Raw genomic sequence first — 72,089 nt, 5'->3', positions numbered from 1 at the left:
GTTCCTATAGTTTTGTAGTAAATTTTGAAACGGGGAAAAGTGGGTCCTCCAACTTTGATCTTTTTCAAGATTATCGTGGCTATCCTATGTCCCTTAAACTTCTATATGAATTTCAAGATTAACTTGTTAATTTCTGAAAAGAACTCCACTAGGATTTTGATAGGGATTATATTGAACCTGTGGATTATTTGGGGGTTGTATTGGCATTATAACAATATAAATATAGACTCTTTCATTCATAAACCTGAATCAGGTGAAAGACACATCTTTCCATTTATTTGAGTCTTCTTTAATTTCTTTCATTAATAATTTTCAGTTTTCAGAGTAAAAGTTTTATACTACTTTTGTTAAATTTATTAAGTAATTTTTTCTTTTTGATGTTGTTACAAATAGAATTGTTTAGAAATATTTAATTTTTATATATTGATCTTATACTCTACAACCTTGATGAACTTGTTTATTCTAATGGATTAGCTCTTTTTCAAATATTTGGTAGAATTTATCAGTGAAAGCATTTGGTCTTGGATTTATTTTTGTGAAGTTTTTTTTTATTACAAAGTCATTGTCTTGTATAAGTCTATTCAGTTTTTCTCTTTCTTCTTTTTCTTCATTTTTATTGAGGTATAATTGGACATTATATTAGTTTCAAGGCGATTTGATATTTGATAATGATTTGATATTTATATATATTGTGAAATGATCACCACAGTACATTTGTTTCTTCCTGAGTCAGATTTAGTTGCTTTTTTTTTTAGAAATTTGTTCATTTCATCTAAGTTATCTAATTTATGGCAAACAGTTGTTCATAGTATTCTAATTATTTTTGTTTCTATAAGGTTGGTAGTTATGTACCTTCTTTTTTTCCTGATTTTAGTAATTTTAAAATTTTCTTTTTTTTTCCTTGTCAATCTAGCTTAAGGTCTGTCAATTTAGTGAGACTTTTCTGAGAACCAATACTTGGTTTACTTTGATTTTCTCTATTGTTTTTCTATTTCATTAATTTCCACTGTAATACTTAGTTTATCCCTGCTGGTTGCTTTGAGTTCCATTTGCACTTCTTATTTCTAGGTTCTTAAGGTGTAGAGTTGTTAGTTTGAGGTCTTTCTTCTTATTTCATGTAATTTATACCTATAAACTGCACCCTAAGCACTTCTTTAGCTGCATCCCAGAAGTTTTCTTGCTATTTTTATCTTTATTCATCTCAAAGTATTTTCTAATTTCCTTTATAATTTTTTCTTGACCCATTTACATTTATGATGTTATTTAATTTCTACACATTTGTGAATGTCTCAAATTTCTTTCTAATATCCAATTTTATTCCATTTTGAGGAGGTCATACTTTATAAGATGTTAACCCTTTTAAATTAATTGAGGTTTGTTTTATAACCTACCATATGGTCTGCCTGTAGAATGTTTCATGCATGCTTGAGGAAAAAAAAATATGCATTCTGCTCCTGTTAGGTGTTCTATGAATATCAATTAGGTCTAATTTGTATATATTGTTATTCTCGTCTTCTCTTTTCTTGTTGCTCTTCTCCTTGGTTGTCCCACCCAGTAATGAAAGTATAGCATTAAAGTCTCTGATGATTATTGTTGAGTTATCTATCTCTACCCTCAACTCTGTCAGCCTTTGGTTCATATATTTCAGGGCTCTGTTATTAGGTGCATCAGTTCAGTTCAGTTCAGTTCAGTCACTCAGTCGTGTCCAACTCTTTGAGAGCCCATGAACCGTAGCACGCCAGGCCTCTCTGTCCATCACCAACTCCCAGAGTTCACTCAAACCCATGCCCATTGAGTTGGTGATGCCATCCAACCATCTCATCCTCTGTTGTCCCCTTCTCCTCCTGCCCTCAATCTTTCCCAGCATCAGGGTCTTTTCAAATGAGTCAGCTTTCGCATCAGGTGGCCAAAGTATTGGAGCTTCAGCTTCAACATCAGTCCTTCCAGTGAGCACCCAGGACTGATCTCCTTTCGGATGAACTGGTTGGATCACCTTACAATCCAAGGGACTCTCAAGAATCTTCCCCAACACCACAGTTCAAAAGCGTCAATTCTTTGGTGCTCAGCTTTCTTTATAGTCCAACTCTTATATCCATACATGACCACTGGAAAAACCATAGGTGCATACATGTTCATAACTGTTATAACTTCCTGATGGATTGATATTCATATCATTAGAAAATGTCCCTCTGTGTTTAGTAAAAAAATCTTAAAGCTATTTTGTCTGATATTAGCATAGCCATATCAAATTTCTTACGGTTGCTGTATACATAATATACCTCTGTTCATTTTTTTACTTCCAATCTGTTGGATCTCTGAATCGAATATATGTTTCCTACAGCCAGCATGTATATAGTTGGGTGATTTTCTTTAATCCACTGTGACAATCCCTGCCTTTTGGTTGGATTGCTTAGTTCATTCACATTAATGTAATTGTTAGTATGGTTGGATTTACACCTGCCATTTTACTTTTATTTACTCTATATCTCTTTATTTCTTTTGCTCCTCCTTTACTTCTTTCTTTTGCATGAACTGAATGTTTTCTCATGTAACATTTTAATTCCTATAATGACTCTGTTTTGTCTCATTATTTCTTTAGTGGTTGCTGTAGGACCTACTGTATACATCTTATAAGAATCTGCTTCAGATTTCTAAAAACTTGATTCCAGTGAGCTATAGAAATGTTATTCCTAAATAGCTCTTCCTCTTTTTGTGCTATTACTGTTGTACTTATTACATCTATATATGTTACTAAACCAACAGGAGGCAGTGATCAAGACCATCCCCAAGAAAAAGAAGTGCAAATAGGCAAAATGGTTGTCTGAGGAGGCCTTACAAATAGCTGAGAAATGAAAAGAAGTTAAAGGAAAAGGAGAAAAGGAAAGATATACCCGTTTGAATGCAGAGTTCCAAAGAATAGCAAGGAGAGATAAGAAAGCCTTCCTCAGTGATCAATGCAAAGAAATAGAGGAAAACAATAGAATGGGAAAGACTGGAGATCTCTTTAAGAAAATTAGAGATACCAAGGGAATATTTCATGCAAAGATGGGCACAATAAAGGACAGAAATGGTATGGACCTAACAGAAGCAGAAGATATTAAGAAGAGGTGGCAAGAATACACAGAAAAACTATACAAAAAAGATCTTCATGACCCAGATAATCATGATGGTGTGATCACTCACCTAGAGCCAGACATCCTGGAATGTGAAGTCAAATGGGCCTTAGGAAGCACCACTATGAATAAAGCTAGTGGAGGTGATGGAATTTCAGCTGAGCTATTTCAAATCCTTAAAAGTGATGCTGTGAAAGTGCTGCAGTCAATATGCCAGCAAATTTGGAAAACTCAGCAGTGGCCACAGGACTGGACAAGGTCAGTTTTCATTCCAATCCCAAAGAAAGGCAATGCCAAAGAATGCTCAAATTACCACTCAATTGTACTTGCCTCACACACTAGCAAAGTAATGCTCAAAATTATCCAAGCCAGGTTTCAACAGTACATGAACCGCGAAATTCCAGATGTTCAAGCTGGATTTAGAAAAGGCAGAGGAACCAGAGATCAAATTGCCAACATTCATTGGATCATAGAAAAAGTAAGAGAGTTCCAGAAAAACATCTACTTCTGCTTTATTGACTATGCCAAAGCCTTTGACTGTGTGGATCACAACAAACAGGAAAATTCTTCAAGAGATGGGCATATCAGACCACCTGACCTGCCCTTTGAGAAACCTATATGCAGGTCAGGAAGCAACAGTTTAGAACTGGATGTGGAACAACAGACTGGTTCCAAATTGGGAAAGGAGTACATCCAGGCTATATATTATCCCCCTGCTTATTTAGCTTATATGCAGAGTATATCATGTGAAATGCTGGGCTGGATGGAGCATAAGCTGGAATCAAGATTTCTGGGAGAAATATCAATAACCTCAGATATGCAGATGACACCACCTTTACGACAGAAAATGAAGAAGAATTAAAGAGCTTCTTGATGAAAGTAAAAGAGGAGAGTGAAAAAGTTGGCTTAAAACTCAGCATTCAGAAAACTAAGATCATGGCATCTGGTCCCATCAGTTCAGTTCAGCTCAGTCGCTCAGTTGTGTCCGACTCTTTGTGACCCCATGAATCGCAGCACACCAGGCCTCCCTGTCCATCACCAAATCCTAGAGTTCACTCAAACTCACGTCCATTGAGTCAGTGATGCCATCCAGCCATCTCATCCTCTGTCGTCCCCTTCTCCTCCTGCCCCCAATCCCTCCCAGCATCAGAGTCTTTTCCAATGAGTCAACTCTTCGCACAAGGTGGCCAAAGTACTGGAGTTTCAGCTTTAGCATCATTCCTTCCAAAGAAATCCCAGGGCTGATCTCCTTCAGAATGGACTGGTTGGATCTCCTTGCAGTCCAAGGGACTCTCAAGAGTCTTCTCCAACACCACAGTTCAAAAGCATCAATTCTTCAGCGCTCAGCTTTCTTCACAGTCCCACTCTCACATCCATACATGACCACTGGAAAACCATAGCTTTAACTAAATGGACCTGGTTCCATCACTTCATGTCAAATCGATGGGGAAACAATGGAAACAGTGACAGACTTTATTTTGGGGGGCTCCAAAATCACTGCAGATGATGACTGCAGGCATGAAATTAAAGGACACTTGCTCCTTGGAAGAAAAGTTATGACCAACCTAGACAGCATATTAAAAAGCTGAGACATTACTTTGCCAACAAGGGCCCATCTAGTCAAAGCTTTGGTTTTTCCAGTAGTGTATGTATGGATGTGAGAGTTGGGCTATAAATAAAGCTGAGGGCTGAAGAATTGATGTATTTGAACTGTGGTGTTGGAGAAGACTGTTGAGAGTCTCTTGAACTGCGAGGAGATCCAACCAGTCAATCCTAAAGGAAATCAGTCATTGGAAAGACTGAAACTGAAACTCCAATACTTTGGCCACCTGATGTGAAGAGCTGACTCATTTGAGAAGACCCTGATGCTGGGAAAGATTGAAGGCAGGAGGAGAAGGGGATGGCAGGGTTGAGGTGGTTGGATGGCATCACTGACTCGACGGACATGAGTTTGAGCAAGGTCCAGGAGTTAGTGATGGATAGGGAAGTCTGGCATGTTGCAGCCCATGGGGTTGCAAAGAGCTGGACATGACTGAGCGACTGAACTGAACTGAACCAACAGTACTCTGTAATAATTTCTATTTTATATATAGAGAGAAGCTGAGAAAAGAAAGGAGAATAAGTTTGTATTACTGAGCTGTTATATTTACTTCATTATTTAGTATTTCTGTTTTTCTTCATGAATTCTCATCGGTTCAAATTACAATCTGGTGTCGCTTTCCTACTGATATAGCTCAGCTCTTTTCCACCTCATTTGTGATGTTGTTGTCATATGTATAACATATGTATCCCACCAATGCATTTATATACAAGTTATTTCATACAGATGCTTTTTAAAATCAGTTAAGAGAAGAAAGAAAAATACAAATTTTTTGGTATAATTTTCTAATAATTACATAATTACCTTAAATAGGTTCTTTATGTGGATTACAGTTTTCATCTGCATTTATTTTATTTTGGCCTTAAGAACTTCTTTTAACATTTCTTATAAGTTGGGCTGCTAATACCAAATTCTTTTCTGTTTACCCAAGAATGTTTTTATTTCACTTCCATTTTTGAAAGATAGTTTTGCTGGGTAAAAAATTCATCTTCTCTTGTTGCTGTCAAGATTTTATCTTTCAACATTTTTACTATGATGTATCTGGGTGTGAATTTTTTTGTTATTATCCTAATTGGAATTTTTTTAGCTTCATGGATATATAATTTGCAGTTTTTCATCAGTTGGGAATTTTTCAACCTTTATTCCTTCTCATGTTATTTCAGTTTCTTTTCCTTCTCCTCATTATATTTCCATTACATATATGTTCATGTGCTTAAAAGTGTCCCACATTTTTCTGAGGCTCTGTTCAATTTTCCACCTTCTATTTTCTCTGTTTTTTCCACTGCCTAATTTCTACTGATCTATCTTTAAATTCACTGATTCTTTCTTTTGCCAGTACAAATCTGGTTAAGCCTCTCTAATAAATTGTTTGATTCATTTCATTATACTTTTCAACTCCAGAATTTTCATTTGGTTCTTTTTAAATAGTTTCTATGTCTATTGGCAGTGTCTATTTGATGAAACATTGTCTTCATATCTTCCTTCACTTCTTGAAGCATGGTTTTTCCTCTTGTCTTTGGACATATCTATAATGGTGACCTTGAAGTCTTTGTTAAATATGACATATGGACCTTCTTAGCAGCACTTTTTCCTTCTTTTCTTTTTTCTGTTTAAAAATGTTGCTGTTTCTTTGTGTATTTATAATTTTTTTGTGGCAAACTTGGTATTTTAGGTAATACATTTTAGCAAATTTTGCCTGCCCTTCCTCTCTGAGGGTTTTATTTTTATTTTGTTATTTGTTTGGTGACTTGATTATTTTAGTGAAGTCTACTTCCCTCACAGCATGAAGCCATTGCTGTTGCTCCTCTGGGGGCAGAGCCTTGAACATATACAAAGTCACCCTGGATGAGAGAGGTTTTAGCAGGGCTCTCTTTGACTCTTTCTCTGATTTCTCTGTTAGTCTATCTTCTTCATTTGATATTACTCTCTATCCTTAAGGAACCACTAAGTACCAACTGGTTGCTTTATAGTTTTGGCAATGCCCTTGGATATTTATTTCTCCACAGTCTGATCCAATTAAAGTTGGACAAGAGTAGATTTTCAGACAAGTCTTTGAGGTTTGTTTTGTTTCCAGAGGAAGTCTTCTGTCTTTTTCCCTGGTTCTCTCTGGTGAGCTACATGGTTATGATTTAGCTGAAAAGTGAAAGTGAAAGTAAGTCACTCAGTGGTGTCTGACTCCTTGAGACCCCATGGACTCTAGCGTGCTAAGCTCCTCTGTCTGTGGGAATTCTCCAGGCAAGAATACTGAAGTGGGTTGTCATGCACCTTCTCCAGGAATCTTCCCAACCCAGGGATCAAACCCAGGTCTTCCACATTGCAGGTGGATCCTTTGCCATCAGGGAAGCCCAAGAATACTGGAGTGGGTAGCCTATCCCTTCTCCAGGGGGTCTTTCTGACACAAAAATCAAACTGGGGTCTCCTGCATTGCAGGTGGATTATTTATCAGCTGAACTGATTTAGCTAGCTGCTCCTAATTTTAAGAGGAACTACAGTTCTTGAGAGCAACTTTAGACTTAAACTTCTCCTCTTTTCAAATATCAGTTACTTTGTGAAGGGCTTTGGAGATCTCTTTCCTTATGGGTTACCTTTCTCCTGTACATAGTATCTAATTTACTGTTCTGGGCTCTGAATGGAGCAGTAGCCTCTGGTCTTTATAATTCATCCTTCTTGACCCAGAAAGTAATTTCTGTCCTAAATTAGGGTTGATTAGAACTCTAGTGTTCTTGACCTGCTGTGCCTAGGGAAGAGCTTCTGTCCTGTAGACGCAAAGCTGGTGGGAAAAGGGAACTCTTGACCTCTCAGCCACACTCAACAGGACTTCTTCAAAATGGAATTTCAGGGGATTAGACTCAAGGATTAGAATCAAGACTGCCCTTCTTGATGAGGTATAGTAAGACTTGGTTGGAAGCTGAAGAAAGAGGGAGCATCATCTTCTTGGCCACGCTCACCCAGAACGGAGCATCCATTAAAGCTGAGAGTGGAGAGGGAGAGAAGAAGTGGCTCAAATGACACAGATTCTTGCTATTCTTACCGAGTTTTAGTATGTTTTCTTGAATTAGCTTTTTTCTTTTGTCATATGCTCCTAGGATAATTTCCAGAGATTTTAAGTGATTTGGGTTTTTTGTATGTCTGTTTTTTAATAGCTATTGTCAGCTTTGCTTTTTTCGTCTGGTGAGTACATAGAACAACTCATACTGACATCCTACTGTGGCTTTTTAATGAACAGTCAAATTATTTTATGAAGTGTTTGTACCATGTTACTTTCTCACTGGTTCTGGTTCTCTACATTCTCAATCAGTCTCTGGTCAGTCCATTTAATTTTAGCCATTCTGTTAGGTATGTAGTGGTATCTCCTTGCATTTTTAACTTGTATTTTCTGATGATTAATGATTTGGGCATTTTTTCATAAGCCTATTTGCCACTCAAATATATTCATTAGTGAAGTGCCTATTCAAAGTTTTTGCCCATTTTAAACTTGGATTTATTTTTTATTGAATTTTGATAACTCCTTAATAATTATAGATAAAAGCCCTTTATTGGATATATGCTTTACAAAGATTTTCCCCAAGTCTGTAGCTTGTCTTTTGATCTCTTAAGAGTGTCTGTTGCAAAACAGATGTTTTTACTTTTTATGACATCCAAGTTATCAATTTGTTCTTTTTGGATGATGCTTTTGGTATCACAGCTAGAAAATCTTTGCCTAGCCCAAGTCACAAGGTTTTCTCCTGTGTTTTGGTCTAGAAGTTTTATAGTTTTGAGGTCTACATGTAAATATATGATCCGTTTTGAGTTTAATTTCTGATATGAGTTTTGAAGTTTAATTTTTTTGCCTTTTGGTATCCAGTTGTTTCAGCACCATTTGTTAAAAAGTCTATTTTTACTTCACTGAATTGTCTTTGACTATTGTTAAAAGTCAGCTAACTATATTTCTGTATTCTGGACTCTATTTCTGCTCCATCCATGTATTTGACTGTTTTTGTGCCAATACTACACTGTTTTGATTACTGTAGCTTTATGATGTCATGTAATCAGTTAGTATTACTCCTCCAACTCTGTTTTTCTTTTTAAAAGAAGTTTGGTTTTAGTTTTAGTTCTTTTTTTTATGTCTTCCATGTGTCTACCTAATTTTTTAAATGTATAGAATATAATAACTATTTGATATTCTTGTCTACTAATTCTAATATCTGTGTCATCTCTGGGTCAGTTTTGATTCATTTTTCTCCTCATCATAGGTTGTATGTTCTTGCTTCTTTTCTTGCCTAGTAATTTTTTTATTGGATGCCAAGCATTGTGGATTTTACCTAGTTGGATGCTGAATGATTTGTATGCTTGGAAATATTATTGAGCTTCATTTCTGGGACACAGTTAAGTTACTTGGAAACAGTTTGATGGTTTGAGATCATACTTTTAAGATTTATTAGATGGGGCTGAAGCAGTGTTCAGTCTAGGGCAAATGCCTGTGTGCGTGCTAAGTTGCTTCAGTCATGTCTGACTCTGTGTGACACAATGCACTGTAGCCTGCCAGGCTCCTCCATCTTTGGGGATTCTCCAGGCAAGAATACTGGAGTGTGTTGCCATGCCTTCCTCCAGAGGATCTTCCTGACCCAGGGATCAAACCCACCTCTCTTGTATCTCCTGCACTGACAGGCAGGTTCTTTACCACTAACACTACCTAGGAAAGCCCCAAGGACAAATGACTCCCTAAAAAGGCAAGACTTGTCTATGTATTCTATCCAATGCCTTGTTAATCATGAAGTTTTCTAATCTGGTGGTGGGAACAGATATGTTCCTGGTCTGGTGTGAGTGCTGGGCTTTGTTACCTACAACCCTTTACGGTAATTCTTTCTCTATCCTTGATTAGTTTCTCCCATGCAAGTGCTGATTCATACTCTGCTACGTACTGAGGTAGAGGGATCTCTGCAGTTCTTTGGAGTTATCTCCAGGTTTCTGCTCACTAATACTCTGTCCTATAGTTCCAGGTATCTGTTCTCTCCACATTCTCAACTTTGTTTCTCAACTCAGTGAGACCACCAGACTCCATCTGGGCTCCTTCTCCCTGCACTGTGCCATGGAAACTCTCAACAAAGTAATCGCAAGGCTGACCTACATTGTTTCCTGGCCCTTATGGATTATAGTCCCTTGTCTTTAAAAAAACCATTGTTTCACATATTCTGGGTTTTGTTTGTTTGCTTGTTTGTTGCAGGTAAGAGGGTAAATCTAGACTCTCTTACTCTATAATGAAAAGCAGAAACCTTTTCATAATTTTTTGTAGGTTTATTTTCTTAAAAAATGATTGCCTCTGATACTAACACAACATTGTAAATCAACTATACTCCAATATAATTTTTTTAAAAAAAGAACAATTGCTTTGGAGGGGTTTGAAGGATGGACTGGAAGGCTAGGTTTGAGGGGGTGGGATCAGACTTGAAGATAAGAGTGGGAGCTGGCAAGAAGAAAAAGACCAGGAGGTACCAATCAGGCATATTGGGGTTTTGACCTATGAGTCCTGGTCCAGGAAGATCTCTGCTTTTGTGACCACAAGCCCAGTCTTACAACCCAATTTAGTTGTAGGGTTGGCAAGAAGGGATCTGCATGAGACTTTGGCTGCCTCTTCCCTGGGGTAGAAAACCTAGTACATTTGTGTTCAGACAAAGCTCTATCATGGGTAAATCTTCTTCCAGGTGTCATCCTTCAGCTTGCTGACCTATAGGCAGGAATATCTTGAGGTCTCACATATAGTATAGCCACAACTAGGTATTAACAGCACACCTTGACTGCCCTCTGAGACCACCAGCACTCTCTTGGTGACTCCTAATGCCTGTCCATACTGGAAGTTCTGGACTCAGGGCCTTTGGTGTGCCTTGAGATGGCTCAGGAAAGCCCTTATTCCCTGGAAAGCTAGGAGCTGTGTTCTGATTTCCCAAGAAAAAGACCAATGCATTATTTTGACCCTAAAAGTCTATTCTAGGAATTTGTGCTCCAGCTGGATAGACTTGTTGACATGCACTAGACAAACGTACAAGGAGTTTCACTGTGCTGGTGCTATGAGGACAAAAGACTGGAAATAATTTCTGTCTTCCAATAGTAGGCTGGGTAAATTATCTGTTTCTTCTGCACAGTAGAATACCATGCTACTGTTGAAGACAGAAAGGCAGATCCAAATATTCTGACAGGGGCCAGTGACCATAATACATTATAAAGTGGAAAAAACAAGGTGAGTAGAGATTTCAAGATACGCTTCTATAGAGGATGCTGCCCTATAACCACAAATACCCTTTTACACTTTTATATAAATGGAGTCATGTATTAGAGTCACCTGTGTCTGTCTTAGCATAATAAATTTGAAATTCACCCATGTTTCTATATGTATCAATAGTACACTCATTTCTATTGCTGGGTAGTATTCCACTATATGGGTGTATCACTGTTTTTATCCATTCTCTTGCTGATGGACATCTAGATTGCTTCCAATTTAAATAAATTATTAACAAAGTTCTATTCCCTGATGGCTCAGACGGTAAAGTGTCTGCCCGCAATGCGGGAGACCTGGGTTCGATCCCTGGGTTGGGAAGATCCCCTGGAGAAGGAAATGGCAACCCACTCCAGTACTCTTGCCTGGAAAATTCCATGGACAGAGGAACCTTGTAAACTACAGTCCATGGGGTCGCTAAGAGTCGGGCATGACTGAGCGACGTCACTTCACTTCACGAACATTTCAATGAAACTCTTAGGATGGATACATGATTTGATTTCATCTCTCCTTGATCAATACCTAGAAAGCTGCTGCTGCTGCTAAGTCGCTTCAGTCGTGTCTGACTCTGTGCGACCCCATAGACGGAAGCCCACCAGGCTCCCCCGTCCCTGGGATTCTCCAGGCAAGAACACTGGAGTGGGTTGCCATTTCCATCTCCAATGCATGAAAAGAAAAAGTGAAAGTGGCATCGCTCAGTCGTGTCCGACTCTTAGCGACCACATGGACTGCAGCCCACCAGGCTCCTCCATCCATGGCATTTTCCAGGCAAGAGTACTGGAGTGGGGTGCCATTGCCTTCTCCAGCCTAGAAAGGTAGTGGTGACTATACTTTTAACTTTGTGAGAAATTGCCAAAAATTTCCCCAAAGTGATTGTGCTGTTTTACATTTCCACCAGCAATGTATGAGGTATGCATTTCTTCTACACTCTCACTCATATTTTGCATTGTCATTTGTTTTACTGTCAGCCCCTCTGGTGTGCATGAAATGGTGGTGGCTCATGTTTGATTTTACAGTGCTAAGTACTTTCCATGGTTCTATTGACCATCTGCAAACTAACATCACGGCATCCAGTCCCATCACTTCATGGCAAATAGATGGGAAAAAATGGAAACAGTGACAGACCTAATGTTCTTGGGCTCCAAAATTGCTGCAGATAGTGACTGCAGCCACGAAATTAAGATGCTTGCTCTTTGGAAGAAAAGCTATGACCAACCTAGACAGCATGTTAAAAAGCAGAGACATTACTTTGTCAACAAAGGTCCGTCTAGTCAAAGCTTTGGTTTTTCCAGTAGTCATATATGGATGTGAGAGTTGGCCCATAAGGAAGGCTGAGTGCTGAAGAACTGATGCTTTTGAACTGTGGTGTTGAGAAGACTCTTGAGAGTCCCTTGGCCTGCAAGGAGATCAAACCAGTCAATCCTAAAGGAAATCAATCCTGAATATTCATTGGAAGGACTGATGCTGAAGCTGAAGCTCCAATACTTTGGCCACATGATGTGTAGAGCCAGCTCATTAGAAAAGATCCTGATGCTGGGAAAGATTGAAGGCAGGAGGAGAAGGGGAGGACAGAGGATGAGATGGTTGGATGGCATCACTGACTCAATGGACACGAGTTTGAGCATACTCTGGGAGATAGTGAAGTACAGTGAAGCCTGGCATACTGCAGTCCATGGGGTCACAAAGAGTCAGACACGACTGAGTGACTGAACAACAATATCTTCTTTTGTGACATCTTTTCAAGGCACTTTTGTTGGGTGAGCTGTGGGAGTTCTTTATATATTCTGGATACAAGTCCTGAGAGTGAGAGAGATTGTGTGCTGTGCTTAGTTACCCAGTCATGTCCTGCTCTTTGTGACCCGAGGGACTGTAACCCGCCAGTCTTCTCTGTCCATGGGGATTCTCCAGGCAAAAATACTGGAACGGGTAGCCACACCTCCTCCAGGAGATCTTCTCAATCCAGGAATCAAACCCAGGCCTCCAGCATTGCAGGTGGATTCTTTACCATCTGGGCCACCAGCTATGATAGACGATAAAAAGCAGAAAGAAAAAAACTTTTTTCTCACTAGATGACTTGTCTGTATATTTTCTTAGTTGGTATCATTTGATGAAGAAAAATCAGATTTTAATTTTTGATGACGTTCCATTTATGCTTAAAAAAAAAAAAAAGCTAATGCTTTCTGTGTCTTCTCAAGAAAACTTTGCCTGCCTTGGGGTTGCAAAAATATGCTTTTATGTTTTCCTCAAGTTCTAGTTCTTTTCAGTTCCAGTTCTGTGGGTACTATTTGATAGATTAAGATTTTCCTCTGTTTCTAGAAGTTTCTAAGGGTTGGCTGTTCTTCCTGCAAATCATGGGATTTGGATAGGTGTTGTACTTTTAAAGCATTTTTTCCTGCATCTACTGTGATGATGATATGATATTTTTTGCCTTCATTCTGTTATTGTGGTAAATTATATTGATTTTGAATATTAAATGAATCTTGCATCCTTGAAATTAGCATATGCATATGTGCATGCACACACACAAACACAAATATTTTCTGGAATTGATTTGCTAATATTTGTAAAGTATTTTATATCCATATTTTAAAATGATATTAGTCTGTGATTTTATTTTTTTGTAATATCCTTCACTAGTTTTTTTATTAAGGTTTGCTAGCCTCATACAATAATTGGAAAGTTTTTCTTCCTCCTTTATTTTCCTAAAGAGTTAGTGTAAATTGATATTATTATTTTCTTAAATGCTTGATATAATTCAACAGTGAAACCATCTGAGCCTAAAGTTTTCTTTGTGGGGAGATTTCAGATTTTTAGTTAGTATGTGTTTGTGTTCAGTCGTGTCCAGATTTTTGCAGCCCCATGGACTGACTGCCAGGCTCTTCTGTCCTTGGAATTTTCCAGGCAAGAATACTGGAGTAGGTTGCCATTTCCTATTGCGGTGAATCTTCCAAACCAGAGATCAAACCCACGTCTCTTGCATCTCCTGCATTGGCAGGCAGACTCTTTACGACTGCACCACCTGGGAAGCCAGTATATTTCTATATTGGATACTGTAATTTTATTTTGAATCACAATTATATATAAGATTTGCCCCAGTCATACCCATTAATATTTTTTTGGTCCTGAAACATATGAAGAGTCACATTAACTGAGATATATACAGACCTGTGTTACACATGGTGTTTTAAGTTTAAATTAATTAAAACTGAAATAAAACTGAAAATGCAGATCCTCAGTCACACTAGCCACATTTCAAGAGTTCAACAGGCACATGTGGCCTGTGGCTACAATACCGGCCAGCGCAGCACAAAGTTCCGTTTGATGGTGCTGACCGGGACTGTAAATTCCCCTGTTAGCTCAAGTTGGGTTTTGCTCCCTAATAAGCCCCAAACCTCCCCATTTTCAGAGCATTATTTTGTGGCAGGGAGTCGAGGGGAAACGTGGCATGCAAGGTCTTTATTGACTGGGGATCGAACCCATGTCCCCTGCGTTAGAAGCAGGGAGTCTTGACCACCAGGGAAGTCCCTTCAGAGCACTTCTGATTTGCTGGTGGTTACTAAGGGTCCGTGGGTATGCATTTCTTGTGGGCAGGATGTGGCACTGGAGCCTGTGGCAGCCCCCAGGAGGTAAAGAAATGTATTCACTCTGTGTGTGTGTGTGTGTGTGTATGTTTGAGACAGAGAAAGGATTTTGGCATTTTATGACTTTTCAGAAATTTGTTCACTTCATCTAAGTTGTCAAATCTATTGGCATGATGTTTTCCATAATACTCATTTGTTATTCTTTTGTTGTCTTCAAAACCTGAATTACATCTCCTCTTTGATCCGTAATAATAATTTATGTTTTCTCTGTTTTTACTTTAATTGACTCAGGGGTTGTTATTAATTTTACTGATCTTTTCAAGTAACCAGCTTTTATTTCAGTGATTTTCTCTGTTGTTTGTTCTATTCGCTGTTTGTCTGTTTTATTGAGTTCTATTCTTATCTTTATTTCCCTTTTTCTGTTTTGAGTTTAATTTATTCTTTGTTTAAATGCATGATATAGATACTTAGATAATAGATTTGAGGCACTTTGATAATATAAACATTTAAAGCTATAAATTTCCCTTTAAGCACAACTTTTGCTTCATTCTGCAAAGTTTGATATGTTCTGTTTTAATTTTTATCAGTTCAAAACATTGTTTAAACTTTACCCTGTGATTTCCTCTTTGACCTATGGGTTTAGAAATGTATTTCTTTTAAAGATTTGAGAATATTCTTATTACTTTATTGTTATGAATTTCTAATTTAACTCTGTAGTGGTATATACTCTCTACAGAGTATGATTTCAATTTACTTACAAAACAGAAAGAGACTCACAGACTTAGAGAATGAACATATGGTTGCCTGTATACACTGCTATTCATATATTCAAAAAGGAAAAACAATAAGGACCTACTGAGGAGCATATAGAACTCTACTCAGTGTTATGTGGCAGTTTGGATAGGAAGGGTGTTGAGGGGGAATGGATACATGTATTTATATGGCTGAGTCCCTTGCTGGTCATCTGAAACTGTCACAATACTGTTAATAGTCTATACCACAATAGGAAACAAAAAGTTAAAAAAAAAAAACTCGTTTTGCTAAATTTCCATTGTACAGGTAAAAATGAATATTCTTCAGAAGATGATATATAAATATCAATTAGAATTAGTTGACATAATTGGTTTATGATACTGTTCAAATATTTTATATCCTTATTAAATTGTCTAGTTTTTAATAAGCTACTCAAAAAAGGCTAAATCTTCAACTATATCTGTTGCTGTGTTTATTTCTCTTTAGTTCTCTCAGTTTTTACTTCTCTGTCTTCATTAAGTCTTTATTATTAGGTGTATTAATTATTAGAATTACTATATCTTTCTGAAGCATCCACTCTTACCAATGTAAATATATTTTCCTTCTTTATTAAGACTTCATATTTTCTAACACATTTACCATTTCATTTTTTCATGTAAATATGCTTCCATCAGATATCCTTTTTCAATCCACAAAACTGTAACATTTCTAGTAGTTCAAATCTATCGTGATAAATTCTCTCAGCTTTTGTTTGTATAAAAATATATCTATTTTTTCTTTATTTTTGAGGAGTACTTTTGCTGCTGTAGAATTCTAGATTGACAGGTCTTTTTTCTTTCAGCATTTGTCTAATTTCTTTCAGCATTTCATTGTCTTATGACTTCCTTGCTTCTAATGACAACTTAGTATATTTATCTTTGTTATCCTATATATAATTGTGTCTTTTTGTCTGACTGTGTTTTAGACTTTTCTCTTTAACTGTTTTTTCACGATCTGAATACAATGAGCCCTGGTGTGAGTTTTGCTTTGTTTTCTGCTTTTTCTGCTTGAGTTTTTTTGTGCTTCTTTCTTCTGTAGGTCTACTGTTTTTACCCAATTTCAAAAATGTTCTTCCTCTATTTTTTTAAATATTTTTCTTTCCCAATCTCTCTCTCTTCTCTTGGAACTTCAGTTACACAAATGTTAGACTGACTGACATTTTCCCACACAGTTCTGAGGTTCTGCTTATTTATTTTCTGTTTTTTTCTCTGTATGCTTCAGTTGGATAGTTCTTATTGCCTTGTCTTCAAGTTTACTGATCTTTTTTCCTGCAGTGTCCAAATTGCTATTCAACTTATCTAGAGAATTTCACTTTGCAAATATTTTGTTTATCAGCTCTAGAATTTACATATGATTCTTCTTTATAGATTTTTTCTGATCAAATTTCACTTCTTCCCTCTATCCTTTACTTTAAATTCTCAACCAGAATATAATAAATAATATGGTATACTATCACTGCAGATGGTGATTGCAGCCATGAAATTAAAAGATGCTTACTCCTTGGAAGGAAAGTTATGACCAACCTAGATAGCATATTCAAAAGCAGAGACGTTACTTTGCCAACAAAGGTCCATCTAGTCAAGGCTATGGTTTTTCCAGTGGTCATGTATGGATGTGAGAGTTGGACTGTGAAGAAAGCTGAGCACCGAAGAATTGATGATTTTGAACTGTGGTGTTGGAGAAGACTCTTGAGAGTCCCTTGGACTGCAAGGAGATCTAACCAGTCCATTCTGAAGGAGATCAGCCCTGGGATTTCTTTGGAAGGAATGATGCTAAAGCTGAAAATCCAGTACTTTGGCCACCTCATGCGAAGAGTTGACTCATTGGAAAAGACTCTGATGCTGGGAGGGATTGGGGGCAGGAGGAGAAGGGGACGACAGAGGATGAGATGGCTGGATGGCATCACTGACTCTATGGACGCGAGTTTGAGTGAACTCCGGGAGTTGGTGATGGACAGGGAGGCCTGGCGTGCTGCGATTCATGGGGTGGCAAAGAGTCGGACACGACTGAGCAACTGAACTGAACTGAACTGATAGCAATAATTTAATGTTCTTGTCTGCTGCTGCTGCTAAGTCACTTCAGTCGTGTCCAACTCTGTGCGACTCCATAGATGGCAGCCCACCAGGCTCCCCTGTCCCCGGGATTCTCAAGGCAAGAACACTGGAGTGGGTTCTTGTCTGCTAATTCAACATATTTTTCCTGTGTCTGTTTACATTGATTTTTTTTGTTCTTGGTTGTGGAACAAACCTTTCTTCCTTCTTATTTGCATGTTTAGGAATTTTGATTGTATTTCAAACATTCTGAATGCTATGCTGTTGAGATCCTGAATGTTGTTTTTCTTTAAAGAGTGTTGACTGATTTTCTGATGGACAATTTGCTGGCTAATAAACTTGATCTTAGTGAGATTTTTGGGGAGGGGGTGGGTTTAGCCTTTCCCACTAGCTTGGCAGAACTCCAGTGTCCCTGAGCATCATACCAATCTCCATTCAGCTCTCGACCACACAGTAGTTGTTCTCAGCCCTGTCCCTGCACTTACAGGATGTGTAAGTGAGTGGATAAGTGGATAGGTGGGTGAATGAATATATGGATGGATGAATGGATAATTTAAAGTGAAGTCAAGGTAGGGCTGGGAAGGAAACAAAATGGAACAGTAGACTGGAGTGACAGATGGTCAGAGCCCTCTGAACAGAGAAGTAGCTGGACATGCAGTTATTGGTGAGGGGTTTTCTGGGCAGAGGGACAAAGAAAACATAAGCCAAGACCCTGAGATAGGAGCAAGGACCCATAAGAGGTGACTGGAGCATGGGGGTGAGGGAAAAGATGGGAGGTGATAGAACTGATGAGACCCAAAGCCTGGTGTGGTATGACATGCCCAGTGTTTAAAAATATGAAATATGGTGAAAAATGAAAGCATTTCCCCTAAAGTCAGGAACAAGACAAGGGTGTCCACTTTCACCGCTATTATTTAACATAGTTCTGGAAATTTTGGCCACAGCAATCAGAGCAGAAAAAGAAATAAAAGGAATCCAAATTGGAAAAGAAGAAGTAAAACTCTCACTGTTTGCAGATGACATGATCCTCTACATGGAAAACCCTAAAGACTCCACCAGAAAATTACTAGAGCTAATCAATGAATATAGTAAAGTTGCAGGTTATAAAATCAACACACAGAAATCCCTTGTATTCCTATACACGAATAATGAGAAAGTAGAAAAAGAAATTAAGGAAACAATTCCATTCACCATTGCAACGAAAAGAATAAAATACTTAGGAATATATCTACCTAAAGAAACTAAAGACCTATATATAGAAAACTATAAAACACTGATGAAAGAAATCAAAGAGGACACTAATAGATGGAGAAATATACCATGTTCATGGATCGGAAGAATCAATATAGTGAAAATGAGTATACTACCCAAAGCAATCTACAGATTCAATGCAATCCCTATCAAGCTACCAGCCACATTTTTCACAGAACTAGAACAAATAATTTCAAGATTTGTATGGAAATACAAAAAACCTCGAATAGCCAAAGCAATCTTGAGAAAGAAGAATGGAACTGGAGGAATCAACTTGCCTGACTTCAGGCTCTACTACAAAGCCACAGTCATCAAGACAGTATGGTACTGGCACAAAGACAGACATATAGATCAATGGAACAAAATAGAAAGCCCAGAGATAAATCCACACACCTATGGACACCTTATCTTTGACAAAGGAGGCAAGAATATACAATGGAGTAAAGACAATCTCTTTAACAAGTGGTGCTGGGAAAACTGGTCAACCACTTGTAAAAGAATGAAACTAGATCACTTTCTAACACCGCACACAAAAATAAACTCAAAATGGATTAAAGATCTAAATGTAAGATCAGAAACTATAAAACTCCTAGAGGAGAACATAGGCAAAACACTCTCTGACATAAATCACAGCAGGATCCTCTATGATCCACCTCCCAGAATGCTGGAAATAAAAGCAAAAATAAACAAATGGGATCTAATTAAAATTAAAAGCTTCTGCACAACCAAGGAAAATATAAGCAAGGTGAAAAGACAGCCTTCTGAATGGGAGAAAATAATAGCAAATGAAGCAACTGACAAACAACTAATCTCAAAAATATACAAGCAACTTCTGCAGCTCAATTCCAGAAAAATAAACGACCCAATCAAAAAATGGGCCAAAGAACTAAATAGACATTTCTCCAAAGAAGACATACAGATGGCTAAACAAACACATGAAAAGATGCTCGACATCACTCATTATTAGAGAAATGCAAATCAAAACCACAATGAGGTACCACTTCACACCAGTCAGAATGGCTGTGATCCAAAAATCTGCAAGCAATAAATGCTGGAGAGGGTGTGGAGAAAAGGGAACCCTCCTACACTGTTGGTGGGAATGCAAACTAGTACAGCCACTATGGAGAACAGTGTGGAGATTCCTTAAAAAATTGCAAATAGAACTACCTTATGACCCAGCAATCCCACTGCTGGGCATACACACCGAGGAAACCAGAATTGAAAGAGACACATGTACCCCAATGTTCATCGCAGCACTGTTTATAATAGCCAGGACATGGAAACAACCTAGATGTCCATCAGCAGATGAATGGATAAGAAAGCTGTGGTACATATACACAATGGAGTATTACTCAGCCGTTAAAAAGAATTCATTTGAATCAGTTCTGATGAGATGGATGAAACTGGAGCCGATTATACAGAGTGAAGTAAGCCAGAAAGAAAAACACCAATACAGTATACTAACACATATATATGGAATTTAGGAAGATGGCAATGACGACCCTGTATGCAAGACAGGAAAAAAGACACAGATGTGTATAACGGACTTTTTGGACTCAGAGGGAGAGGGAGAGGGTGGGATGATTTGGGAGAATGGCATTCTAACATGTATACTATCATGTAAGAATTGAATCGCCAGTCTATGTCTGACGCAGGATACAGCATGCTTGGGGCTGGTGCATGGGGATGACCCAGAGAGATGTTATGGGGAGGGAGGTGGGAGGGGGGTTCATGTTTGGGAACGCATGTAAGAATTAAAGATTTTTAAATTTAAAATAAAATAAATAAATAAAAAATAAAATAAATAAAAGCAAAAAAAATGAAATAGATGCCAAATTTGAACATTTGGGATATTTCACATCAAAAGCTGGACTCTATTCTCCTAAAATTTGGCATTGTTGGTACCACAAGGTTTATAATTTGGAACCTAGAGGCACTGCCCTACTGCCAACTGGGCAAGAATCTCCCACCCCTGCCTGGGCCCAGTAAGACCCTCAGCCCTTTAATAAGGGGTGAGATCTGTATACCCAAGCCCATCCCTGCACCTGCACCTTGCCCTTCCTGGATCCTATAGGACAGAGGCCTCTCTGCTCCTGCACCCTGACTCCAGGTCCAGCTCAGCCCATCCTCTGGGCCCTTTGCTTCTGCCTTCTTGCTGGCTACCATTTCTCCATCTCATGTCAACTCAAGAGCCCCATGTGGCTGGAGCAGAGTGACTAGAGAGGGTGGAAGTCTCTCAGACCTCAGGGAGGAGCCCCTTCCCTCTGAACCTCATGGGGACCTGGATGGATGAGGGAAGGACACAGTCTGGCTAAGGGAGAATGAAGTATGGGGGACAGATGGAGTGGACGTGGGGAGAGGGTCAGATTTCCAATTGCCTTTGGGATCCCCTGGGACAGAGGAGGGAGAGAGAGTTCCAGGTTCATTGCCTATGTGTCCCTCATTCCATTCCCGCCCAAAGAGTGTAGCCAAGACAGTCCTGTCTGGCCTGCTCCGACCCCTCTCAGACTCATACCCAAACCCTCAGGGAGCCCTGCCCACTTCCCTCCAGGCCCTGAGGGTTCTCAGCCCTTGGGCTGCATGCCAGACCCCCTGGGGCTGCTGTCCCATGATGCAGGCGCTCAGCCGCATCACCCCATGCCAAAGCAACAGCCTAGAACATCCTGCATCCCCAGCGGCCCATGAGCAAGTCATTAAGACCTAGCAGAGCTTTATAAACGTGGCTTAAAGTTAAGTACATAAGAAAATCTCTGTAATTTCCCGCCGGGCAATGGGGATGTTGTCTGGTTCCTACAGGCCATAATTTTTGGGGAGAGAAACGTTTTTTTCCCCACAAATGATGGGAAGTCAGTGGTTACAGTTACGGCTGGCTGTTGACGTTGGGAAGCTGTTCTGATGCCCAGAATCCCACCTACCTCAGCTAAATGGTATCTTTATGAAATTAGCAGAAAGCGGCTGCACTGAGGGGAGGCAAAAAAAAGAGAAATGAACTTTCAAATTTTAAGTATAATTGGAAAACTGACCTTTGGAAAATATTTTCCCACCTCAGCCCCACGCTGGGGAAGAATGGGCGCTTTATGCTGAGGGTGTGCGGCGACCTTGAGGAATTAGCTGGTCTCTCTGGAGGTAGAAGCAGAGCAGCGTGATGGGTTGTCGGGTCCCTCTGGGCATCCTCAGGTTACAGGGCTTGTGGTCACTGACCAAGAGGTGCCAGGATCGCCGAGGTCACCCAGGGCAGGGTGCATGGAAGAGCAGCTGAGGATGGGACCCTGCCCAAGAGCTCTTGGAGGGTCCTGCAGTGGAAAGCGCCCTGCTGGGCTGGGCAGCTGGCTGGCTGCAGGCCTGCTTCCTATACCTCTGTCCATCAGCTCAGAAAATGTCAGCGAGCACTTTGGGGTGTGACCCTGCATCCAATTCTGGGCTGACAGAGCTGAAGTATCATCTAGGGTTGCAGGGGGAGGGGAGAAGAAGGAGCTGATGGAGCTTCCAGGACATGACCAGGTCCCTGCTAGGTGCTGGGGGAGTGTGGGATGACTGCAATAGAGCCCAATTCCATCCATCAACTGGACAGACAGCTATTCGAGCCTTGAATGTACAGTTACATCACCTCTGAGCCTTGGTTTTCTTGTCTATAAAGTGGGATAATAATGGGAAGAAGAAATAAGTAGTCAGACTGGGGAGCCCAGATGTCCCTCTTGTTGCTTAGTTGCCTGTGACTCCACTGGCAGTTGAGCCCTGGCTTTTCAAATTTCACCCCTTGCTCCATTACAACTCTGGGTAGATACTTTCCACACTGTGGAAGCTGGAACAACCTGCACAGACTGGGATAGAGCTGCAGGGACCCCTCTCTTCCAGGGACCCCTATCCATCTGCCCCCATGTTGCTGACTCAGGCTCCTGGCCCCCCTGAGAACAGTGATGCTTGTTCTGTTCTCAGTCCAGAGACTGCATAAAGTTTAAGAGCATGACTGCTTGGCTGTCCTGGGGCCTCTGGAGGGAGGAGCACAGGAGGGCTGGACCCTCCTTCAAATTCAACTTGGACGCTGTTTTGTTTCCAGATCCTGCATGCAAAGCCAGGTGGTTCTGTACCCTCGTGGGGCCCCCCTGGGTCTGTTCTGACCCCTCCCCACTGTCAATGTTCACAGGCCTGTTGCACACAGGGTCTGCTCCATGCCCTCTTCTGAGCACTCTCCCTGTATAATCTACTCTTTCTACAGCCGTAGGAAAGAGGCGTATGTCTTTCAATGAGGAACCCCTGCTAAGTGCCAAAAGAGAATTAGGGACAGATCCTGGCTGCCAGCTGTATGTTTGAGGTCAATTCCCAGTGCCTCTGGGAGCTGGTATCTCTGCTTTGTGCTAACACTAGATGTGAGTAACAGGCATACAGCAACAACACCTACATGACTTCAGCTGGTTGGTTTGCACGGCGATTGGGGACAGGCAGTGGGAAGCAGATGGCAGGACTTCTTCCACATCCCAACAGGTTCAGGTGTCTTTCCCCTCCATTTTGTGGTGTCTGCCCTTTTCACCTTGATGAAAATTCACCCCTTCATTCCCTGCAGCTTCACTGGCCAGTCCGTCCAGAGTCCTGGGCACAACAGTGACAATGACTTTCATTTATGTTGCCTACATGCCCAGAATGAGTCCCTTTCCTCCTCACGGCCCCACGTTAGGTGCTATCATCACCCTGCTTGCAGATGGGGAAACTGAGGCACACCCAGTCATGTCTACAAGCACAAGGGTCTGCTCCAGCCATTTCCCACCACCTCCCAAAGCCCTGCCTGGGGAGCCGAAGGAGGGAGGCAGGGCAGGGCAGATTTGTCACGTGTCCTCTTTGGAAGAAAGGAGAGTTCACTAATTACCGTTCACTAATTACCACTCAAGCAATTTCCATAATTGCCTCAAGAAAGGGTTTTATCAGCTGAACGTGAGCAGAAACAGCCTCAGGGAGAAAAGCTAAAGATTTGCGCTCAGGGAGCGCAAACCAAAGGAAATAAATCACACAGGCCACAGGGAGTCCTGGAGCCTGCCTCTAGTCCATGCCACCCCATTCCTGCCCCCACCCCCACCCCATGCCACTCCACAGAAAGGGAAAACAAGGCCCAGTGAGGCAGGCAGGCGGTCAGGTCAAGCGCATGCAGAAATTCCATGCAAAGCAGAAGATGTGTATGTGTGGCCGGTCGTGCTGGGTAGCGTGGAAATCCATCGCGGGCACATTACTGGTCGCTCTTGAAAGCTCTCCCAAAGACAGCGCACGTTTCCTTGAAGCTAATTGCTTTAGTTTGAGGTAATATTCGTCACAGAAACACCAGCAGTAACCTTTGGTCTTGGCAAATTCTCCCCTCAATCATGTAACGTAAACAGCGATAAACGAGGGCTTTTTAAGGCTTTCTTCATAATGCGTTGCACATGCATTTGTTACCGAATCTGCGTGAGCTCCAAGCCCTGAAACCTGAGCGTGGTTGGGAGGTGAGCGGCTGGGCCCGCTGGAGGTGGGGTCAGGGTTCCCCAGAGACAGCCAAGCCTGGTTGGCCTCTTCCCTGCTTTCCCCCCTCAGCTCTCCCCCTGCTTCCCTTCCTTCTCCTGGGCAGGTGGGCAGGCGGGGGAGTGGCTCTAGTTTCTTGGTTTCTCTCTCCCTTTCTCTTATTCAGTTTCCCTGAGTCTCACCTCCCTCCCTTATCCCCTGGCCTCAACCTCCCCCACCCCCTTCTCTCTCTCTCATTCTCTCCTTTCTTTTCTTGTCTGTCTGATTCTCTTTCTGTCTCTCTAATGCTCTCATTGTCTCGGCACTGCCTGTATCTCTCCTCTTGTTTCTCTCTTTCCTTATATGTCCAATGCTGACTTTTAATCTCTGTTCCCCTTTGTCCATCTCCAGGCTCTCGTCCTCCAACTCTGCCTTCCAGCTTGTACATGCTCCCTTCCAGCACAGGTCCTGTGAAGAGCAAGGCTCCTCTTCTTCACTTCTTAGCCCTGGGGACTCAGAGGGAGCTTGACATGTCCCCCAGGCCTGGGGTAGGGGACAATTTCAGCAGTGGAGGATGAATGAAGTATATTGTTGGAGGTGGGGAGAACCTGCAAGAAGGGCTACTGTATCATGGTGGAGGTGAAGAAATCAAGGTTGGCTGCATGGAGGTGGTGACTTCTGAGCAGTCTTGAAGGAGAATAGGAAGTGGTTGCCTAGAGACAGTAAAAGCAGGGGGGCAGTGCTGCAAAGGGCACATGGGGCAAAATCAGGGCTAGCCTTTAGATTGGGATGGCTGGAAGGGTCAGGACAAGGAGGGTAGGCAGCCATGGGATGTGAGAGGTGGGGAATGGGCACTGCTTTGTGAACAGAGACAGCATAACAAGGGCTCTGGGTAAGAGGCAGGGCATGGCAGGCAGGGTCAATCCATACCACAGAATTTGGGCAGCACCATTGTTGGGCAAGAAAGGTGGGATGGCTGGCCAGAGTTCCAGGGCCCCTGAGGATAGAAGCAGCTGGGGCAGGGGCCACCACAAGCCTGGACAGCAGGGACCAGCCTGGCCACGCCACTGTGGGCACTCTCACTCTCGTGAGGCCTTTCATCACCAGACCTTATTTCTCTCCCGAATGTTGGAGTGCTCCTGTGAAACAACTGGGAGGATTCAGGGGTATTGTGGGTAGGATACCTCTGGCATTGGCCTAGACAATGGCTGCCATGCACCCTTGGCACACATTCGCTCCCTGCAGTCATGGGACAACCAGAGGCTGGCTCTTGTGTCTCCATATTTTCAAGGCTTAGAAACAGAGGCACATGGAGGTTCAACAATGGGCCCAGGACCATGAAGCTAGATGACACAGGGCCAGGATAAGAGCCCCACCCTGTATCCACACCCCTGCACTGTAGCCCTGTGAGTGTAGTTCTGGGGGCGATGCAGACCCCAGATCTGGGGTGCACCCCTCTTTTCCTAGTTGTGTCTAGGACCCTCATGGCAAACAGGGTGGATGAGGGCAGAAGTGGATCCCAACCTATCACCTGGCCCCCCATGACTCACTTCCCATCCCAAATGATTCCTGAAGCAGCCCACCCACAGGAGGGCGAACGGGCAGGGGGCCCGTTGAGAAGGGGCCTACCCCTTGAGAGAGTGCATATGTGAATGGAGGAGTCACATCCAGGGGGCTGGGCTGGTCAGAAGGCAGGAGGGGTGGGCAGGGAACAGAGCAGAGCAGAGAGGATCAGTCTACGTGAAGATAGGAACTGCCCTGGTCCAATCAAGCCTGAATCTCACTAGTCCCCCAGAGAGGATGTCCAGAGGCCAAGCAGGGACCAGCAGCCCTAGACCTAATCCTATGGACGAATTATTCAATGCCTCCCTTCCTTTATTCATTGAGAGATATACAACATTTACAGATAGACAATAAAAGACAATATTTGTTGATTGAAAAATAATGAGTGACTCAGAATTAAAAGCTTCGGATCCCCAGTGAAAATGTTCAGAAACACACACGTCACTGCTTCCCCTGGGATGTCCCTGCTTCCCCTGGGATGTCCCCTGGACTTTCCTTGTCCTATGGAATCCATCTCCTCCATTGGCAGCAGGCCTGCCTGCTTGTCTACAAGCCACGCTTTTCACTACCCATGCCTCAGGCATCTCTTCACACCAGTACGGAGCTCACTCCTGCCAGGGCCCTGCGGTCCTGGGCTGGAGTCCGGGCTACAGCAGCCCGTGTCAGGGAGAGGGATCGGGGATGCCATGAAATGCCACGAGCCTGTGCGTTCAGTCTCTCAGTCGTATCTGACTCTTGCCACCCTACAGACTTTAGCCCGCCAGGCTCCTCTGTCCATGCGATTCTCCAGGCAAGAATACTGGCATGGGTTGCCACGCCTTCCTCCAGGGAATCTTCCCAACTCAGGGATCAAACCCACATCTATTACATCTCCTGCATTGGCAGGACAGTTCTTTACCACTAGCGCTGCCTGAGAAGCCCATGAAATGCCATAGGACTGTTTCGAAAGTCCATCATCTTACCCAAAACCTGCCAGTCTAAGCCGTAAGCCTTGGAGTCAACCTCTACCCTTTCTTCACCCATCATGCCCCATCTGTCCTCAGGCCCTGCCCCACTCACCCCCGTGACCCACTCCCCGCAGGGTGGGCCCCGTCTCTCAGGGAAACAACCCCACAGTGGTCCGCAAGTGCCCACCTGCTCTGACCTCTGAGATCCTGCCTGGCCTCAGCTCCCCCAGGTCTATCCCCAGGTGTTACCTTCTCAGGGGCCCTGCTTTGTTTCTTTTATAGTTTTCCTCCTCTGCATTTCTAGAGTCACTTTCTATTCCCAGAGCTGGATGTGGGTCCTGAGGACAAGGATCTTGCATGAGGGGCTCAGCTGATGTCTGTGGGGCAGGTGTCAGCCCCATTCCCACACTTTCTACTGTGGACCAGGCTTGTCTCTGAGGAGGAGCCCAGACAGGGAGGAGAGAGCAGGCTGGGAATGCTGTAGGGGAACCGGGAGCTGAGGGGAGGACCCTGGGAGGAAGCATCAGGAGGGATGGAAAGGGTTGGCCTATGTGTGGGGAGGTGGGCTGCAGACTGGTTCCGGGAGCCAGAGCCGTGGTACAGGGCAGAGGGGGTCTGGAGACCTGCACTTTCATCCGAGGGCTCTTCCTGTGGACACCTCTGGCCCCGTAATGTCCCACACCCCTTAGGGAAGCCACACCCTCCTGCTGGGCTCAGGACTTGCCCAGCTCCAGGCAGCTCCAGGAAGGGGACAAGAAGGCCTCGGCAGGCCTCATGCTGCTCAGATATCAAGCAAATTGAAAATTGAACCAATTTAAGGTAAAAGGCAGACCAGAAAGTGATTTTCTGAGATTGCCATCCCTTTATCCATCGTCCCTCATCCCTTATGGCTGGAGCATCAGCAGACTTTGGGTGCTGCCTCACAGGAGGCTCCCTGAGGACCTCTGGCCTCCTGCCTGCCCTCCAAAGTGCTTTTGTCCATGGGGAAGTTCCTGCCGACACCCCTATCTTTCAGAGGCCACTTTTTCAACACTGACCTCTGACCTTCTACCTCCCACCTGGATCTGGCATTACCCTTATCTTCAGACAGTGCGGATGTTTCTCCTATACCCCAAACCAAGACCAAAACCACCACTCGTTTCTTCAAGGATTCTATAACACAGTATCTGCTGCTTATGACCCCCAGACAGAACCCTCTGAGTTCAGGCCACCTGCTCTTAGCATCAGTCTTCATGGGGCTTCAGCTTTTCATCTGTAAGATGGTCATAAACTCCCCCAGATGCGTTGGGGGGCTTCAGCGAGATGCAGCTGACAATGCCTGGCACAGGCATGTGCAATGGGGGTGGGTGGGGAAGACAACTGGTGACAGTGAGGAGAGTGATCTGTGTGTGTGTGTAGTGTAAAGGTGTGCTTATATTATGTATGCATGTATGTGTCGATAAATATATGTGTATACACGTATGCATACATACATGTGGGCATGTATTTATATGTTTCCATCACCAGCTTTATCACACTAACCCTATGGGTTTTCATTTCTAGATCCACATTTGTCTCAAACGTTTACCCAGGGACTTGGCTGCCCTTAACCCAAAGCCAAAGGATGTTGGAGTCTCTGCCTGGGCCTCTGTTCTGAGCTGGCCAGGACACCAAGGGCCTCTGTCACTTTTAAGAGTGTTCTCATTTCACACAGATCCAAGAGGGGACAAGGATGGGGTATGAAGACAGCCAGGGGAATGGAAGAGAACATTCAGTGAAAATACTGCTTGGAGGACCAAGTGGCAATAAGAGGCGTGGATGAACCTTACAAATGCAAGGCTGAGCATAAAAAGTGAAAACTCAAATTAAAAACTTCCATGCACAAAACAATGTATGTTCAAGAATAAATCCTGGACAAAAAGCAATACCAAACACATTAGAGGGAGCCTCTAGGACAGAAACAAGGGGCAGTCAAAACCAGCTCATGCTGGCAAGGCCCCTGAACTGAGGACTTTGGTTAACTCACCCAGACAATGGTGACCACACTTTAGACACAAAAGACAGAAACCTGTGAAACTCTGTCAAAGTGGGACTTGAGAGTATCACTCAGGGCTTGAGTTCCCTGGGGCTTCTGGAAGTTTCCCACTTGACTGTATGATGGAGGATTTGATCTGTGCAGTGAGGAAGGCTTCTGGCCTATTCCCATCTGCACATCCCCACCAGGAATCCAGGCTCCAGAAGCAATGCTGCAGAACTAATGAAAGCCTCTGGGGCCTGCTCTGTGAGCCCCCTTCCTGTCCCTGGCCTGGCGGTATGGAGGGCAGAGAGTCGCAGAGCTCCAGTGTCTGTTGCATATTAGGGGCCGTCTGCCTCGGGGCTGGAGAAGGAAATGCCTCCTCCTGGCCCCGCCTGCCCTCGTGGCCCACCTTCCCTCCTCTGAGAGCCCCAGACCAGGGCCTGGACACCGGGCTCCACCTGCCTCCTCGCTGCCCAGGAAGCCAAGACAGGGGCAGAAACAGTCTAAGTGGGCAGGCCCAGAGGCAGGGCCACGGTCTGCCCTGGGCAAGGGCCTGGGGCACAAAGCATTACCAAGTGTTAACCCAGGGGAGGGCAGCAGGGTAAAGGATGACTAACACAGACCCACACCACACACGTATACATTACACCATACCACACATACACACATACATACCACACGCACATATATACACACCATACCTCCCACATATGCACACATGGCCACAAGCACATATACACACATGGACACACACATATGCAGACACATACCATATATTCACACATACACGTATATACACAACACACACATAACATACTATACACACCTATACACTACACATATATATACATCGTATACACATACACAACACACATGGTATATATGCATCCCACGTACATATGCACACATGCACACACACTTATACACATTCACACAATCACATACGCACATGCTTGCACACACACACAAAGTACTGAGCTTCCACACTGCCCTGGGCCATGGAAGTCTGTCCTCAACTCTCATAATGGCCCTGGGGCTCCATGTCTGGAACTCAGCCTGCTGGACTAGTCATGCCCTGGCCCTTGATGACTGTAAACAATGGTCTCTGACCCTCTGCTCCAACTCAGCCACCTCCCTCCCGCTACAGGTTCAGAAACTGAGGTCCAGAGAGAGGAGACTTACCTGGGACAACTTAGTTGGCAGGTAATGAGATGGCGGTAAATGGTAAGCCACTCCAGTATTCTTGCCTGGAGATTCCCATGGACAGAGGAGCCTGGCGGGCTACAGTTCATAGGGTCACAGAGAGTTAGACACGACTGAAGCGACTAAGCACATCTATAACAGATTACCACAAACTGAGCACCTTAAACAACACAAATTCATTCTCTTACCTTGTGGAGGCCCCGAAATTCAGCAGCCTGGGCTCAGCGGGGCTCAGCTGGCCCCCCTGCCTGGGTTCTCCAAGGCTGAAGCCATGCTGCCAGTCAGCCTGCACTGGCAGGCTTCTGAGAAGCTTTCTGGAGCTTCTGAGAATGAGTCTGCTCCCACATTCATGCAAGTTGAGAGCTGAGTGTCTTTCTTTGTCCCATAGGACTGAGGTTCCGTTTCTTTGCTGGCTATTGGCTAGATTAGCTAGGGGCTGGCCTGTGCTCCTAGGGGCTACCCATGTTCCTTCTTGTGTTTTCTTTCCATGTGGCACCCTCTAACAATGAAGGGTCAAGTCCCTTTTGATTTCAGTCTCTCACTTTCCCTCCAGCCATATCTCAGACATCAGCTAGGCGAGGTTCTCTACTTTTAACAGCTCCAGTGAATAGATAGATTCACCTATTGACCTCTCTATTTAAAGTCTGTAGCTTTAATCTCATCTATAAAGTTTCTTTTGCCATGAAAGGTAACATGTTCACCGGGCTCAGAAATTGGGGTGTGGACTCTTTGAAGGGCCGTAATTCTGTTCACCACATCTGGGATAAGACTATCTTATAGTGTGCTGCATAATAGTGAACCCCAGACTTCCTTGATCGGCATGCGTGAAAGAGTTATCACTCCCCTTGCTGGAGATTAGCAGTCTCCCCTGAATATCATGCAGATATCTCCACTCAGGGGAAGGCCCTGCACAAAAGCCTCTCCCTCTTTCCCTCTTGCTTGTTAGATTAAAAAAGGATAGTCAAGTCCCAGTATGACCCAGTAGAAAAGGACCTGCTAACAGAGGAGAGAAATTATTCACCAAAGAAGGTACAGAACCTGGCTAATATGCTCCATCACAAACTCAGAAGATATACCTGGGGGTGATCTTGAGGATGCTGTACCTAAGGTACTAGGGTTCAGAATGGAAGCCTGTAGGAGAGAGAGTCTGTTTATGCAAGGACATTCTCCTGTGATTCAGGATTTACCCTCTGTTATGGACTACATGTTTGCATCCCTCCCAAATCCATATATTAAAGTAATACCACCCAATGTGATGGTATTCGGAAGTGGGCCCCCTGGAAGGTGCTTAGGCTTAGATGAAGTCATGAATGTGGGATCCTCATGTGGGATTCAGTTCAGTTCAGTCACTCAGTCATGTCTGACTCTTTGCGACCCCATGAACTGCAGCACACCAGGCCTCCCTGTCCATCACCAACTCCCGGAGTTCACCCAAACTCACGTCCATCGAGTCAGTGATGCCATCCAGCCATCTCATCTTCTGTCATCCCCTTCTCCTCCTGTCCCCAATCCCTCCCAGCATCAGAGTCTATTCCATTGAGTCAACTCTTTGCATGAGGTGGCCAAAGTACTGGAGTTTCAGCTTTAGCATCATTCCTTCCAAATAACACCCAGGGATGATCTCCTTTAGAATAGACTGGTTGGATCTCCTTGCAGTCCAAGAGACTCTCAAGAGTTTTCTCCAACACCACAGTTCAAAATCATCAATTCTTCAATGCTCACCTTTCTTCACAGTCCATCTCTCACATCCATATAAGACTAATGGAAAAACCATAGACTTGACGAGACAGACCTTTGTTGGCAAAGTAATGTCTCTGTTTTTGAATATGCTGTCTAGGTTGGTCATAACTTTCCTTCCAAAGAGTAAGCATCTTTTAATTTCATGGCTTCAATCACCATCTACAGTGATTTTGGAGCCCAAAAAAATAAAGTCTGACACTGTTTCCACTGTTTCCCCATCTATTTCCCATGAAGTGATGGGACCAGATGCCATGATCTTCGTTTTTCACTCTCCGCTTTTGCTTTCATCAAGAGGCTTTTTAGTTCCTCTTCACTTTCTGCCATAAGGGTGGTGTCATCTGCATCTCTGAGGTTACTGATATTTCTCCCGGCAATCTTGATACCAACTTGTGCTTCTTCCAGCCCAGCGTTTCTCATGATGGGATTAGTACCCTTATAAGAAGAGGAAGAGACATGACCTCACACATGCACCAAGGAAAGTCCTTGTAAGTATGTAGAGAGAAGGAAGAAATCTGTAAATCAAGAAATAGGATCTTAGACATCAAACTTATCAGCCCTTGATCTTGGACTTCACAGCCTCCAGAACAGTGAGAAATAAATTTCTATTGTTTAAGGCCCCAGGTCTGTGGTATTTTGTTACAACAGCCTAAGCTTACTAAGACACAACCAGACAGGACACCAGGAACACTATTGGGGTGGTTCCCGAAAGCTTGAAAAACAAAAAGTAATGATCTGCATTAAATGATGGAGATATTAAAACAGCTTTGGCAGAGTGATGTTGGTTGGATCAAATATTCTGATAAACTTGGTATGTTGGAACAGATCACCCCTAAGTTTACAAAAAGCCCTCCAGTTTACTATGTTCTTCAAGGACGAAACTATGGATACTTCCTCACTGAAGCAATGAGGATGAGGAACAGTTATGAATCTGGAAATTGGTGATACTAGGCTCCCTAACACCAAGGAGGACAACAGGAATGGCTACTAGATCACTGTGCTCCTAGCGGCAAGAAAGATAATATTAAAAAAGATTAAGAATGCATGAGCAGAATGATGTCAGCAAAATGGTACAGATGAGTTCCAAACTTCTGGCCTTCTACAGAAATGTCAAAAAACAAGCAGAAACTGTCAGAGCTCTGGAAAACAGCCAAAGGTTTACAGTAACCAACTGCACAAGGAATCAAGAAAAAGGCAACTTGAAAACAGTAGCAAAGCTTTGTGGCATTTTTACTTGCCCTTGGACCACATCTGCCCTAGTGCAGTGATAGTCTGCAAGCAGCAGCAGCCCGCATTCTCAGTATGAGATCCTGGTCTCTGGTTCTGCAAGAGCAGGAAAGATCTTATTTGAAAGTCATTGTGTATGTCTGTTCTAAGCTGACTGGGGGCCACCTGATGGACTAATGCAGGGCATACATTTCTGTTTCACCTGTCTTGGACCTCAGGCCAGAAACCTGGTGAACATTGCTCAAAAATGCTGCAAGGTAAACTAACAACCCACAGATGGCTCTGGCAAAAGATGATGGTTAGACATATAGTAGACTGCATAAGGCCTGAGAGGAAAATCTGAGGGATTTCTTGATTCTTTGGGAAATTAGGACACTAAAAAGCCCCAAGAATATAGAGGATTTTAGGAAGCCAGACACATGCCCAGGACAAGATGTGTTGGGAAAGGACGTAAAGAACAACCTAAGCTTTCATGTTGGAATAATCCTGAGGTTCAGTACAAACCTGCTTAAGTGTTAGAGTGACCCAATGCAGAGACAATCTGCAAAGACCGGGAGAGGTGTTTGGTTTTGTTGTTTATTGTTTGTGTTTGTATTTTTTCCTTTCTTTACGTTTTTGGCATGCATTGAAATCTCTGTCAAAATATTAGTTGAGCATAAGGTAAAGAATCAAAGAGTTCAGTAATCACAGATGACAAGAGTTAAAGTCTTTGCAAAAATATTTTGGGAAAGCCCTTGAATAAATATGCTCCTAAAGCTACACCCTTCAACAATCAAAATAAAACATAGCAGCAAATGCTGGGGAAGGGGAAGAACTGATCTCCAAAGTTGTAGCATTCAAATGTTCGATTTTCAACAACAACAAAAAATTACAAGGAATAATAAAAAAAAAGGTGTCATCCATTTAAAGGAAAAATAAGGTGACAAAAATTGTCCTCATGAAAGTCCAGACATCATATCTACTAGAAGACAAAAACTTTAAACTTGAGCAAAGAGCTAAAGGAAATTAGAAAAATGATGCACGAACATGAGAATTTCAATAAACAGAAATTATAGAAAGAAACCTAACGTTTTGGAGCTAAAAAGTACAGTAACAAGAATGCAGAATTCACTAAAGTGGCTTAACAGCAAACTTGAGCAGGCAAAATAAATAATTATTAAACTTGAATGTAGGCCTATCAAAACTACTGAATCTGAAGAGAACAAAATAATGCAGAAAAGTGAACAGATCCTAAAGAACCTGTGGGATACATCAAGTGGACAAATATAGACATGATGGGAATCTTGAGAGGAGAGAGGGAAATCTAGTGGTTAGGGCTCTATGCTTCCACTGTAGGGGAGAGAGAGAAAGGTGTATAAAGAATATCTGAAAAAATATGGACTAAAGACCAACAATTCCACAAATTTGATGAAACTACAAATTCAAGAAGCTTAACAAACTTTATCCGAAGACAGATAAAATCAAAAGAGACCCATGCTGAGATGCATCATAATCAAACTGTTGACAAAAACAGAGAATCTTGAAAGCAGTAAGACAGAAGTGGCTCACCAGGTGCAAAGGATCTTTGATAGTATTAACAGTCGATTTCTCATCAGAAACTGTGGAAGCCAGAAGGTAGTGGGATGACATTCAAAGTGCTGAAAGAAAAAGAAAAAACCTGTCAACAAAGAATCCTATAACTAATAAACTTGTCTCTAAAAAATTTAAGAGAAAGTAAGACAGTCTCAGATAACCAAAGGCTAAGGAAGTGTATTATCACCAGACCTTCCCTATAAGAAATGCCAAAGGGGGTTTCCTTGGTGGCTCAGTGGTAAAGAACCCTCCTGCCAATGCAGGATACACAGGTTCAATCCCTGATCTGGGAAGATCCCACATGCCAAAGAGCAACTAAGCCTGTGCACCACAACTACTGAGCCTGTGATCTAGAGCCTGGGAACCACAACTTCTGAGCCCATGTGCTGCAGCTACTGAAGTCCATGTGCCCTGGAGCCTGTGGTTCACAACAAGAGAAGCCACTGCAATGGGAATTCTGCACACCACATCGAGGCACAGCCCACTGCAATGGGAAGTCTGCACACCACATTGAGCAGCAGCCCTCATTCACCGTGACTAGAGGAAACCCTGTGTGGCAACAAAGACCAAGCACAACCAAAAATAAGTAAATAAAATTATCTTTTAAAACGCCAAAGGGACCCCTTTAGGTTGACATGAAAGAGCTCCAGACAGTAACTTAAAGAAGAAATAAAGATCTCCATTAAAGGTAAATGCATGGATAATATAAACATTGACATTATTGAATATATGACTTCTGTTTTTTATTTCCTACATGACTAAAAAAATGCATTAAAATAATTACAAATTTATGTTACTGGGCACACAATGTATAAAGAAGAAGTTTGTGATAACAATAAGATAAAGGGACAAAACTATCTAGAAAAAAATTTTGTGTATTATTGATGTTAAGTTTATATCAGTTAAAAGTATATCAGTGTAAATTTAGGATATTAAATGTAATTCATGGCAATAAAGAAAATATTAAAGAAAATACATAAAAGGAAATGAGAAGGGAATCAAAATGGTTTCACTAGAAAAAAAATCAACTAAATACAAAAGAAGGTAGTAATCGAGGAAATGGGGGGCACACAAGCTCAGACAGAGAAAACAAATAGAAAAGGACAGAAATCTTTCTTTACTAGTAACCTTTTCATTTAAACATAAATGGGTTTAACTTCCAGATAAAAATGCAGAGTGGAATAAGTGATTAAAAACAAAAGTATTGAACTGTCCATAGTTGAATATGCTGTTCACAAAAGTTTCACTTTAGATCTAAAGACACAAAAGTGGGAGGGTGGAAAAATATATTCCAGGAAAATGGTAACTAAAAGGGAATGGCTATACTTCTATCAGATAAAATAGACTTTAAGTTAAAAATTACAAACTATACTACAAAGCTACAGTCATCAAGACAGTATGGTACAGGCACAAAAATGGAAATATAGACCAATGGAACAAGATAGAAAACCTAGAGATAAACCCATGTACTTATGGGTACCTTTTCTTTGACAAAGGAGGCAAAAATATACAATGCAGAAAAGACACTCTTCATTAAGTGGTGTCAGGAGAACTGGACAGCTACATATAAAAGAATGAAACTAGAACACTTTCTAACACCATACACAAAAATAAACTCAAAATGGATGAAAGACCTAAATGTAAGGCCAGAAATTATAAAGCTCTTAGAAGAAAACAGGTGGTACACTCTGACATAAATCACAGAAGTATCCTCTTTGAACCACCTCTTAGAGTAATGGAAATAAAAACAAAAATAGCCAAATGGGACCTAAGTAAAAGTTTTTTCACAGCAAAGGAAGCAATAAACAAGATTAAAAGAAAATTCTAAGAATGGAAGAAAATAATTGCAAATGAAAAAACTGGCGAAAGATTAATTTCCAAAATATATAAGCATCTCATACAACTCAGTATTGGAAAAACAAACAGCCCAATTAAAAAATAAGCAGAAGACCTAAACAGACATTTCTCCAAAGAAGATACACAGATGACCAAGAGACACATGAAAAGATGCTCAACATCACTAATTATGAAAGAAATGCAAATCAAAAATGTGATGAGGTATCACCTCACACTAGTCAGAATGGCCATCATTAAAAAGCTACAAGAAATAAAAGCTGGAAAGGATGTGGAGAAAAGGGAGCCCTCTTGCACAGTTGGTAGGAATGTAAATATTGATACAACCACTAAGAAGAATAGTATGGAGATTCCTTAAAAAGCTAGAAATAAAACAATCATATGACCCAGCAATCCCACGACATATACATCCCACTCAGGGCATATACACTGAGAAAACCATAATTGAAAGAGACACGTGTATCCCAATGTTCATAGCAGACTATTTACAAAAGCTCCACAGAAGCAACCTAGATGTCCATCATTAGATGAATGGATAAAGAATTAGTACATATATACAATGGAATTTTACTCAGCCATAAAAACAAATGAATTTGAGTTAGTTCTAGTGAGATGGATGGACCTAGAGCCTGTTAAAAGAGTAAAGTAAGTAAGTCAGAAAGAGAAAAACAAATATCATATATTAATATATATATATATATATATGGAATCTAGAAAAGTGGTACCAATGAACCTATTTGCAAGGAAGGAATGGAGACTCAGACATAGAGAATGGATTTCTGGACATGGCGGAGGAAGGAGAGTGTGGGATGAATGCAGAAAGCAGCATCAAAATATATATACAATCACATGTAAAATAGATAGCTGGTGAGAAGTTGCTGTATAACACAGGGAGCCCAGCCTGGTGCTCTGTGATGACCTAGAGGGGTGGGCTGTGGGGAGGGGAGGAAGGCATAAGAGGGAGGTGATAGATAGATAGATAGATAGATAGATAGATAGATAGATAAAATTATGGCTGATTTGTGTTGTATACTAGAAACCAACACAACATTGTAAAACAATTTTCCCCCAACTAAAAATAAATTTTTAAAAAACTGCAAAAAGAGACCCCAAAGTCACTATATATTGATAAAGGGATCAATTTATCAGAAGATATTATACCTATAAACACACATGTGCAAAACAACAGAGCCTAGAGAGATGACATTAGGGCAGTAGTATAGGTTGTTCCAGACTTCAGTCTCCCTCACAAGAAAGCCAACTCCCAGCTGTCCATAGACAACACACTACTGTGAAAATTCTAGAAACCAAGTATGGAGCCAAGGAACCCCCCCCCCCCCGCTCCCCATATCACAGAGACTAAGACAAACTGCAGCAGTATGATAAGAGGAGTGGCTATACTTTGACAGCATCACCCATCCCCAGCCTGGCACAGTGCAACACCGAGAGAGGCCCCTTGAACCTACAATTTCTCCAGTGGGAAAAGAGAGTCCAAGGTGGATATACATCTTCCTCAGTGTTGCATGACACTTCCTTGGAGGCTTACTGGGGTCCCATCTCATGGAAATCACTGGGGGAATCTACAAAGCTCAGTCATTGGGAATCAGATAGAGACAGAGAAAGGGGAAGAGCTTATAGAAACTAGCTCTCAGATCTTTGTATTCCACATCTCTGCCTGCAACAGTGTCCAAGCAGAGATCCTAGCCAGCTTCTCTGCCCATCTACAGAGCCAAACTGGTGGTCCTGTCTGACCAGGGAGCTCAGATGGCAGTTCTGGCTGATTTGGGTCCTCAGCCAATGGGCCATACTGGCCATGGAGCCCACTCTATGATCCCACCTGAGCAGAGAAGCAAGTTTGAGGATCCACCCAACTGCTGAGAATACCTTCCACCTATAGCCCAGCTCAGGGAAGGAGCTACCATTCCTATCCAACTGTTGAGTATAGCCTTTTGCCTTGCATAATCAGGGAGCCTGAGCAGTGACTCTGTTCCCTCTGAGCTCGGGCTATGGTACCATCTCCCATGGAGTCCAGCAGCAGGGCCAAGCATAGAGCCCTGCCCAGTTGCTAAACACAGCTTGATGCCTCACCCAGGCAGGTAGCTCAGACCAAGGCTTCACCTAACCAAGAGCAGTACTGGAGCCCAGACTGCTACCCTGCCAAATCACAGAGCCCAACCAGAGGCATTGCTCTGCCAGGGAACACAGACGGAACCCCTCCTAAATATGGGAGACTGCTTAGCCCAAACCTATCAATACTTACCTTATTGGATTAAATTCTCCAAACCAACTATCCTTTCTCACCAGACTAGTATGAATTAGAAACTAAAAATAAGGAAGGAAGGGAAGTAGACCTTTATAAAACACACAAATAAAATGACACACTCCTGAAAAAGCAATGAATCAGGAAAGAAAGAAAAAGGGAGATAAAAAAATAACTTGTGATAAAACCAGAAGCACAACATACCAAAACTTATGAACGCTGCTAAGTCAGTTCTAAGAGGAAAGTTTATAACTATAAATGCATACATTTAAAAAACTCTCAAATAAACTAGAAAAAGACCAAAACTCAAAATTAACAGAAAAAAGAAAATAAAGATTAGAACAGAAATATAATTATATGCCAACACACTGGATAACCCAGAAAAAATAGATAAATTCCTAGAAGCATACAACCTACCAAGACCAAATCATGACATAAATAATCTGAACAGTCCAATAATGAGTAAGGAGACTGACTCAGTAACCAAAATTCTCACAACAAGACAAAGCTCAGGATTAGATGGTTTCACTGGTGAATTCCTCATTTAAAGACACCTGAGATGGCTGGATGGCATCACTGACTCAATGGACGTGAGTCTGGGTGAACTCCGGGAGTCAGTGATGGACAGGGAGGCCTGGTGTGCTGTGATTCATGGGGTCGCAAAGAGTCGGACATGACTGAGCATCTGAACTGATTCTTCAAAAGTCTAAAGGAAGAAACACTTCCAAACTAGTTTTATGAGGCCAGCATCACCCTGATACCAAAGTCAGATAAGTACAATGTCAGAAAACTATAGGCTAATATCACTGGTGAACATAGATGAAAAATCCTCAACAATATTAGCAAACTGAATTCATAAGCAAATATAAAAAATCAAACACAATGATCCAGTGAGATTATCCCTGGGATGCAAGGATGATTCAACATATGCAAGTTAATAAATGTGATAGCACATTAAAATAATGAATAATAAAAGTCATATAATCATCTCAAGAGATCTAGAAAAAATACTTGACAAAATCTAACATCCTTTCATGATACAAATGCTCAAAAAATATGGTAAGAAGAAATGTTCCTCAATATACTAAAGGCCATATATGATAAGTCCACAACTAACATCATATCCAATGGTGAAAGACAATGTTTTTCCCTTAAGATTAGAAACAAGACTAGGGTTCCCACTTTCATACTCTTACTCAAATAGTACTGAAAGTCCTAGACAGAGCAATCAAACAATAAAGAGAAAAATGGCCATCCAAATAAAAAAGAAGTAAAACTGTCTATTTACAGATGACATAATCTTATATACAGAAACTCCTAAAGCCCTCATAGTAAAATTTAAAGTATACAAAAATCAGTTGCATTTGTTTTCACTAACAGTAAAATATCTGAAAAAAAAAAACAATCCCATGCACAATAGCATCAAAAATAACAAAATACTTTGGAATAAATTTAAATGAGGAAGTGAAAAATCTATACAACGAAAACCATAAGACACTGAGGAAAGAAGTTGATGAAACACAAACAAATAAAAAGATATCCTGTGTTCATGGACCAGAAGAAATAATATTGTTTAAAATGTCCATACTACCCAAAGATGCAATGCAATCCCTATAAGATTCCAATAGTATTTCTTACAGAATTAGAAAAAGCAAATCCTTAAATCTGTATGTATGAAACCTCAAAAGATCTTGAAGAGCCAAAGCAATCTTAAGAAAGAAGAATGAAACTGGAGGTATAACATTTCTTGATTTCAAACTGTATTACAAATTAATAGTAATCAAAATAGTATAGTACTAGCATAAAAATAGACACACAGATCAATAGAATAAAACCAACATCCCAAAAATAAAACCATGCATACATGGTCAAATAATATTTGACAAGGAAGCTAAAATACTCTATCAGTAAAAGATAATCTCTTCAATAAATGATGTTGGGGAAACTGGTTATCCCTGTGCAAAAGAATGAAATTGGACCCTTATCTTACACCACTAACAATAATTTGAGTTAATTATAGGTGGATTAAAGACTTTTAACTAAGACTTGAAACTGTAAAAATCCTAGAAGAAAATACATGGAAAAACTCCTTGACATTAGTTTTCACAACGATTTTTTGGATTTAATATCAAAAATGCAAGCAACAAAAACAAAGAGAAAGAAGTGAAGTTACATCAAACTACATCAAATGCTTCTATATAGGAAAAGTAAGCTATCACAAAATGAAAAGGCAATCTATGGAATGGGAGAAAATATCTATAAACCATGTATCTGATAAGGAGCTAATAGCTAAAATATATGAGGAAATAATATAATTTCATAGCAAAAAAAAACCCCCAAGAAAGCAAAACCCAAATAATATAATCAAAAATGGACAATGGACCTGAATAGACTTTTTTTTCTACAAATAAGATCTACAAATGTACAAAGGTACATGAAAAGGTATTCAGTGTCACTAATCATTCTGCTGCTGCTGCTGCTGCTAAGTCGCTTCAGTCGTGTCCGACTCTGTGCGACCCCATAGACAGAAGTCCACCAGGCTCCCCCGTCCCTGGGATTCTCCAGGCAAGAACACTGGAGTGGGTTGCCATTTCTTTCTCCAATGCATGAAAGTGAAAAGTGAAAGTGAAGTTGCTCAGTCGTGTCCGACTTGTGGCAACCCCATGGACTGCAGCCTACCAGGCTCCTCTGTCCATGGGATTTTCCAGGCAAGAGTACTGGAGTGGGTTGCCATTGCCTTCTCCATCACTAATCATTAGGGAAATACAAATGAAAACCACAACAAGCTATCACCTCACACCTATTAGAATGGCTGTTATCAAAAAGACAAAACTTTATAAGTCCTGGTGAGGGTGGGAATGTAACCTGGCATAAAATAGCATGTAGGTTTTTCAAAAAATTAAAAATAGAACTACAACGTGATCCAATAATTTCACTTTAGTATATATATCGGAAAGAAGTGAAATCACCATCTTGAAGAGATATCTGCCTCCCCATGTTCACTGGAGCATTATTTATAATAGTTGTGATAGCCAAGCTAAGTGTCCATCAATGAATGAATGAATGAGTGAAAGAAAATGCACCTGATGTTATTCAACCATTGAAAAGAGGAAATTCTATCTTTTGCAGCAACATGGATGAAACTTGAACACAGTTATGCTTAGTGAAATAAGTCAGACAAACAGACAAATATCATATGATCTCAGCTGTATGAAATCAGTATATACAAAAAAAACTAAACTCATAGAAACAGAGAATAGATTGATGATTGCCATAGGCAGAGATGGAGGGCGGGGGTGGTGATGGATAAAGGTTGTCAATGGGTAAAAATTCCAGTTTTAAATAAGTTCTGGGACTCTAATATACAGCATGGTGACTACAGGTAGCAATATCGCAATATGTACTTGAAAGTTACTAAGAGAGTAGATCTTAAAAGTTCTCACCACACACATGCACTAAAGTAAGTACATGACGTAATGGAGATGTTACCTAATCTTATTTTGATAATCATATCACAATATAACTATCAAGAATATTAAATCAGTAATTTAAAACTTCCCAACAAAGAAAAGTTCAGAACAACATAGCTTCACTAGTGAATTCTAGCAAACATTCAAAGAAGATTTAACATCAATTCTTATCAAACTCTTCCAAAAGAGAAAGAGAAGAAGAGTGAACACTTCCTAACTCCTTCTATAATCTAGTATTATCCTAACATCAATGCTAGATAAGACATCATGAAAAAAGAAAATTACAGACCACATCTTTTATGAATAAGTACGTAAAAGTCCTCAACAGAATACTAACGTCTAGTCTTCTCAGGCTGTTACAACAAAATATCATAGTCTATGTGACTTAAACAACAGACTTTTTTTTTTCTCACAGTTTTGGAGGCTGGAAGGACAAGAGCCGAGTACTAGCATGGCAGGATCCAGTGAAGAACATTTTCATGGCTTGCAGGTGGCCACTTATCACTATGTGTTGACGTAGCCTTCCTTCAGGGCACATGTATAAAGTGAGGGAGAGTGGCTTCCTTTTTAAAATAGGGACACTAATTGCGTCACAAAGGTCCCACCTTCAACTCATCTAAATCTGATCACCTCCCAGATTCTGCTTCCGAATACTACCACATTGGAGGTTAGGAGTTCAGTATGTGAATTTGGGGGAGAGGGATATCCAAACATTTATCCCATAGCAACAAGCAAGTTGAATTTAACAGAATGTTTAAAGGATTACACACCAAATTACACATTAAGTGAAATTTATCCTATAAATGCAAAGTTGGTCTGATATAAGGAAATCAGTTAATATAATACATCACAGTAATGATCATCTCAACTGACACAGGAAGAGCATTTGACAAAATCCAACACCTCTTATGATTAACAAAAAAATATTCATAGAACTACAAATAAAAGGGAAATTCCTTAACATGATAAATGGTATTTATGAAAAACCCACAGCAAACATGATTTTCAATAGTGAAAGGCTGAAAATGCTCCCCCTAAGATCAAGAACAAGACAAGGAAGCCCACTTTCATCACTGCTACCCAACCCTGTACTGGACTAGCCAGAGCAATTAGACAAAAAAAAAAAAAAAAAAAAAAAAGGAAGGAAGAAATTAAAAGACATTCAAATTAGAAAGATATATGTAAAGCTATCTTTATTTTCAGATGGCAAGATCCTATGTCTAGAAAACCCCAAAGGATCCATAAGCTACTAAAACAAATTTAAAAATTCAGTAAAATTCACAGGGTACAAGGTAAATACATGAACCTCATTTGTGTTTACAACACAGGTAATAAATAATCCAAAATGAAATTAAGAGAGCAAGTACATTTATGATAGCATACAAAAGAATAAAATACATGGAATAAATTTAACTGTGGAAGTTAAAGACTTATACACTGAAAACTACAATGCATTGCTGAAATATATTGAAGAACTAAGTGGGAAAATGTCCCAAGCTCATGGATAGGAACACTTTATATATTTAATACTACCCTGAAGAACTACAGATTTAACACAATCCCTTTGAAAATTCACTATATTTTTGGAGAAATGGAAAATCTGAACCTCAATTTCACATATAATAACAAAAACCATGAATATCCAAAAAACCTTGAAAAAGAGGAACAATTTGAAGGATTTATAGTTTTCAATCTCAGAACTTGACAGTAATCGCCATAGTATACTGGCATACGGATAGACATACACACAAATGGAACAGAATTTAAGAGTCCAGAAGGTAGCCCATACACCTATGGCCAATTGATTTTTATAAGAATGCCAATTCTGTCCTTGAGAAAATAATAGCATCTTCACCAAATGGTGCTGAGACAAGTGGATTCCTACAAGCAAAAGATTGAAGTTGGAGCCCTATATCACATCATATATAAAAATAAACTAAAATGGGTCAATGACTTGAATATAAGAGCCAAAACGTAACATTCTTAGAAGAAAACATGAGGATAAATCTTCATGGTTTTGGATTTTGAGATGGTTTACTAGATGTGACACCAAAAGGTATGAATGACCCAAGGATAAACTGATGATAAATTCTTTGGCATTGCCTTTCTTTGAGATTGGAATGAAAACTGACCTTTTCCAGTCCTGTGGCCTATTTTTTCCAAATTTGCTGGCACGTTGAATGCAGCACTTTCACAGCATCATCTTTCAGGATTTGAAATAGCTCAACTGGAATTCCATCACCTCCACTAGTTTTGTTCATAGTGATGCTTTCTAAGGCCCACTTGACTTCACATTCCAGGATGTCTGGCTCTAGGTGAGTGATCACACCATCGTGATTATCCTGGTCATGAAGATATTGTTTGTACAGTTCTTCTGTGTATTTTTGCTACCTCTTCTTAACATATTCTGCTTCTATTAGGTCCATACCATTTCTGCCCTTTATTGAGCCCATCTTTGCATGAAATGTTCCCTTGGTATCTCTAATTTTCTTGAAGAGATCTCTAGTCTTTCCCATTCTGTTGTTTTCCTCTATTTCTTTGCATTGATTGCTGAAGAAGGCTTTCTTATCTCTTCTTGCTATTCTTTGGAACTCTGCATTCAGATGCTTATATCTTTCCTTTTCTCCTTTGCTTTTTGCTTCTCTTCTTTTCACAGCTATTTGTAAGGCCTCCCCAGACAGCCGTTTTGCTTTTTTGCATTTCTTTTTCATAGGGATGGTCTTGATCCCTGTCTCCTGTACAGTGTCGTGAACCTCCATCCATAGTTCATCAGGCACTCTGTCTATCAGATCTAGTCCCTTAAATCTGTTTCTCACTTCCATTGTATCATCATAAGGGATTTGATTTAGGTCATCAAATCCTAGTGGTTTGACTACTGGTTTTCCCTATTTTCTTCAACTGAAGTCTGAATTTGGCAATAAGGAGTTCATGATCTGAGCCAGTCAGCTCCCGGTCTTGTTTTTGCTGATTGTACAGAGCTTCTCCATCTTTGGCTGCAAAGAATATAATCAATCTGATTTCGGATTGCACTCATCTCACATGCTAGTAAAGTAATGCTCAAAATTCTCCAAGCCAGGCTTCAGCAATATGTGAACCATGAACTTCCAGATGTTCAAGTTGGTTTTAGAAAAGGCAGAGGAACCAGAGATCAAATTGCCAACATCCCTTGGATCATCGAAAATGCAAGAGAGTTCCAGAAAAACATCTACTTCTGCTTTATTGACTATGCCAAAGCCTTTGACTGTGTGGATCACAATAAACTGTGGAAAAGTCTGAAAGAGATGGGAATACCAGACCACCTGACCTGCCTCTTGAGAAACCTGTATGCAGGTCAGAGAGCAACAGTTAGAACTGGACATGGAATAACAGACTGGTTCCAAATAGGAAAAGGAGTACGTCAAGGGTGTATATTGTTACCCTGCTTATTTAACTTCTGTGCAGAGTACATCATGAGAAACGCTGGACTGGAAGAAACACAAGCTAGAATCCAGATTGCCGGGAGAAATATCAGTAAACCTCAGATATGCAGATGACATCACCCTTATCAGAAAGTGAAGAAGAACTAAAAAGCCTCTTGATGAAAGTGAAAGAGGAGAGTGAAAAAGTTGGCTTAAAGCTCAACATTCAGAAAACTAAGATCATTGCATCCGGTCCCATCACTTCATAGCAAATGAAGTGGAAATGGTGTCAGACTTTATTTTTGGGGGGCTCCAAAATCACTGCAGATGGTGACTGCAGCCATGAAATTAAAAGACGCTTACTCCTTGGAAGGAAAGTTATGACCAACCTAGACAGCATATTAAAAAGCAGAGACATTACTTTGCCAACAAAGGTCCGTCTAGTCAAGGCTATGGTTTTTCCAGTAGTCATGTGTGGATGTGAGAGTTGGACTGTGAAGAAAGCTGAGCACCGAAAACTTGATGCTTTTGAACTGTGGTGTTGGAGAAGACTCTTGAGAGTCCCATGGACTGCAAAGAGATCCAACCAGTCCATCCTAAAGGAGATCAATCCTAGGTGTTCTTTGGAAGGAACGATGCTAAAGCTGAAACTCCAGTACTTTGGCCACCTCATGCGCAGGGTTGACTCATTGGAAAAGACTCTGATGCTGGGAGGGATTGCAGGCAGGAAGAGAAAGGGACGACAGAGGATGAGATGGCTGGATGGCATCACTGACTCGATGGACATGAGTTTGAGTGAACTCTCGGAATTGGTGATGGACAGGGAGGCCTGGCATACTGCAGTTCATGGGGTTGCAAAGAGTCAGACATGATTCAGTGACTGAACTGAACTGAATTGAAACTGACAAATTGGAACTTCAAAAAAATTAAAACTTTTCTGTATCAAAAAACATTATTGAGAAAGTGAATTCATACTGATGGCTCCTACTTAAATCCATCACACATGGATAACTGCCTCCTCCCTACAGAATGGGAAAAATATTGCAAATCATATATCGGATAATGACTTAATATCCAGAATATATAAAGAACACCTGCAACTCAACAAAAGATAACTCAATTAAATAATGAGCAAAGTACTCTTATCCAAGAAGATATCAAAATGGCCAATAAGTACATGAAAAGATGTTCAATCTTATTAGACAAGGAAATGCAAATAAATGAAGCCACAATGTGGAGATACCACTTCACACCTACTAGAAGTGCCATAATTTTAAAAAACAGAAGATTAAGTATGCATTAATTAAGTAAATGGCTTGTGAATGGTGGAACCAGATGTCTCATTATGAGTGGGAATTTGCAGATAAGCAAGAGGAAGCAGTTATCCATGTGTGATGGATTTAAGTAGGAGCCATGCTTAAGTATGAATTCATGCTTAACTAATACAGATACAGATGGTTCCATATAGAAATATTTATAGATTTGTGTATATACTCGTTACTATAAGCACATCAGTTTTTGGCTCTATTAACTGAGAGGGCCTAAAAGAAATAATAACCCAGTAGCAATGAGCACACCCAGCAGTAAGATCTTGGTTTCTACTGCCATTCTCCAATAAGAGAACTCAGGGCTCCTTGGAGTCATTGGTGATTCTAAGGCTGGGGAGGAAATATTCAACATGTATCTGGAGCATCTTACAGTTGCAGAAAGTAAAGACGTGTTCAACACACACAGATAAGTATTGATGGAGGTATTTCAAAGTTTCACAGGAACCAACTGAAAGAGCTCCCAATGACCAAAAACGGAACAATTTGAGCAACAAAATAAAGTAGTATTGGGTTATAACCCAAAGTATAAAATAAATATCCACAGGATCACACTAATATAAATAAATGACAGAAAAAATTAATAAATGAAGGAGAAGATACAAACCTCACGTGCAGAAGAATTCCAAATAATTTATGTAGATGTTCTTCAGTCACTAAGTCATGTCCAGATCTTTGCAATCCCATGGACTGTAGCATTCAGGCTCTTTTGTCCTCCGCTATCTCCTGGAGTTTGCTCCAATTCATGTGCATTGAGTTGGTAATACTCCACCTTCAAAGATGAAAGCACAGCTTCCCTCCTTAGGTGTGAGATGTACTAAATGGTTTCCTTCGAAAGAGCACGATACAGAAGGGGGGCGGAAAGAGTAACTTTACAGCAGAGACGTGATAAATTATACCTCAGGCAGGTGATCATAACATCAAGTCATGTAGGCAGTACACTTGATATGACGTGAGGAGAATGGCATTTTACCCCTGAGAGGTGGAAGTGTCCCAGGCTCTGAGGCTTGAAAGTGGAGAGGGCAGGCCAGATTCACTGGATGGGGTGCTGACTCCACCTCTTGATGGAAGAAGCTGAATTGTTCCACAGTATATGCACAAGGTGCATATACAGGAAGGCCTAAAGAATGCTTGTAATCAACCTAGTGCTAGAATTGGTGAGTCTGACCTAGCGCACATTTTTACAAATAGTTTCACAGGGGCACAGCCATACCCCTTTGTTTGCAGTTGCCTTTGGCTGCTTTCATGCTACAAAAGCAGCATTGAGTAGCTGTGACACAGACTGTTTACTAAAGCAAGGAGCAGGTCACCTCTGTGAAACATCTGTATGTACAAGTGGAGAAACCAAGGCCTGCCATGAGCAAGTCAGCTACCCAAATCCTTTCTCCTTTCTCTCTCACCTACCCCATTGTTATGTAAATAGAGCCCCACCTGCTCATCCTTTGGTTGGAGTCACCATCACCTCCTTCAGGAAGCCTTGCAAGGGTCCACTCAGAAGCTCTCACTTCTATCCTCATGGCACTGTTACTGTGAGTGGCTCTTAACAGTAGTTTGCCAGCCTTACTCCAGCACAAGGAAAGAAGGATCTGAGGACACAGAGGCCTCTGGGATGCATCTAGAATGACTAAGGAGGCAGCTGACCCACGCTAGGGTCAGCCCAGTGGTGACGAGAACAGAACGCTGATTTTGGTTAAGAGGCAGAAATCAGTGGCAACGTCTTCCTGGCTGTGTGTCTCTGTGTCTTGTTGGCCCACCTTGCCAGCTGAGCTCAACATTGTGCTTGTAAAATGGTCAGAATGACAGTGCCCTGGGGGTCTGCATGCTTCCGAGACAGTGCCTGTACAGCGCCCTTCCCAGAGCCTGGTCAGGTGAGTGCTCAGCGGAGTGGGGTCTCCAGAGCAGCCCTAGGCTGTGACAGGGTCCTTTGGGCTGTAGGCCCCTCCTGCTGCCCTCCACTCTGCTGGGAGTGTGCATTCCTGCAGCTCAGCATCTGTGGGGAGATCTCCTTCCCTATCTGTGTTCTGCTAATAAAGAGAAACACACTTGGCGAGGTTAGACAAACAGCGGTGAGTGATTGACACAGCCGCAGCCCTTGGCCAAGCAGCGCGGGCCATGCAGCAAGCTGCTGAGAAAACACCGTGTTCGCTGTGCGTCCCTTGGTGTTTGCTTTCCATTAGCCTCACATTTTGCCCTTTAGTCACACTCCGTCTATCAAGGCTGGCCGAGGAGGAGCCTGCTCCCGTACGCCCTGGCTCACTTCAGGAGCAGCCCCTGAGGTCCCAAGTGTTCCCTGGTGATCCCTGTTCATCCAACTACTGCAAGGGCAGCTCTGCCAGGGGAGAGCTTGGGGCTCTGAGCCTGGTTCCTCTGTCTGGAGCCACACCCGGGCCACCCTGGGAGCTGAGTTGAGCTATGTTGGGCCAGAGCCCGGGTTTAATAGCTTCCCGAATATGTCCCATGTGCCTCCGACCAGAGTTCTGCCTGGGGCTCAGGAGATGAAGAAACAGCAGGCCAAACTAGTGATGGGCAGGCAGGGCACCTGTCTGTGGGCGGAAGGTCCACGGTCCCCATTTGTTTTCTAAAATAGACCTACCCAGGATGTGAGACCAGCCTCCACACTGGGAAGGAAATGGAGAGGTCTGGGCTCAGCCTAATCCTCCTGACCCCCACCCCTCTACCACCCCTCACCTCCTTACCCCTCTACCATCCCTCACCCTTCCACTCCAGACCCACCCCCACCAAAGAGTCACTGCCAGGAATGAGAGGTTATGAGCTCCAAATCTGTGGTCCTTCCTGCCTTTCCCATGGGGCCTCCCTCCACCTACTCCCATCTCAGAAGCTGTCTCTTCAGTCCCAGACACTAGTCTTTACATCACACAATACTTACCTGCACACAGGGCTACGTGGAAATGACCATTTCCTGGGAGTCTTTGGAGACAATGTTTACAAAGCTGCAAGTGGGATTCCAGGGGCAGCGAGAGCGTGTGCAGGGATACATGCCCCAGAAGATAAAATCCTGGCATCCCAGAGTGACAGGAGCCTCATGGAGGTCTGATCCACTCAAGCAAGGCACAGATCCCCTCTGCGAAACACCCCCATGTTCAGGTAGAGAAACAGTGGCTCAGCATGGGCATGTCAGCTTCCCCAGGCCTCTTGAGGTGGGCCAGGAATCCTTCCCAGGGTTCTCTAGTTTACACCAACAGAATGGTTGTCAGCCTTCGGGCTGGTAGTTGGGGAATCTGATTGTTTTGTACCTGGGCTCTTGGTCCCGCTCTCCCACGCTCTCTTATTTTGTGGTATTGTTGACCACACAGAACTCAGAGGACTCTGGGCCCTGGCTACCCACTGAGGGTGCTTGGACAAACCAGCACCCACTCAGACCTCAGCTTTCACATCTGTTCATGGGGATCCTGGTGGGAGGAAGCCAAGAGGTGACCCAGCTCTTCCCACCCCATCAGAGAGGCTCCAGGCTGGAGGGCCGAGTGCTGCCTGCCTCCCTGACAAGGCTCTCTCCTCCCTCCTCCTCTGAAGGGGAAATTACCCATTAATGAAAGAGAATTACAAACGCAGCGTCTGGCCCAGCGCCCAAGGTCCTTGGGAGAGCAGGGAGGGAGCAAGCGTGCTGGAAGGCGAATTGGAAACAAATGCACGGGGGTGTTTTCTTTGGTGGATCCACGGTCCCCTCCCCACCCCCCTATTCCTACCACTGTCCCAAATTTGGACTTTTACGGAAACGGATTTCATGCCTGGGCTTCCCATGAACTCTCTTAATTCAATTGAGGGACCATTATCGGTACCGGGTGTAATGGGCTGTTTCCGCAGCCTGGAGGAGGCCTGTGCAGGCGAGGTGGGGGTGCTTCTCTCCTCTGCAGGTGGGGGCTGGGGTAGGGGGTAATGGGGGGGCTGGTATGAAGCCCCTTCCCTGGCAGGTGCCCAGAGGGGTGGAATAGGAGGCGACAATTAATTTGAGGCCAGGCAGGGTAGCAAGGGGGAATCAGATGCAAAAGGGGCAGGAGGCAAAACAATAGCAGGTGAATCTGGGGCTTAGAGGTGGGGTCCCACAGACTTGGCAGGAGGGAATGTCAGGGCCATATGTGGGAGGAGCCATCTGCCAAGATGTAAAGGTCCCCCTCCCTAGACACTTCATTGCCCATCCTCCTTCCTCCATGAGGAACTCTCTCCCACCCACCCTATTCCTATGCAGGGTCCCTCTTGCTCATCTTCTGATTGGACCCACTATCATCTCCTCCAGGAAGTCTTCCAGGGGCCCACCCCACAGCCCCCCTTTCTACCTCATGGTACTAACTGCCTTCGTCTTTCACGGTCTGAAACGAGCCTGTTCAGGGTCTGAAACAATACAAGGTCCTGGAGGGAGAGACCAGGAAGTGGGCCAAGTTTTGGAGAAGGGGCAAGGGGACTAGATGGCTCCTCCTAGCAGAGGGTATCCAGGCTGGTGTGGACAGAGAGTAGGTCCTGTCCCCACATGGGAACTGGCCTATGGAGCCGTGCCCTGGGCCATCCCCTTGGCCTTTTCCTAGTCCTCGTCTAGCAGGAGGGTCCTTGTAGCCAGCCTTGAAGGCTGGGCCTGGTGAGAACACTCACAGGGCACTTAACTGGGCCGCCCAAGCACATACCGTGAAGATTTCCTTCTGCAGAACGAGCTCACAGACTCTTCTTAGTTTCTGGCAGGAGAGACATGTGGACCCTGACTCCATGGCAGTCCCTTGAGAAATGCAAGGCTGGTCAAAACCATGTGGCTGGGAGCAGAGGATGAAGAGCCCTGCAGACCCACCTTACCTCCCCAACAGAGGCCTTGCCTCTTGTACTAAGGCCGGAGCCTGGTGATCCGGGTGGTAGGTGGGACTAGATCCAGAGCTGAGACTCCCAACAGCCAGGGACTGTTCTCAGGAGGCTGAAGTGAGCTACAAAGGGGTAAAGTGCAGCCCTAGGCTTGATACGTACTGGGCAAGTACAGAGGAAAAGCAGGCCACATCTCTGTCCCCAAGGCCTCCTGCCTTTGTGAGTGTTTTTCAGACGTTGCACACAATATGGCCTGAGTTCATCAAACACTCTGCACTCTCAGCCCTTTTTGGGGGGGTGAGGGGGGGAGGTGTGCTTCCCAGGTGGTAAAGAATCTGGCTGCCAGTGCAAGTTCAGTCCCTGGGTTGAGAATATCCCCTGGAGGAGGAAATGGCAACCCACTCCAGTATTCTTGCCTGGGAAATCCCACGGACAAAGGAGCTTGGTGGGCTATAGTCCAAGGGGTCACAAAAGAGTCAAACACCACTGAGAGACTAGCAGCAGCAGTGGTTCCCCAGGACTAGTTTTGGCCTGTGGCCTGTGGACATAGTGATGAGGGTCACTTCCAGGCTGCAACAGAGAAGAGTCAGTCTTCCATCTCCTCACTCTTTTTCTTCAGTTTGTGGTACCCAAGTGATCACAGGTGTTGCTGCAAGATAGTGAAGCTGTTGTCAAGCCTGGAACCATGAGTGACTTGTGGGGTGCAGAGCCCCAGCTAACCTGTGTGTGAGATGGGGCAGGCATGAGAAATAGACCTTGGGGGTGCTAAGGGGTAGGTGACTGACACTGGTATGGTGGCATTGGTGCAGGAGGTTTGGGTAGGAGGTGGACTGAAATCCATATCAGAGGCTGGAAGGATGGTGACCCCCATGATTACAGCTGCAAGGAAAACTTTGAATGAGTGGCTTTGGGAGAAGAGGTAGGAAAGCAGATGCTAGCAGCATGTGGGGTTGCAACTGGCTGTGCTTGAGCAGTGGCTACAGAAAAGAACGGAGCTCAGGATAGAACTGGCCAGATTGCTAGCAGAATAGAAAAGAAGTTGGTAGTGCCCAGAGAACTGAGCCTAGATGACTAAAAAGACTAACTGCTTCTCAACTCAGACATTGAAGGTGAATTTGATGCCTTGGAGAGAAAATGCCTAGTAAACTCTCCTAATCCATCAGATGGCCTCAGGCAAGATCAGAATAAGGGTGGATCAGATCCAGAGCAGCTTTATCCCTGCGGAAGGCTGAGAGAGAATTTGTTTCTTGAGGCTGCATAAAAAAGCACCACGGACTGGGCTATCTAGACAACAGGCCTGTAGGCAGGGTTATTTGCCACTCATTTCCCAGGCCAGAAGTGGGCCTATTTGGGGGGCTACTCAGCACCCAGAGAAAATCAGTGCAGCTGAATGGAGAGGAGGGTCTCCTTGGGCACAGGGTCAGGACCCTGTGAGCGCACAGCAGACAAGAGAGCAGAAGCAGGACCTAGTCAAGGCGTCCACTCCCCATCTGACCCGGGGCCCTGACACCCCAGTCTCTTGGTAGGACAGGACATGTTCACTGGGCATGCATGGGAGACCCCCTCTTAGATGGGAGGGACCGAAATCCTAAAGGACTCTGAACTTCCCGAGGCTGTAAGGGTCCGTTGTTCAAGTATCCTGAGAGTAAGAAACTGTGTTCTCAGGCTTACCCTGTTTCCGGGGCTGGGGCTGGGCTTGTCAGTAGCCTGGCAGGACTGAGGGGGCCTGTCAGAGCCAGGCTGGGGCCTGGGGCACACAAGGAAAGGGCATTCTGAGGACCCACGTCTGAGGTGGTTCCAAGCCAGCCCTCAGGGAAGGCGGCCAAGGCGGGCAGAACTTCAAATGCTTCGGGGTTATTTTATTTTATTTTATTTTACATAAGTGGAGGCAAAAATTGGTTTCTCGTGTGGTCTAACACTTTCCAAGTTGTAACATCACTCCCCAGCTCCTGCCATTCAGGGTGGAGCCAAGATGGGAAGAAGAGGGGTGAGCTGTGGGCTCCAACTCTCCCTCCCTACACAAAGCCACCTTGGGGCACAGCCACAACAGTCTCAACCCCAACCCTCAGGGACACACATCCTCCAATCAGAGCCCTTCCCTTCTGGACCATCTGTTTGATATTAGGCAGGTTACCCCACTTCTCTGAACCTCAGTCTCTCTGACTGTGAAATGGTCATAGAGCTTATGCATGTGAGCCTATTTGGGACCATGCATTTCTCCGGAGCCCAGGGAGTAACGAGTCATGGTTCTATTTTACAGCTCTCCTGAGAGGTCTCTGACTTGGCATGTTCAAGCTGGAGGTGGGGAATCTCTCAGTCAGGACCCCTGAGGCAACCCCTTCTTTCCCAGGAAGCTCAGCCCACTTGGGCAGGGGACCCACTGGGCCCAGGCTGGTGACCCTGGGTGGGTCCCTTGCTGCCCAAGCCCTCTTCCCACCGGGCCCCCAGTTATGGCCTCCTCTCTCTCTTCCACCACATCTGCCTCTAGAACTCTGCCTCAGTTTACCACTGACGTTCCCCAGGACCCCTGGAGAGGAGGCTCTTAGGATGAGCAGCCTAATTCCTTTGACTGATCCATCCGCTCCACGGTGTCCCCTTCAATTCCATCTTCCATGCCATCTGCCAGACCCCACAGCTTTGTTCCTGTGCTGCTCAAACAGCTGCCCCCTGGACAAGTCACCCAAGACCCTCGGGGTCCTGCTCCTGCCTACCCAGCCGCTTCACCCTCCACTTCTGATCCGGAAGGCCATGCTCTCCTGCGCTCCCCCCGTGCTCATTCCTCTGCCAGAAACGTCCTTCCTTCCTTCCCTACCTGCTCAGCTTAGACCTGCCTTCTGAAACCTCCTGACCCCAAGTCCTCAACCCTTGAAGCCCCCAGAGTAACCTGTGCGGTGTTTTTCAGGCCTTCCTTCTTGGCTAGCAGGTGCTGGCGATCACTATTGGTCAGCTCCCACTGCGTAACACAGTACCCAGAACCAGCAGGTGGTTATGTCTGCTCGTGAATCTACTGGTCAGTCGGTTCTCCCAGTCTTAACTGATCTTGGCTGGACCTGCTGTGGCATCTGTGATAGTTTGGTCAGGAGCAGGCTTGTTTAGGATGACCTCTGTATTTACTCTCTCTACTACATAAAGAATCATTCCTCTCCCATTAAGAGAGAAGCTGGCAGTGTGGCTGAAGGACACCATCGCAGGCCTTCCTTGGCTCCACCACTCACCCTCATCTGTCTCATCAGTGGCTGAGAAGAGAGACTGAGGGACCAGAGGTGGGCAGAGACTCAGTGGGAAAGGAGTCGGGGTCCTGATGACCGTGTGGGACAGGGCTGGCCTGGGTTGTGGTGTGGCCCCCAGGAGGATGTGCTAATGCCTCCTATGCCTGCTCCTGGGCTCCAGCTGAGCCACTCCTTCATGGCTGAGCCCAGCTTGGGATTCCTGGAGACCCATGAAGAAAGTTTACCATAGGCAGTGGTGCCCAGCCACTAAGCAGCCCTGGGAGGCTGTTCATCTTTGAGGGATTTTGCGTCCAAGACTGGAGTCGTATCAGGGGAGTGGCTGTGGGGAAATGGGGCGATAGGGAAGAGAAGGAAAAGGAGGGGACAAAAGAGGTGCAGGATGAAGGACCAGTGGAGAGAAGGAAAGGAGGAGCCAGAGTGAGGTGGGCAATTATCACCTTGCCAAGCATCCCTTTGCTTCAGTGCCTGTGTCCAAAGTTGCTAGTTGTCTCTCTACCTTAGTCCAGTGAGACAGGAATAGTCACCACCTTTTACAAAGGGACATAGATCCAGGGAACTCTGGGACCCGGGCAGGATAGGCAGGAGCATCCCTGTTGTCGCGAGTGGACTTTGAGGCACCAAATGTGGCAGCTGGTCTCAGGGGCTGACCTCCTCTCCAACCCACTGGAGCCGGGAACCTTCTCTCCCCATTATAGGCAAGATTCATGCCAAAAGAACCATCTGGGCTTCTGGCCTTCACCCCAGCCTCCTAGGGAAGACATATTCCCCAGAGCTGGATGGACACTCAGGACCACTATCTGATCTGTTGTTGTCCAGTTGCTCAGTCGTGTCCAACTCTGTGAGACCCCAGGGACTGCAGCATGCCAGGCTTCCCTGTCCTTCACCATCTCCCAGAGCTTGCTCAAACTCATGTGCATTGAATCAATGATGCCATCCAACAATCCTCTGTCATCCCCTTCTCCTCCTGCCTTCAATTTTCCCCAGCATCAGGGTCTTTTCTAATGAGTGGTCTCTCTCTAATGAGTGCATCAGGTGGCCAGAGTATTGGAGCTTCAGCTTCAGCATCAGTCCTTCCATGCATATTCAGGACTGATTTCCTTTAGGATTGACTGGTTGGATCTCCTTTCAGTCTAAGGGACTCTCAAGAGTCTTCTCCAACATCAATTCAAAAGCATCAATTCTTTGGCGCTCAGCCTTCTTTATGGTCCAACTCTCACATCTATACACGCTGCTGCTACTAAGTCTCTTCAATCGTGTCCGACTCTTAGTGACCCCATGGACTGCAGCCTACCAGGCTCCTCCATCCATGGGATTTTCCAGGCAAGAGTACTGGAGTGGGGTGCCATTGCCTTCTCCGATCTATACAAACTACTGGAAAAACCATAGCTTTTACTATATGGACCTTTGTTGGCAAAATAATGTCTCTGCTCTTTAATACCTGAGGGCACATCCCACCCCGCCCCACCCCCCCGACCCCCCCCCCCCCCCCCCACCAGCCAGGACCTTACAGTGATGGCCCAAACTCCAGCCTCCATCCAGCAGGCATCATGAGGACCTAGTGGCAGGCTGACTCAGTTTTGCTCATCTGCAAAATGGAGACAGACACTGCTTGCCTAGACGAACTCCAGAAGAACTCGGGACAGTATGCTGGTGCAAGGGAGGTGTGCACGTGGGGTTACAGCGCTGGGTTCAGGTCTTTGTGTTGCAGGTCTCCAGCTGGTAACTTTGGCACAGGTACTAGGGTTCTCAGAGCAGGAGAGCAGCCAGGAGAGGATGACGTGTGTTCCCGAGGCCTGGGGCCACCCTGGGAGGGATGATGACAGACACCCAGCTATTACTGCGTCTTGGGACCAGGCCCTTCCCACTCACTCGGGGCAGAGGCAGCCCCAAAAGGGATTCACCCAAGGCGCTGGCGGGCCTGTCATTCAGGCCTAATCCCTGCCCTTTGTCCGCCTGCCACCGGGGCTTTGGGTTGCCACCTGCCTGCGCCAGGTGATGTCATGGGAAAAGAATGTGATGGGTGGGGGCCGGAGAGGGGCCATCCTGGAGAGTGTCTGTCTCCCCTCTCCAGGTGGGCCGGGGTGCTGTGGGAGACGCAGCCCTGCAGTGTGGAAACTCAGGTCTCCCCTCCTCTGTGGGCCTTGGATATCATCCTGTCCTGCAGATGACATGTGTTCCATGAGGTCAAAAGTTTGAAAGTACTGGAAGCTTCCAGGGCCTTGTTTAAATGAAGGGTGCTACTGAGCTCATGGTCACAAAGCAGTGCATGAGAACAAAACAACGGGGGCTTTTGTGTCCAAGGCTCCATCGACTCCTCGAAACAACTGCACAGCTGGGCATGGACATGTTCTCTGGGAGAGCAGCCCTGGCTGCACTGAGTTACCAGGGCTCCGGCAAGACTCAGCAGTGTGGGGGGCCTGCCATCCTGTGAGCTCAGAGTAGGGGCTGCCAGAGACTTCTCTGAGCCTCCATTTCTCCATCTGTGAAACAATTTTGCTGCCCCCCACTGCCTTCCTACCAGGCCAGGAAATCCCAGGCAGATTTCTTAACTTCCTGTGGTCACTCTCAGTCAACTCATTCCTGCAATTCTCTACCTCCTGCGGGGGCAGGACTGGGCCCTCACACAGGGAGGTAGAGGAGGCAGGGGCTGCCCTGGGGGCTTTGTGCCCTAGCCTGATGACATCCTTCCTACCTGCCCTTCGACCTTTGGAGCCTCACCTCCTGTGGCTTCTGGGACCCTCCTCATGACTCTGCTGCGATTTCCTTCCCTTATTTATGTGGTAAATGGGGAGCCAGCCCCCTTCCACCTGGTGACTCTAGCATCTCAAGGCCTCAGCATCCTTGACTGGGTCCTGTGCAAGGGTCAAGAGATGATAAGAGATAGAGGGTGCAGAGATTTGGGGGCCAAGCCAGGAAAGGCACACATTAGAATGTTCATCCTGTAGGACAGTGAAAGCTCTGAACTTGACCTGTAAGGCACCATCTCCTTGTAGGCACCAGGTGGATTTGCCTCCTGCTCACCGGCTGCCCAGCCAGAGTATAACAGTGGGTGTGGCGGGGGGCGCGGAGGAAGTGGTGAGTTCTTTTTCCAGTGGCGTCACTCTCCCAAGCCTGGAGGTGGGTGAAATGTTCTCTCAGGGCACATCTGTGGGCATTTGAGGAGACACCTTTGCTGGTCCCTTTCTGTGACTTCTGTGGAACCATATCACCTCTTTGGCCACTCCCTCCTAGCTCCTGCACCCACTCAGCCCTCACTGCTGAAGCTCCCCCACCCCTTCCTCTCAGGCACTATGGTGAGCAGGATCCTGAGATGGCCCAGAGCCTACCCCAGAGTCCCATCCTGTGACTGTGACAGAACCATGAACGGGTTACTGAACAGACTGTCTTGAGGGTGGCCTAAACTAACTGGAGGGAAGGGCTTTTAAAGAATATGAAGCGTCAGAGAGATGGATGCCCTTCTGCTGGCCTGGGAAGAAACTAACTGTTTCTGGGGGCCACATGGCTACTTGAGTGGCCTCTGGGAAGAAGAGCCGTTCCTGGCAGACAACCTCATCCCACGGCTACATGGACTTGAAGTCTGCCAACCACAGGGAACTCAGAGAGGACCAGAGTCCCAGATGAGACTGCAGTCCTGGGAGACATAAAGACGCTGAGTCTGGAGACCCTAAGCAGAGCTCCACCTAAGCTGCTCCTGGGCTTCCAACCATGGAGACCAAGAGATCGTCAGTCTGCTATTGCGATCACTCAGCGTGTGGTAGCTCCTCGTGCAGCTTAGAAAATGGACACAGGCAGGACTTGAAGGGTTCCTGCCTGAGAGAAGCACGCATCCTTCCCTGAGGCTGTGCAAACCTCCCAAGCCTCCCAGATTCCCCAGTGGCTGAGGCCAAAATTCTCTGTGACACACCATGAAGAGGTGGAATGGTGTCCTTCCAAACGTCACACCTGCGCGGTGTTGCTGAGTTTGAACTTACTTGCAAATAGAGTCTTGGCGGGTTAATGAATTAAGGATCTTGTGATGAGATCATCCCGGATTGTCCTGGTGGGCCCTAACTCCACCGACTGGTGTCCTTCTAAGAGGCGAGGACACAGACACACACAGACAGGGAAAGGTCGCATGACACAGAGGCAGAGGTTGTCGTGACGAGGCCGTAATCCAGGGGGTAACTGGGGCCACCAGAAACTGGAAGAGACAAGAAGGGTCCTCACAAGAGCCTCTAGAGGGAGCATGGCTCTGCTGATAGCTTGATTTCAGATTTCCCTCCTCCAAAACCGGGAAAAGATACGCTTCAGTTGTAAGCCCCCTGCCACCCTAGTTGTGTTGTTTTTCTAAAGCAGCTATGGGAAACCAGTGCACATCCTGACGGAGTCATCCAGGAGAGGCTGGAAGAACAAGCAGCCCAGATGACGGAAAGGAGCTTCATCAGACACTTAGGTCCTTGCCACTGAGCCCCTGTGTCTGGGACACGCGGTAACAGAGCCTCCAAGTTGTGGCAAAGTACCTCCTCTCTTGTCACAGGGAAAAATAAGAGGTCATAGTGGGTGATTTCAGGGAGACATCCTGAATATCCATGCTGACAGAATGTAGGCATTTCCGCCTTTCACCAAAGGAAACCAAGGCTCAGAGAAGGGAAACAGTTTGCCCAACAGACAGGCATTGTCCCTAGAAAAACACTCAGAGGACACAGAAAGAACAGGACAAGAATGTTAATTGCAGCCTTGTTTTTGTAGCAAAACCCCCAGACCAGCCTAAATGTGCCTTCATCAATAGAGGTGTGACTAAATAAATTAGGAAACCCTCCGAGGTTTTCTGCAGGTTTGGACAGGATGGATCTCTGAGACGCAATGGGGAGTGGAGGAAGCAACCTGCACAGTGAAGTGTGGAAACATGATCCCATGGAGGCCTTTGACAGCCCAGCAAATCCCGAGTCAAACAAACTAATCGCAGGAAGACATTTTTTGAACAATCGGGGAAATTTGAAGACTGATGGGGCATTAGACAATTTTAAGGAATGACTGCTGATTTTGTCAAATGTGCTGATGGAATGGTGTTGTTAAAGGGGAAAGGAGACCTACCTCGGGGAGACAGCAACATACTGAGATGACTGCAAGTGAGGCGGTGGTGCCTGAGATTTGCTTGGAACAAGTCACTGGGGGCAGGGATATGGAGGCGCCAAGAGCGGTCATGAGAGGAGCTTGGTGGAGCTGCACAGTGGGTATTGGAAAATTTCAACAACGAAAGTTAAGCACCATAAAGCAATGTTTTCTACATATATACATGACTATAAATAAAGGCATGTTTTAATGACCAAAAGGATGTACTCTAGACAGGCAAAGGTGCCTGCAGAGGTGGGACCCTGATTAGAGGGGTGGGGCCATTTGTGGAGCCATGAATCTTAATTTGCAGGGTTTAGTTTTTTAGAGAGAGAATGCCTAGAAGTTTTACTCATGTAAGTGAATGCTGCCCTCAACCAAATAATAGAAGAGAAAAGGCTGAGTGGTACAAAGGTTCAGTTATAAGATGGACTAGTCCGGAGGATCTAATGCATGGCATGGTGACTACAGTGGACAATACTGTATTGTACACCTGAAATGTGCCCAGAGGTTAGATCACAAGTGTTCTCACCACACACACACACACACACACACACACATACACACACACACGCACACACACACAAAGGTAACTATATGAGGTGAGGAATATGCTAATTAGTTTGATTGTAGTAGTCAATTCACAATGTACACATATACCAAAACACATCGTATACCTTAAATATATACAATTTTTATTTTTCAATTAACAAAAAGAAAAATCTGGTGCTGTGGGCTTCAGTGGTGACTTAAGAGCCAGGTGTTCCCACAACCCTACACATTGTCTGCAAGTTTCAGAGAAGCGGTGCCCGCTCCATGCCTGCACATCCCTGCCTGAGCTCCTGTCTACAATTGCCCAGGAACTGGTAGAAGGAACAGAGTCCTCACCAGATGTGGAGCCAAGGCAGCCACTCTCCACTCCCACAGCGCCACTCGGATGTCACTCTACTTATACTACGCCACAGGACTGACAGCTCAGGGCAAAAAGGGTAGCTGGGGGCCAGATGCACCAGGAGCCACCATTTGATTTTCAGTAACCCCAAGAAGGGGAGTGGGAAGTTTCCTGTGAGGGCAGAGCAGGTAGTGTGTCCGCTGGTCCTGTGTAAATCCCAGATCTGCTACCTGGTCTGCGTGGCTGGAGAGGGCCATTTCTGGGTTCAGACTCCTAAAGTTATGTCCACCTAGAATCCGAGAACATGATCTTATTAGAAAGCAATGTCTTTGCATATGTAGTTAGTGAGACACGGTTGTCCTGGAGGAAGGCAGGGCCCGAATCCAATGAATGATGTCCTTAGAGGAGATGAGGACACACAGGTATCTGAAGGGAGAGGTAATGGGACAATGGGGGCGGAAATTGGAGTGATGCAGCCGCAAGCTGCCAGCCCCAGAAGCTGGAAGAGGCGGAACAACCCTCCCCCGGAGCTATCAGAGGGAGCACAGGCCTGCGACATCTCGATCTCAGACTTCTAGCCTCCAGAACTGGGAGGGGATAATTGTCACAACAGTCCCCAGGTGTAAATGGGGACCACAGCAGTGTCTACGCTGCAGATTTGATTATTCTAAGGGTGAGCTTAGATAATATTCACTGAAAAACAGGCACTCTGGTGGGGACAACTGGAACAGAGGCTGCTGATGAGGATACAAACTCGCTCAGATACAAAGGGACCGAGGAAGTAGCTAGAGGCCTGGTTGGACCCAAGGTTCAAGAGATGGTGTCAAGACTCAGTTTCCCTTCGCTATGGCCTGGAATGGCATGCTGACCACCCAGCCAGCCACTGTGACCAGTATGAAGCCACTGAGCAGCATAGGCTGAGGTCGATTTCTCCAGCCCTAGGGCAGGAACACAGGGGCCCAAGAGGACTAAGGTGGGATCCGCACCTGCTGTGGTGGCCACAAACCAACAAACGTGTCCCACGTCATGGCGTCAGAGATGATGCCGGCTGAGGAAGGAGCCCCACCCAAGAACGCACTTATCTCAGGCAGCTTGGGCCACTGTAACAGAGCACCACAGGCTGGGGCTTTAACTACAAACTGTTCTTCCTCACAGTTCTGAAAGCTGGAAGTCCAGGATCAAGCATCTAGTGAGAACTGTCTTCCTGGCTTGTGGACAGCCACCTTCTTGCTGCATCCTCACGTGGCAGAAAAAGAGAGGCTCTTCCTGTCAGGACACCAGTCCTGTGGGATCAGGGACTCCCCTTATGACTTCACTGAGCCTGAATCACCCCCTTACGGGCTCCATCTCTAACACAGTCACACTGGAGGGTGGGCTTCAACAGGGGGAGTTGGGGACAGGACTCAATCCATTGAAGTCCCTCTGCTTCTCCCCACTCTAGCCCACCCCAGCCCACTCCCATGCCGGCCCCAAAGACCCTGTGTCAAATCCAGACCTGACCTTGTCCTTGCCTTCCTTAAAAGACTTTCCTTAATTCTGACACCAACAGAACAGTTGCTGAAACGGCTGGCCACATAGACTCTCTCTACAGAGACAAGCCAGGCATTTCTCCTCTCTGTCCCCACAACCACTCCTGCCTGGAGTGCAATGCCGTTTCCTCTCCCCTCATGTCTAGACTCGCCTCACGACTTGCTTTGTCCAATGGAAGGTGAAGGGAAGGACCTCATCCCTGCAGACTGGGCCTTCTGGGGCTTTGTTGTTCCCATGTCCACTTCCTAGAATGTTCCCTTTCAGCCTCCCAGATAACCAGGACCAGAAGCTTTCCTGGACCCTAGCAAGACACAAAGCTGTGTGGTGAGAAGGGCTCTGGAGAGGAGAGAGCATGGAGAGATTGGCAGACAGCCCCAGCCCTGCAACGAGGCACCAGGCTGTGAATGGGATCATCTTGGAAAGATTAGGTTGCCATATCAAGCAGACATAAATTGCTCCACTCTTCTCTGATGGCTCAGACAGTTAAGAATCCGCCTGTAATGCAGGAGACCTGGGTTAGATCCCTGGGTTGGGAAGTGCCCCTGGAGAAGGCAATGGCTACTCACTCCAATATTCTGGCCTGGAGAATTCCATGGACAGAGGAACGTGGCAGGGTACAGTCCATAGGATCATAGAGTCAGATATGACTAAGTGACTTTTACTTTCACTTTTCTTTCACTCAAATTGCAGAATCTGGAGCAATTAAATTATTGTTGGTGTCTTGGGGTAGTTTCTTACGTCTGACTGATACAGGTCTCCATTCATCTCTGGAGCTTTGACCAGAGAGATGTGGAAGAGGAATGGAAACTGAGAAAGAGCCACTGTCCTTAGTGCCTTAAACGGAAGCTCTGGGAAGGGTTACAGGTGAGTGGCAGCGAGGGCATGCACTCTGGAAGTTTGGTTCAACTTCCACCCCTGCTCTGGACTTCAGTTTCTCTCATCTGCAAAGTAAATGGCTTGGATGGGACCAATGACTTTTAGATATTATTTAGCCCTTTTGGTGGACAGGAGATTGGGTCAGCCAGCACCCATGGCACCTTGTTCTGAAGATGACACTTGGGTTCCTTTCCAAATCCCCAGTGCCCTTGGAGATAATTGTCGTGGATGCTCCAGGGCCTGCTTTCCCGCTATGAAGAAGTAGCCGTGTAGCCAGAGGCTCATATTCCCTGAAATCTCACCAGGGAGCAGAACTCTGAGATCTTCTTCCTGAGGCATCTGCACTCGAGGACCCTGTGCAGCTGACAGGAGCAGAGCCAGCCACCTGGTTCCAAAGTCAGGCTTCTGACTCCCAGCTCCCCCACCCACAAGCTACTCACTGGCCCTGGCCTCAGTTTCCCCGTCTGTACAATAGGCTAATAGGGGCTGATGCGTGGCTTGATGGCACAGTGCCTGGCATACCATGAGGGCTCACAAAGCCTCAGCTCAGGGAGCTGTTTCTGTCATCCTTACCATCAGTCTCCTGGGGCTGACCCAGTTACTGTCTTCTTCCAAACCCAACATTGGGCCTCCCCTCATCTGGTAACCTTCCAGGTCAGCCCGTGCCTGCTGCTGCGGGCAGTCAAGCTCCCTGGGCTATCATGGCCCACAACACAACTCCAAATCACTGCACAGAGATGCCCCATGGGAACAATCAGGCCAGCATGGCAATCCAGCTGGAGCAGGGTAAGGCGGCAGCGTGGCTCAGGGCTGCCTCTCATACTCGGAGACTCCAAAGGGCTTTAGGGCTCAGGCGCCAGCAGGCAGTGAAGCACTCCTGGGATGCATGCACTTGCCCTTCCCCTAGGGAGATGAGACAAGAGCTTCTTACTTGGCAGGAAGACTTGTCCAGGGAACACCACTGGGAAGAGGACAGGGATGACCCGCACCTCCTGTAGGGTAGCACTGTGCCTGAGGATCCGCCAGTCTCCAGATGGCACCAAACATCATAACGACAGAAGTCACAGCCCCTGGCCATCCTCACATGTATTAATCCAGTCCCAGCAAGACAGGAAGGTTGTGTAGTGTTTCATCTCACCGATGAGCAAACTGAGGTATAAAGACTGTCCATGATGGGACCAGCATTGGATGCAGATAGCCGTCTGGGGTCTAAGTTCTGATGCCCAAGGTCTAAGCCAGGATGCTCAAAGGAATCATGTGGCCAGAGTGGAAGCCAGGAGTTGCTGTGCTGGCCCCTCCACTCTGCCCCCACCCTACCCAGCCACATTCCACCTATTACCTGGGGGTGAGGCAGGCACAGCGAGGAGCTGGACAGGGTGGGGCATTCAATTTCCAACTCATGCCCCGCTACTGTAATAGGAAAAGTCAGGGAAAGCCACGGCAAAGCCCAGCGCCATGGATGCCGCCTGCTGGAGGCCTCATGGCCACAGAACCTGCAGTCATGCAAATGATTAATGTCAGCTCCGTGGAGGGCCGGGGTCCACAGGAAATTGGAGTCGATGAATTTAAGAGAGAAACTCCTTGTTTAAACAGAACTACTTTAGAAAATAAATACTGCCGAAGTTGATGGTAAATACAGATATTTGTGTGGGACAGAGGTGGAAATATGAATTTAATAAAGCTGGTGGCACGTGGCCCTGCTCCTTGGCCCCCTGAGCCAGTGTCCCAGCAGCCTGGGCTGCTCAGAACAGGGCTTCGCTTCCTGTTTCACTCCTGTGACCTTGGCAATTTACAACCCCTCCCCAGCCTGAGCCTTGGAGCGGTCTACAATCTCTCTTGCAGGCCAGTGTAGAGCTGTTGGCCCACTACGGCCGTCCCCTCCTCCAGGAAGCCCTCCATGACTTTGCTGATGATGCCGGCATCCTGAGTGCTATGACCACACCCACAGCCTCTCAGACCTGCCCTGGGTGCAGTAGGCCTCCCTGTGGGCTTCACTAACCCCACTTGGTAGAGGGGAGACAGGGACTCCAGAAAACGAAGCGACTTTCCCAGAAGTAAGTCACAGAATCGAGAGGAGCTGGGGCCCGCTAGGTGTGCCGGTTCAGTAATAGGGTCTAGGGTTGGGGAGGAACCACTATCCAGCTCTGCAAAATCCTTGTGGGCCCAGCAGCAGGGTGTGGGGGGACAATGCCCCTTAGGGAGGGGATCCTCCTGTGGCCAGGAAGCTCCATCCCACTAGAGGCAAGGGAGGGTGCCCATAACTCCCATGCTGCGCATCTGCTCATGTCAGACCTCCTGCCCCCGACCTGTCCTGTGACATTTACCAAACCCTTTCTGTATAAGGCCAGAGACCCAGACAGAGTCAGACTCCACCCCACCGTGGTTGGGGGCCCCAGACATGGCTGGTGGAACATGCCAGAGAAGATATGTCCCACAAGCTGTGGCCCAGACAAGGAGACTGGAACAATCTACCGTGGCTGGGGATCCCAGTGTTGCAGGAACCATCCACACCCCATCCTAGGATTCTCAGGATGGCTGATGCCGTCCATAAAGATAGGGTCAGCTGGTGCCAGGCACCTGGAGCAACTCCACCCCTCCTCATACACACACCCCTCAGTGGCTGGTCATAGAGCAGGCTGCAGCCCCACAGGAAGCACCCAGAATCCCCTAGCAGATAGCCTAGCCACTCTGGGTCTGGCCCAGCGAGGGGAGTGCTTGCTGACAGCGCCCCTCAGAGGCAGGTGTTGTTACCACCTCCACTTTTCAAGCGGAGAAACCAAGGCACAGAAAGGATAAGAGGCCCTTGAGGCCACGCAGTATATGGCAGCCCTGGAGAGTGTCCACAATGGCTGGCTGGAGTCTTCAGGACACGACTGCCTGGAGGCCAGAACCCCATGCCTCTCCCAGCAGCCTCACAAGCCTGGGCCCTCGAGACGGGCTCAGCTGAAGCCATGGTCCACCACATGCACCCGTTTCTGGGATGAGAAGACTGAGTCTCAAGAGAGGCTGGGCCGGAGGTTCACCCTACCTGGAGTGTCTCAAGGCTCCCTGAGGAAGGACACACCCCGCCTCCCACCCCCGCTGAGGACAGCTGCACCCTGCTGGTGGAGACAGGTCTCAGGAACAACAACGCTGCTGTGTCAACACGTGCAGGACGACGGTGATTTACACGGGGCCTCCTAATCCCCCACCGGGCACCCTGACTCATGGGCCTGGCACCCCTGCCCGCGCCCGCAGGTGGACGGGCATTCACCGCGACGGCTGTGCCACTGTTATTTTTTCATAAGCCTGCCTTGAAATTTGTCAAACCACATATTGTTCTCGCACACGCCCGTCAGAGAAGCCCGCGCCAGATGGGCTGGCTTCCTACGTGTGCTCCAGGCAGCAAAGTTACACATCGACTTCGGTTTTATGTCAAACCTTTAAAAGGGGGAAATAAAAAAGAAGACATAGGAGAGATTTTTTTAAAAGAAGAAAGAAATGAGTCGGAGTCTGAACAGGCAGGACTGTGATCGTGCACAAATCCTGGCTCGCTGGTGCCGGGTTTTATATGGAAACTCGGCCCGTGGTAAATAGAACTTCCCGGCTGTCAGGTCCTTCATTAGCGAGGTGTGCATAATTTATGTATTTAAGAGCTGCCTTCAGCCAAGCTATCACACGGGGAGCATGCTTCATAGGTGTTAGTGTTTATACGGACAGTAAATAAATGTCACACACACACAAAATCCACTCTCAGGCCAGTGCTGACGCGGCCCCATCCATCATCCGCCCAGCTGGAGGTTTCGCAGGGCTGCCAAGGCCCGAGGGCTGCCTGGCCTGGCAGCAGAGCTGGCAGGGCCGGAAAAGGCTGTGTGAAGGCGGGAGGCCTAGGGGCTCTCACACCTGTCCAGAGGCCACAGGAGCCTCTGGGAGGAGTGGGCCTGCCCATCAGGAGGCCCCCCTCCAAAGACCTATCCCCTGAATTCATCGACATCAGGCCAAGCCAGGCCATGCTGGCTCCAAGGGCTTCCTTGGACAAGGATGGAGGGGCCTGGTCCATCTCTGCTCAGCCAAGGCTGCCGAGCCTGGAGCCACCTCAGAGGCCAGCACGGGCCGGTAGCTAATAATAGCACTGCAAGCAGGGGCCAGGCCAGTGGTGTTTCCATCCATTAGTTCACTGGCTCCTCACCCTGCCTACCTGGTAGGTCCTGTTTTTTAAAGTTTGGAGCTATTTTTAACAAAAAAAATTTCTTGAAATCGTTTTTGCAATTCTTTTTCATGGTCCACAATCAAACTGTACACGCTGGCAGGCCATCGAGGACATGTCCTCACCTCTGTACCCTCTCATTCAGCCCCCACCCTAGAGACAGCATTTTCTGCAGTTCTAGGGGGCTGTTCCAGGAAAGCCTGTGTGTAAACAGCCCCTTCCTCTTCTCTGGCAAAGTGGTGACACCCCAACACAGCCCTGTCCTTTCCTTTCTCCCTAAAGGCCACCCAAAGCTCAGCCCTCTGCAGACATGGATTCCTAAGGAGAACATGTGGATATCCCACTGAGAAGGTGCCCCCCCCCCCACCCACCCACCGCCCCACTCCCCTAGTGGCCAAAAAACCACCAGGGCTGTGCCTGCAGCACCAATATCCATGCTGAGGTCTGTTAAGTGTTCAGTTGTGTGCTTGCGTGCTCAGCTGCTTCAGTCGTGTCTGACTCTTTGCGACTCTATGGTCTGTAGCCTGCCAGGCTCCCCTGTCCATGGGATCCTCCAGGCAAGAATACTGGAGTGGGTTGCCATGCCCTCCTCCAGGGAATCTTCCCAACCCAGAGTTCTAACCCAGTTCTCCTGCATTGCAAGTGGATTCTTTGCTGTCTGAACCCAGCTGACACCTTAATCTCAGACTTCTGAACTCCAGAATAGTGGGAGAATAACTTTCTGTTGTTCTATGTTGCTTTGTTGTGACAGCCACAGGAGGCTAAAACAGAGCCTCTGCAGACGTTTTACCGTCTCAGCCACCAGGGATGCAGAGCACCACTACCAGGCCTCAAACATCCCAGGGAGAGGTGATTAGGAAAAAGACATTGGAACTAGATAGGCATTACCTCCTTGGTTCAAGCTCTGTTAAATCATTTAGCCCCTCTTGGCTCAATCTTTCCATCCACACAGTGGGACCACAACAAACTTGCCTTGAGGATATAATCATTATGGAGTACTATAGCCTCAATGGAAGTTGATATACGCTATTATTTGGAGACAGCTATTATAGCTGTCTAAATGCTATTATATGAGACAGTGTGGGGCCATAATTAAAACCATCACCAGGAAGTACTCTCTGCTGTGTGTGGAGGGGCATCACCCAGAGGTGTCACACATAGTCAAGTTGACCAGAGGTTGCTAGATGGAGGGAGAGCAGATCAGGATAACCAGATGTCAGAGACCAAGTCCAGCCTTCTTGTTCTGCAGGTGGGAAAACAGGATCAGAGAGGGTGAGATCTGGCTCAAAACCACCAGCATACCTATGGCCAAGGTGGAGCTGGAGCCCGGGGTTCCACCTCCAGCATCACAGTTCACAAGGCAGCGTGCAGCCCTGGAGTTGTCTCCTGTAGGAGTGGCCCTGCATGTCCTTCCCTGGACCATCCCTATCAGAGCCCCTCAGGACCTATATGGGTCAGCCGTGGCTGCAGTGACACAGCACAACCACCACAGGAGCTCATGCAACAGAAGCATGAGCTTACCCCACACGCCTGCGGCCAGGAGGCCATGTGGTGAGGATGGGCTGCTTATAGAGGAGACCTGTGCTTTCAGGGCCTATTCCTCAAAGCGGGCCCCCAGTGCCTCAGCCCAATTCCACTGGCCTAAGTACTACCAGGCATGGGACGGCCACCTCCTTCTAGGAGGAACTGTAAAGGAGTGTGAAACATTGAGCCTGGGAGGGGAGTTGGCCACCGCCCTCCCTCCATGGGGAGTGCAGAGCTCCACAGCCTGCGGGCAGAGGTGGGGAAGGCAGCACCCTAGGATCATAGGTATGAAACAAGCACACAAACATCACTGTGCGGTCATGGCTTCTTTGGGCACTGCACAGTACAAACCCAAGGGCGGGCCCACTGCGAGAGTGATGTTAAATCCATAAGATCCTGAGGCATGCAGCCTGCGACGCCCACACGACTGGAATTTGGGAAAAACTGACCTAATTCAGGCCATCTCCTGCCTAAAGAACATTCACTTTTTAAATCGGGATTTCCAAAGAAGAAAGAAAAAGCATGGTGACATTTCAGGCCCCGTCACAGGTAGACTGAGGCACAGAAACACCTCAAATCTCCAGGGAGCCTTGGAGAGCACCAATTAGGGATAAGCTGTAGTTAGTGGCGGGATTAGGGGCAGAACCACGTAAGTGTGAAGAACCAGAGCCCAGCTCTCAGCAACAATGGAATTCATTTCATGACATATCAAAAGCTCCTATGAAAATGATCTGAAGGTCTTAGGTGACCACAAGCTGAAATGATGGAACAAATTTGATAGCAAAACAAAGATGTGGTCTCCAATGTCACAAGAATTGTGCTATCTCAAAGCTCAGAGGGGCGTCACCTATACTACAGCTAGAGAAGACCCTCCCTTCAGCTGAAGAAATTATATCCATTTCTTGCTCTATATTGTACAAAGGACATTAGCAAACCAGTGTAGGGCACTGGGGTCATTCAGTAAACAGGTGTCAGCTCCTGTGCCAGGGAGACTGGACTGGATTCATGAGAAAACTAAATCACCACGGGACTGGAGGACAGGGCTGGGGTCACCTACCTTAGATGAGCTGCAGATCCTCATCAACACCTCAGGTCTGCAGTCCTGATCTGTGCTCCGATAGCTTGGAGGCTCTGAGAGCCGGCCACAGGGCCCGCCCTAGCCACCACAGGCCTTGCTCCTGCGCTTTGCACATCCAGGGTCTCCACACTGCTCGCCCTGTCTCCCCTGTTTCCACGTTCTCCTCCTTCATCCTCCACCCTGGCCTGTGGCATTTTCCTGCTCAAAGCCCCCCATGGCTCACCATTGTTCTCACTGCCCATCTCAGTGGCCTTGGACAAGGTACTCTGCCCCTCTAAAGCCTCAGTTACCTCTTCTGCAGAATGAGTTTCACTGGTCACTCTGTATGGCGCACAGGCACCAGAGCAGTTTCCCTACAGAATGGCTTTCTGATGTTGTGTTTTCCTTTTCTGGGGCTTGCCTTCCCACCACTATCCCTTGGGGGCCGGCCCTGTCCTCAGTCCACCTGGTTCTAGAAGGCAGGTCCCATCCTGATGCAAGGGTGCAAATGCACTCCTGCCCACCAAAATGCTGAGCTGCTGCAAATGCACAGCTGCCCACCAAAAGTCAGAGCTGTCTGGGAGCCAGTAGGAAAAGTGCTGCTGTCCTGACAGCTGTGGGACTCAAAGTTTCCCTGGGTGTCTACCCCAGCTCTGGTTCCACAAAGCAGGGCACCCTGAGACGGAAGCCAGCAGAGAAGGAGAAGCTGGAGTTGCTGGACCCCGATGTGCCAGCAGGGAGACTTCCTGGGATGATCACCCACACACTCTGCCCTCTGATGCTGATGCTGTGGCAAAGAAATGAGAAAACTAAGTCCCTGGGAGCCTGGGACCTCTGCTGGGCCAGTGTGAGCAAACTTTAACCTCAGAGTGCAGACACCAAGTGCTGTCCTCCTCCAGCTGATAGCCTTCCTCCTACAGGCTCTGGAGGGTGTGCACTTGTGAGTGCAAAGGGGTGTGAGCATGAGAGTGAGTGAGTATGTAAGCATGAGCGCATACATGTGTGTGCATGGGTGCAAGTGTGAGTGTGTGTAAGAACTGTGTGCTAGGGCGTGCGTGAGGGTGTGTGCATTTGTATATGAGCAGCACATGTCAGTGTGGTCATGCACTGTAACTGACCAGAAGCCCAGACAGAGGAAACCTTGACAGAAACTCCCGAGGGCAGAGGCAGAAGCCAGAGCAGGGGTCCAGCGCAGGTTGGGCTTCTAAGCTGCGAGTCCCTGGTTGAGTTGCTCCACTCTGTGCCTCAGTTTCTCATCTGTATGGAGGAGGATAAAGAGCACACCAGCCTCCAGGGCTGCTCTGAGAACCACGACCCAGGAGAGAGGTGCCGCCGAGTTACCTTGCCTTGGGGCACTGGACCACACAGCTTCACCACAGACCCCCTTGGAAGCCTGCACCGTGGCACTGAGTTGTGACATCCCCATAGCAGAGGAACACAGCCCCTCATTCAAGACATGAAGCCCCCACACGCTGGACCTGTGTGACAGCGGCTCAGAGATGGGACCCCAGCCTCCCTTGGGAGCCATGCTTCCTTCCTTTAGATTAGATGTTCCCATTGTTAGATTAGAAAGTGCGGTAGTTTGCACCCAGTCCCCACTGGCTCTGAGCTGTACAGACCCATTGTGGAGACCCTGGCCTACAGAGGAGCTGGGCTCAGGCTTCTTGCCACCTCACACTTCCTCCTCTGCTCCCCAAACCTACCAGATGCCCCCAGCTCTTTGCCCATATCTCCTATCTGGCCAGTTTCTCTCCCACCAGGTGGGAGGTCACCTTCCCTGCTCTAAGCCACCTGGTCCTTTGGCACATGAGACACATCCTTTGGGTGTATACAGGTCTATCTCCCTCAGCCCCACAGATTCTGGATCAGCTTGACACTAGACAACATCACGACAGGGGTAGGGGGTGCTACTGGCATCTGGTGGGTGAAGGCAACCTTGTGGAACCCCAAAACAGAGGATGAACCAACCCCAGAAACCAGAGCGCTAGTGGGCTTTGCCAAGTAGAGCAGCAGCCTGGGGCCCTCCCAGTCTGCATCTCTCTGCACATTGCTTTTCTTTCCCCCTATCCTATTGTCAGAAGACAGCCAAGGAAAACGTGCAGGAGTCCCCACTGACCAGAGCATGCAGCCTGGAAGAATTAGGCTTTGTGGTAATTAGGCTTATCTGGTGCATGTGGTGGCTAGGCCCAGCCACTGCCTGGCCATGACAGGGGACAGGGGTCCAGGAATGGGGTGAGGAGTGTAAGAGGG

The sequence above is a fragment of the Ovis aries genome, chromosome 2, assembly GCF_016772045.2.
Source record: "Ovis aries strain OAR_USU_Benz2616 breed Rambouillet chromosome 2, ARS-UI_Ramb_v3.0, whole genome shotgun sequence".
Taxonomy (NCBI): Eukaryota; Metazoa; Chordata; class Mammalia; order Artiodactyla; family Bovidae; genus Ovis; species Ovis aries.
This window is presented reverse-complemented; position numbering follows the sequence as displayed.